General features: G+C 44.4%; 2 protein-coding genes and 1 pseudogene across 2 annotated transcripts; 2 read left to right on the plus strand and 1 right to left on the minus strand.

Annotated features, from left to right (window-relative positions):
• Positions 1-16,816: 16,816 nt before the first annotated feature.
• On the minus strand, positions 16,817-44,674 carry LOC136463298 (achilleol B synthase-like; annotated as a pseudogene).
• On the plus strand, positions 34,945-37,451 carry LOC136462243 (calcium/calmodulin-dependent serine/threonine-protein kinase 1-like). Its single transcript, XM_066461373.1, has 6 exons — positions 34,945-35,472; positions 36,311-36,397; positions 36,667-36,725; positions 36,822-36,913; positions 37,022-37,099; positions 37,293-37,451. Exons 1-6 carry the CDS (start codon positions 34,945-34,947, stop codon positions 37,307-37,309), a joined length of 861 nt encoding a protein of 286 aa, XP_066317470.1. The 3' UTR covers positions 37,310-37,451.
• A 21,167-nt stretch (positions 44,675-65,841) lies between the features above and the next one.
• On the plus strand, positions 65,842-67,661 carry LOC136463299 (desmethyl-deoxy-podophyllotoxin synthase-like). The gene is made up of 2 exons (XM_066462306.1): positions 65,842-66,860; positions 66,965-67,661. The coding sequence occupies exons 1-2, from the start codon at positions 65,916-65,918 to the stop codon at positions 67,613-67,615; spliced, it is 1,596 nt and encodes a 531-aa protein (XP_066318403.1). The 5' UTR covers positions 65,842-65,915; the 3' UTR covers positions 67,616-67,661.
• Positions 67,662-72,089: the final 4,428 nt, after the last annotated feature.

The raw sequence follows: 72,089 nt of genomic DNA on the forward strand, positions 1-72,089 counted from the left end.
ATTTTGACCATCAACATTCCACCCAAAAGCATGACAAAGTGAGGTAAATTATCATCACATGTGAAGAATTTTGTTTATAATTCACATAGTTCCACTTGTGCATGTAGAATTATTTGTATGTAGGTAAATATAGCAAAAATATGAAAACAGGTGACAAATATGGACACATGGAGCAAGTGGACATGATAAGAGGCCTTGGGCCCACTTGGCAGCGCCGCTCGGCTCCACAAGGGCATCGTGTTGGCCCCCAAAGTGGCCCTACCACGTCACTAATCCCTAGGAGCTGGTCCAGAGCCAATGACAAGCATCCATTCAAGTCGGTTTGATCAACGAACAAGATTTAATGCCGGTGGATTCATGGGCCCATTGTCATAGACTTTAGAAGCTCCACCAACTTACCAATTGCCATACCAGCTGAATTTTGACATGTGTTGTCCATGTAACCGACTTTGGGAGCCAACCAACACCATAGGATGCAAAAAGGCGGTACATCCTAGGGCCGCCCGGCACCCCTATGCTGCCGCCCGACACCCCACTATGGCCACCGACCTCCTGGCTACCTACAAGTACCCCCTATGCCTCTCTACACTATAAATAGAAGGTGTGGAGCTCAGTGGAAGGACGCCCCATTCATTTCTAAGCTCTCCAAGCTTCTCTTAGCTTTCTAGCTTAGCACTAGCTATAGAGTAGTAGTCTAGTAGTGGAGTAGAGCAAGAGCGGAGCTTCTCTCGAAGTCCAGAAGAGTCTTCTAGGTCTAGTATAGCTCCTTTGTAATTCTTTCATCTAGCATTTACTTTATTCAGTATTTATTTCAAGTACTTTGTTCTAGTATTATTGCTTTGCTTTACTTAAGTTCTAGTTCATTAGTGTTCATCATTAGGTGCTTATTGTTTGGCATTAGTAGCATAGGTTATCTCATAATTAGTAGTCTTTCGTTAGTACCAGTTTCACCGTCTGGTTAGGGTGCTTTAATCTCATTTCATCGGAGCTCGGATCGAAGTAGTAAGTTTATAGATTGAGCATGGTGCTTAGGCTATAGATTACCTATGGATACAGCTAAGCCTCAGGATAGATTGTGGTAGGTGGCAAGTGGTGACAGCCATGTCCATCCTCTATATTCCACCACGATAGGTGTTGTTATTAAATCATAGGGCTCATGGCAGACCTTGTCTATTTAACTCTCCTAGTTGATAGGCGGGCTGTGCCCCAAAGTACTATCGTATTTCTCCTAGTTATTTGTTTACTCATAGTTACTAGAAAGATAAATCACTTGCTCTCCCACCTAGGTCTCTCTAGTGTAGCTTGTATTTAGCAGTTTGGTTTAGGTAGTTCACATTCAACTTCCACTATCGTTCACCTACCTAGGATACACTTATGTTTCCCTTAGCAATCTACCAGTAAATATAAATTCTAGCCTTCCACCTTCCTATGGGAAAAATATAAATTCGACACTTAGTACTCACCAAGCGAAGTGCTACGTGATAGTTCTGTGCACTTGCAGAATTCCTCCAATAGTTGTTAAGAAGTATCAACAAGCATTTCTGGCACCATTGCCGGGGAAGGCAACTGGCCTTGAATTTATATTGCTAGTCTTGCTAATTAGCCTTTTAGTTATCCTAAGTAGTTTATCCTTTTTTCCACTTACCCTATCTCTACCCTACACAATCATGGGTGACAAGTCCATCCATGATTTTTCTGCACCCTTGGCTGCTAATGTAGCCACCGAACCCAATGTTATCAATGGGGACGCTAACTTTGAGCTTAAGCCAGTGTTAATTACGATGGTTCAAGCTAGTCCATTTTGTGGGAAAGTCCATGAGGATGCAAATGCTCACCTCTAACACTTTTTGGAGATTTGTAGCACATTCACCGTAAAGGGAGTGAGCCAAGAGGCCATATGTCTTCGCCTTTCCCCTTCTCTTTGTTAGAAAAGGCTAAGCAATGGTTTTACTCTAACCGCAATGCTGTAGATACATGGGACAAGTGTTCCAATGAATCGATTCTCGAAGCTTGGGAACATATACAAAAGTACGTCTCTGCATGCCCACACCATGGCATGGAAGACTGGCTTTTGATCTAGAACTTCTACCATGGATTTGTGTTGTTAGATAGGAGCCATTTAGATGCTGCGGCTGGTGGAGCATTCTTTTCGCTAAGTGTTGTAGATGCAAAGACACTGATCGAGAAGATGGTTTCCAACCAAGGATAGAGCGATGATCGACTCCAACCCCTTAAACAAGGTATGCATTCAGTTAAAGAAATTGACATGCTTACGGCTAAGATGGATCTACTCGTGAAGGGAGTAGAACATTATGAGAAGGTGAGTACCCAAGTGACACTCAAAGCCATGGATTCCCACATGACTTGTGAAGTCTGTGGAGATGTTGGAAATTCCTATCCTGAGACCCAGGAGGTCCTCAACTTCATCAACACCAACAATGGGTTCCGTCCACAACAACATCAAGACTGGAATCATCACTCCAACAATCAGGGAGGTAACAATTATTACTCTTATCCTCGCATGAATAATCAAGGTAATAATAGTTATGCTTTCCTTAAAGATCTTGTTTATAGTCAAAGTAGAATGACTGATAGCATTACTAAAAAGTTGCATGCTCATGACAAGATGTTGGAAAATATAAATGCTAAATTGGATGAATTTTCTTCTGCTTTAAAGAATCAACTTAGTTTCAATAAGATGATAGAAACCCAATTAGCTCAAATTGCTACTGCTATCCAATCCAATGAAAAAGATAGAATTCCTGGCAAACCTGAAGGAACCATGGAGACAGCCAATCTTGTTAAGGCAAGGTATGACTTTTCTAAAAATGGCTAAGGATTTCCTATTAAGAAAGGTGATCCTAGAAAACCTACCATTACTTGCTCCATAGGACCCCATACTTTTCATAATGCCATTTGTAATCTAGGGTCTAGTATTAACATCATGTCGAAGGAAACTTATGATAGATTGTTTTATACTCTCCTAGCTTCAACTTTAGTTTACTTGCAACTAGCCGATCAATCCACCCATTATCTCGAGGGAGTAGCCACTGATTTACTAGTGAAAGTTAGAGTGCTTATGTTCCTATAGATTTTATGATCTTAGACATGGGCAACACCGAGGATACACCTTTAATCCTTGGTTGTCCCTTCCTTAACACTGCAAATGCTTACATATATGTGACTTCTGGGCAAATCCAATGCCACTTTGCTAGAAGGAAAGAAATATTTGCTTTTGCCTCTAGACAACCCCTCTTTGATGAGAAACAGGAAAAGAAGAAGCATCCAAAGAGAATCAAGATGAAGAAACCAAAGCTGATTGAAGAACCGGAGAAGCCTATTAAGAAGAAGAAGAATAGAAAGAGATGGCGTAAAAAGAAAGATCCATCCTTAAACTCGTCATCCCCTGATCCTGATAAGGCCTCCGAGGTGGAACAAGAGGAAATGCCTCCGCCCAAGGACAAATGACCTTGAGCCCATCAAAAAGATAAGTTTTCTATCCCTTGTATTTATTTACCACATTTCACTAGTTGCATCTCATATTTAAATTTCCACTAAATTTGCTTTGCATTGTATGATAGGTTAGTTGCATTTAGCTCCTCTATGTTAATAAATAAAGTTTTGTAGTAGCTATGCATGATAGGATAGATTTGCATTCAAAAAACATATAGAAATAATAATAATAATAATGAATAAAATATAGTACTATTCCTACTGAACAAGTTATCTAGTAGTAATAGGTTTGGTCATTTAGTCATTTAATCAAAAGAGCCACCAAAAGACATTCCAACCTATGCAAAAGGCAAGCTTGGGTCTCTCCCGCTTAGGTATGAAAATCTTAAACCCTCTCTTTACATTCATGCTTGCTTTACATGTCAATATTCATGATCATAGAATGTAGAGAGGAGTGACTTCAATTTGTCTTGAAAGAAACTCTGCTCTAATAAATGATGATGAAATTATTTGAAGATGATCAAAAGTTGCTCTATGATACTTTGCAATAGCTTGTCATACAACCTTATACTTCTTAAGTTTTGAGCATGATAACTTAGAGTTCATCTTAAGTTGAATGCTTTCATAGGATGCAAATGCTAGAACCAAGTATAAGTTTTTATGAGATATGTTGTAGCCATGATTAGAGTAAATTTTTGAACCTATCTAAGGAATGGTAAAAACCACCTAGAGTTTTCTATTACACTAAATTGGTGTTAGAAGACTCAACTCCTTTTCCATAAGTGTATTTTGCCCTCATCGTTTCCTCAACATCAAGAGAGCCAATGAGGTCAGTGACACTAAACTCATGCCTCTTGTGTTTTAGAGAAGTGATAAAACCCATCCAAGAAGATGGTAAATTGGTGATAATACTGCTAGCCCCAAACTTGTAGGGCAACACACATGGAAAATGCTCGAGTTCCTTTCTAGTGCTTGTATCTCATGAACCTATTCTACTAAAGATTAGTTATCAACCATCTTGTAGTCATAACGCTGCTCTATGATGTACAATCCACTACCAGCATTAGAACACACTAACTTTTTCTCAAATGCTTCCCACACGCCATGTAGACGTACTATGTGGGAGAAATATAACTCAGCATACTCATGCGGTCGGTAGTTGGTTCTGACTGGAATGAAATGTGTAGACTTAGTTAGGCGATCCACAATCACCCATATGGAATCAAAATTCTTATGAGTAGGTGGAAGTCCAACAATAAAATTCATGCTAACTTCTTCCCACTTCCAACCTAGAATTGACAGTGGTTGAAGTAGTCCAGCAGGTTTCAAATGAACAGCCTTGACTCAGCAATAATTATCACATCTAGCAACATAAGCTGCAATTTCCTTCTTCATTTTAGGTCCACCAAAAATGGGTCTACAAGTCCTGATACATTTTACTACTACCTGGATGAATGGACAGTTTAGAAGAGTGAGCCTCACCTAAGATCTGGTTTCTAAGTTCCTTATCCTTCGACACTACCTATCTATCTTTAAACCATAGAACACCATTCTCATCTATCCTGAAATGCTTAGTCTCTTGCTCTTTCATCCTTCTTTTGATGTGGAACACACCCAGATCGGTCTTCTGAAGCTCGATGATCTTGCTCTCAAGAGAACAACTAATCATAATATTGTGCAGTATAGCAGGATGTAACAAATTGAAGCCATCTTCTAACAGAGAATTGCAATGAGACTTTCTGATGAAAGCATCTACAACAACATTCGCTTTGCCAGGATGATAATGTACTTCTAAATTGTAATCCTTGATAAATTCTAGCCATCTTCTATGTCTCATATTTAATTCGGGTTGAGTGAAGATATACTTAAGACTCTTATGATCTATGTAAATATGACACACATTGCCAAGCAAATAGTGTCTCCAAATCTTCAATGCATGGACAATCGCTGCTAATTCCAAGTCATGGGTTGGGTAATTGACTTCATGCTTCTTCAGCTGACGTGAGGCATAAACAATGACTCGGACTTCCTGCATAAAAACACATCCCAAACTGGTACCTGATGCATCACAAAACACATCAAAAGGTTTCTTGATATCAGGTTGTGCCAAAATAGGAGCTAAAGTCAACAAAGTCTGTAAAGTGTGAAAAGTAGCTTCACACTCCGGAGTCCATACAAACTTCTCATCTTTCTAAAGCAATCTTGTCATTAGCTTGGTGATTTTGGAGAAGTCCGAAATGAACCGACGGTAGTAACCTACTAAACCAAGAAAACTCCGAACTTCGTGAACTAAAGTCGGGGCCTTCCAATCCATAACTTCTTGCACCTTAGAGGGGTCTACGGAGATCCCATATTCTGACAGCACGTGCCCTAGAAAAGGTACCTTCCGAAGCCAAAACTCACACTTGCTAAACTTCGCATACAACTTATGTTCTCTTTGCCTAGATAGAGCAACTCTTAGGTGCTCTGTGTGATCCTCCTCATTTTCTGAATAGATCAGAATGTCATCGATGAACACAACCACGAGCTTATCCAGCTCAGGCATGAACACCGAATTCATCAGATACATGAAATATGCAGGAGCATTTGTCAGCCCAAAGGACATGACCAAATACTCATACAGGACATACCTAGTGGAGAAAGTAGTCTTAGGTATATCTTTCGACCTAATCTTAATCTGATGGTAACCAGATCTCAAATTGATCTTGGAGAACACCTTAGCCCTTGACAACTAATCAAACAAGATATCAATTCAAGGCAAAGGATACTTGTTCTTGACCATTACGGTATTAAGTGGTCGGTAGTCCACACACATCCACAAGGATTTGTCTTTCTTCTTCACAAATAAGGCAGGACAACCCCATAGAGATGAGCTAGGTCAAATGAGACCTTTCTCTAAAAGCTCTTGCAATTGAACCTTAAGCTCGGCTAGCTCATTTGGTGGCATTCTATATGGCCTCCAAGAGATGGGTGTTATACCCGATAATAACTCAATCTTAAACTCTACATCCCTGTCGGGTGGCAACCTAGGCAATTCATCTGGAAACACATCCAAAAACTCACATACCACCAGAATATCAAGGAGGATCGTGGTCAAAATAGCATAGGCTAAGTTTTGTAGATCAAAACTCCTAGGAAGTGGCACTAGGAAAGCATTGTTACTCTGGGGTTCCCTCAACATGATGGTTCTAGTCGAAGTGTCAATGAGAACTCCATGGCCACTCATCCATTTCATACCCAAAATTACATCTATCCCCAACACTAGCAATGCTACAAGATTTGATGTATACTCTCGGTTGCTTATGGAGATGCGCACATCTCTGACTATCTAGTTGGTAGAGATATTATTTCCAGTTGCACTTATGCAATAACCACCCTTATCTACAGTAACTACCCTCTGATCATGCTTGGATGCAAATGTTTGACTCATAAATGAATGTGAAGCTCTAGAAATAAATAAAACAACTACGGGGTTTTGGTTCACAAGAAACATACCCGCAGTGACAACTTCACCTGAAGGGATCTCTTCTAGGGTGGTATAGTGCATGTGTCCTTGACGTGCATTTGGATTACCCTTCTTCTAGTTGTTGTTCTTCTTGGGATAGGGGTAATTTCTTGCCTAATGGCTAGGCTTGTTGCAGTTCCAGCATGGCATGTTGCTAGGTGGAACATTGGAGCTCCCTTGTCTGGTGCTACCCTTTGGTAGAGCAACAGAAAAGGCCTTGCGATACACTTTTTGGGTCTAACTGGTCTATACCTTCTTCTGAGGTGGTCTATACTTTGGAGCAGGTGGGCGGAACTGAGGTCTCGTAGCAATATGAGCTTGTGACTCAGATGCACCTACTTCATAATCTCTCTTATGACTCTTAGATGCCGAATAGATGTTGTTCTAATTCTCCTGAGTTAAAGCATCATAAACAAACTAATTGAAAGTGGCACACTTGCTGTTAGCTAGAGTCTTCATCAGCTTCGGACTAAGCCCCCTCTTGAAACTAGCAATCTTCTTTGCATCAGTGTCAACAAACTATGTGGCATACCTTGATAGATTGTTAAAGGCATGCAGATACTCAGTTATGCTCTTAGTACCCTAAGTTAGCTTCATGAATTCTGTATGCTTCATGCTCATAAGACCCGAGGGAATATATGTCCCCTAAATGCAGCCTTAAACTAGTTCTAGGTAATTTGAGCATTCTCAAGCAAAGTGGATCGATGATGACTCTACCAAATGCCTATAGGCCCTTGCAGCTGGTGTGATGTGTATTCTGCTTTCATTGCTCTGTGACCCTTAACAGATAGAACTTCTGTTCAATTGTATTCAACCATTCATCTGCCTATAATGGCTCCTCTGCTTCTTTAAAGATAGGAGGTTTGGTGTCAAGAAAGTCCTTAAAATCGCTGAACTAGTTAGGTTCAGGCCCTTGGTGTTGGTCCCTTCCCCATCCGTGGCCGGCATTCTACGCAAGACCACGTAGCACTTCTCCCATGGAACGTTGGGTTTCCATGAGCTAGGCCATCATCTCGCGGCATGGGATACAGTGGTGGTGTGAGGTCCTCATTGTCACTGCCACGCAAACCACTACCACCTGCATCATCTCCACCAGCTCCCCTATGAGTGCGCGTCATCTATAGAATTACAACCACAAGTAATTATTGATGATGTCAGAAAAATTGTAGAGGAATTATATAATTATGTCGAATAGAATTTACTAGAGAGAATTTACATCCATACAATAAAATAGAGGCATAATAATTCATTTCCACAACACAACATCACCAATTATATTACTTAGCGATCACGCAATGTATTCCTGTACAGGCCAAATACTTGCCAGCACACAAACTAGACATTTATTAAGGTTCAACAATGACATAGATTAAACATGCAAGGTTCTGATATTACATCAAAGGAGTACATCATAAGATCAAAACCTAAATTATGAGTTCATTACATAAAGGATCAAAGATAGAGAGCTAAAGCATCTAGCTAGGTACTATAGCTAAGCTATGCCTCAGAGTGGTCGCTGTCAATGTTGAACATATCATCACCATGGTCGTCTTCAAAAGGCTCGACCTCCTCCTTAGACTCAAACTCAGCGTCCACCTCCATGCCATCATCCTCAGCACTCAATACATTGTGATCTTCTTCCATCGCTGGAGCTGGAGGAAGAATTGGGTTCACCATGTTGTTGAGACGATGAACATCCAGCCGAAGCTCCTCAATCTGGCATATGAGTTCCTGCTCTCTGTGATCAAACTCCGTTGCTTGCCTAGTAGCCTAAAACACAGTCTAGATTCTACCTGCCTCCCTAGCCTCAGCAAGGCAAATGACCTCGTCCCTCTCAGCAAGGACGTCCAGCATCTCTGCCCTAGCTACATCTCTTTCTACAACAACATTCACAACTAAACCCAGCGAGCTTCCAAAGTTGTAATAGCATTATCGGTTTCCCACTAAACCTCTCTTGCCGCCTTCGATGCCTACGCACATGCCCTCGTAGCTGACATTGCACGGCCTATGCTCGCTGGAGCTCTAGCATGCAGCTAATGTAGCTATCTTAGCGGGAGTAGAACATCTTTAGGACGGCGAACATAGCTCTCATAGCAGCACTAGAGCTCTCTGCTCATTCATCATGGTCTCTCACCAATGCATTGCCACCCGGCTACATCCAAGTGGTCACCGATGGATCCACCCGAGGAAAGGTTCCGGCTGGACCATTGATGAGCTCATCACCAAACTCCTAATAGATCTCACTTAGTGCCTCCAAAGCTACCACTTGGGCACCTTCCCAAGGAGACTGCCCATCTAACTCAATACTCCAACCTTGCCACTATGGATTGTCTACACGGGCTGGAATGGTCACCCGCACATCATACCATGGCTGCCCCTCAGCTACCACTTCCCTCTAGAAGTAGCGGGGTGGCTCAGCATACCCAATTGAGTTTAGCACCCTCCACAACAAGGTAGGAGTGCCAAACACAGCTAGGAACATGTCACTGTGAGGCGGGGTTCCTGGTGCTACCATCTATAACAAAGTGTGCAACTCTTGTGAGAGGATATCATACATGAGAAGAAATTTAATGAATGGGGTAAGCAATTATAAGGGAGGGAGGAATGCAAAAATGTAAATGCATGAGTGAACATGATGCATGCACGTTCCGTACATCCTCACGAATCTTAGGAATAATTTAAAATTCTAACGACATACGCGGTGGCATACATACGTTCTCTCAATATACATAACTAATCGGGCTGCATGTTTCGTTGTTAGTGTACCTGCACAAGAATTTCATTTCAGCCCAACCCAACAATTATATATGCCAAAATGTAAATCTAGGCTCTAGGTTGCAACTAAATACTTCCATATACATATACCCATACATATACTTCCGTATCAAAGCTACCCGAAAGTAAATACGTGCCATACATACATATAAATATGTATCTACAGCCGTATCAAAGCTAACCCACAATTAAATACCTTAGTATATATATATGGGACATATATATACCATAGTACTAAAGCTACCTCTCCCCTTAGACCGCATGCTCACCCTTATGGTCTTACCACTCTTACCTTGGGTGTAGAAGCGATTGATCCATACACCACCACTCAAGTGAATGGCATCCATACAATAGCACGCCGTATGGACAACGAAAGTAAAAACCCCCATGTTAGTACTTATTTAGCCACCTGATAGTCCTTAACTAGGCATAAAGGATATGACCACTAGCACACTCTAAATTTAAAATTCAGATTTTAACACACCTATATATATAGCTATAAGTTGTCAAACTAATTTTATAAAACAAAACCTTTGTTTTAAATACCCATATGACAAGTTTAGTGTTGAACCTTGCTCCGATGCCAGCTATAACAGAATCGTCCAATTTATAAGAGCACGAGTATAATAGCAATCACTGAAGCGATCAAACCATCATACTTGAGCCCATATAAACCTGGTAGTTCGATGAAATCACAAGGGATCTCAAACAAACCAACATACAAACCAAGATCGTACATGATTCAACATAACAAGTCACATGTTACATCACAGTTCACAAATGGTTCACAAGTATCTCACATACATCGAAGTTCACATAGTTATTACAAACCAAGTTCAAATAGCAGAAGCAAAGTAGTTTGACATCAACATCACACTTAGTTCAAATACATGCCAATACCACGGTCATTTCCATCAAAAGCATAACAAAGAGGATAACTTAGGGGTACCATGCCCCACGGTTTAGTCCTCATCCACGGTAGGATGAAGGCATTTCTTACAGTACCCATGATACATCATATCATCTGCAACAAGAGGGAATAAACCCTGAGTACGAGAATGTACTCAGCTAGACTTACCCGTCATAAACCAGAAATAATATGACACAAAGGAGTATGCAAGGCTTTATCAGTGGAGTTAGCTTGACAACATTTTGCATAAAGCTTAAGTAACATAACTTGGAGATTTAATATCTTTACCATCAAATTGAATACCAATTCAATTAAGCATCTCTAGATTAGCATATGTACTAGAGCAATCACTTGATTAAGCTAACAAGCATTAGTAACCATATTCGGTGTATTAATTTGAGCATCATCATAACCATCAAATACTACGTTGTCGCTGCTCAGTCAAGTTGTCACTATCCGAGAGAGACGGCGACTCGAATCAATTCTAACCAGCTGGGGAGTAATTCCTAACACAAACCCATACTTCCCTTGTCAGGGTCATGTTGGGTCACCTTTGGTACAATTCAGGTACAATTGTAGGTTCAAGCAGCGCTGCACCCTCAGGGATACTACCAGTCTACCAAGAAGTTTAGGCTCGGCCTGCCCTTGAACTCACGCCACTGGCTCCCTGTACATCCTTACTTCCTCCGGTGTGCGCACTTTCACTTACCGGGTCCTAGCCTAAGTTGAGCTACTCGGCTTCATGATCAGAATGACTTATCCGGTCAACTAAGTGCTAGGCATGCGTTCAACATGACATGAGGACATATAGCGAATCAGTCCTTAACCGACACAGACAGGGATAAATAGGCACCAAGACCTTCATGCCTTGTTGCTTTTCTATCACAATCCCACCCAGTCTCCTTTTTATTCAGCAACACATGGTTATTTCCATGATAGCAATTATAGCCAACCATGATCAGATATCTACCTATATCTTGTAGGTGACAGAAAATCACCTGACTTCTATCGGACTAAGCATGGCTAAGCATATATTCGATCCTGGACCTATATAGGATTCAAGATATATTTGTCTGGACAAGGAAAGTATATGCAGCAAGTGGTTCCAATCAACCCTTAGTACTTAATACATCAACATAAAAGGACTCAAGTTGATATTTAGAAAACATAGGAGGCTTAGAATGCTCCGGGGCTTGCTTTTCAGAAATGAGGAAGGTTGGTGGTCAGGACACTCAAGAAGATCTTCCACATTGACTCCTTCTTCCTGAACCTCCTGCTCCTAGGTTGCCTGCTACTCCTCCTAATGCTTGGATTTGAACTGGAGTAGCATCACTCCTTTCGGGGAACCTATTGCACGCATATGCATAAATGAGTATCATGAATGCATAAGAGATGAGATAACATGATAAATTGTATACGCATGAGCATGGTTATCCGCAAGATGTATAATAAGTTTAACATTTGTTGACCAAGTAGATGTATAACATTCGTTGACCTAAGTATCTACACAAGCATCACATAAGACAAACAATTACAATTTGACATAGTCATTTCCTGGACTTTAAACAACAACTATTTATTTTGGCCATATCTGGAGTTCTATTCAACCACATACTATGATCTTGGACTTTCTGGAAAGCTTATAAAACTGCCTACAACTTTATTATAGTCATCTCAAGATGATTCAATGGCTATCAAGGTCAAACAAAGTAATTTCTCAGATCTATCTAGAAATTCTAGAGAATAAGTATTTCTGGAGTCCAACTTTCAACAGCTATAACTCTCAAACCATTTAGCCCATTGCCATGAAAATTTGACACAAGCAAGATAAGTAAGTTATATACAACTTTGTTATTGACAAGATTCACATAAAACATCATTTTACCCATGCAATTTACTTAACAATAGAAACTATCCAAAACAGTCACTATAATTAAATTATAGAGCAATTAATATTTCACTGCATACAAGCAATCAAATTTGGGCACAACCAATGGTACCAACAGTTCATAGACATCATACACACTATAGAAAACATAATGGTCAAGCCCAAATAAATTATTTAAATACCTTTATTAATTTATTTGGACACTAAGGTGAAATAAGGAACATATATCAAAAGTGCATAGTAAATTCTGAGAAATTTACAGTAGCCTACATATGACCCCAAAAGTCTACTATACAAATTTTATGCCATTTGGATAAGTATAGCCATCTCTACAAAAATTATAAGTTGCATAGACTTATTTTAGCAAAAATAGTTTAGCCTAGTGAAAAGTGTCAAACAATAGATTTCATATTTTTCTTACTTTCATCCTAGCACAATAACAATGTGTAAAAAATTTGCATGATCATTAGTTATGTATTTTTACCCAATTTAATTTCAATAGAAATTAGCAATTAATTAAGATTAAATAGGAAGACCATATTTCAAATATGTGTACTATAGGTTTAGTATTTTTCTTAGCTAGAGCATGTCAACACAAGACCAACAAAATTGGAATCACATTTTTCTCACTCGTCTAGCTCAAGTTATGCATTTTACAAGATTGAAACTAATTAAAAAGTAATTATGTAGCTCAATTTAATTCTCCTAGAAAAATATCTCAAACAGTAGGTTTCATATTTTTATCCAATAGTACACTTCATGATGAATCCAACAAAATTTGGGTCACTCAATTTGGACACTCATAGCTCTAGATATGAATTGTTGAAGTTTGCGACAAAATCTAGAATAATAAATAAAGAAAATCGAATTTCAAATCGAGCTCAGCTGCTAGGTGCACCTGATCCAGTGCACCCACTGCTACTGATAGTAGGGGCCCGTAGGTTAATGGGTCCCACCTGAAAGTGACATAGGAGCAGAGGATGGCGCTGACCGACGAAAAGCTCACCGACGGCGAGGTCTCTAGCGAAACCCCAGGCACCATCATGTTCCTCTTGTCAACCCACACCCAGGGGTACCCTAGGTTTGGTCGGATGCTCACCAAAGTAAGCTCACCAGCAAGCATGGTGGAGGGCGGTGGTCGCGCGGTGGCGTCCCGGCCGTCTCTGGCCACGTTAGGCTCCGACAAGAATGGTCCTACCTCTATGGTGACCTAACACAGTTCTAGAGCAAGATCTAGCCATGGTGGAGCAGTGGGGGAGCCTAACCACGTGCATGGCGGCATGGCAACACCCAGCGCACATGGCGAGGCTCTCCGTTCTGGCTAACCAGCGGCGAGAGGTGGGTCTCCATCTTTATGGTAGGAGCTAGCGTTCATGGCTATGCATAAACATCTTTGAGTGGGGGATGATGAGACCTAGGGGCTGCTGACCGCGGCGAGCTCAAGCTCGCGGCCATGGTGAGCATGGCGGGAGTGGCAGTGCATTCCCGTGTGATGGTATAGTAGCATCTATCCTAGCTCTAGCCTGAGCAGTAGTGACCTAAGGCAACTACGGACCAAAAGATAGGAAGGCGGGATATGCAGTGGAGCGGCCTGGCCACAGTGAGCCGAGAGCGTGGTGGCGCTCTGGTGATGTCGTGGTGGTGGAAACGGCCATAGGCCTTTACCTTGGGCTTGAACTAAGGCGCTAATGGGTCGAGGATGTAGAGTGGGTCACGGCGATGGCGCTGCCCTTAGCTTTGCTTGGCGGGCGAGAGAGAGACAGAGCTAGGGCGAGAGAGCGAGAAATGGAGGGAGCAGCGACGTCGCCACCCTCTTCACTCCCCTTCAGCCTGACCAGTGCGCCCGGTGTTGGTGTATGGCCACCAGGTGGTGGCCTGCGCGTGGTCAGCCACGACGGCCTCCGTCAAAATCGGCTAAGTCCGATTCAGACGACTGACAGCGCTAATTCATGACTCTACATCTCCTAATCTAGTTCGAGTTAGCAAAAATTGTATTAGTGAAAGATGTAGAGCTATGTGAGATCTCCAACTTTGATTTAGGAACCATCATCTAATTCTCAATGGTTAGCTAGTGACAATGCTCCCAAGTGACGCACATTGAAACTATAAATGGCTTTAGGACTTAGCAAATTCTCCAATTCCAAAAATAGTATTTGTTTGCTACTTTGGAGCTGTTTTGGACTATGTTAGGCACTAAATTAGCTCATGACCCTTAAATAAAGTTTGTTCCACATAAGATAAGCTACAACCCTTATTAAGGGTGCACTATCATGCAAACACTCTATGCTATAGTTCAACTTTGGTCAAAGTAGGATCATGAAAATTGGAGTTTCTAGAATAACTATGACTTGGGGGTTGTTTTGGTCCATGTCATGAATACCAAACTTGTTCCATGTACCATCCTAAGTGTGTCTAAGGTGTTTTAGTGATAAACATCAACCACTTGCCTTAACAAGCATGACCATAAAGCATACACACGTTGCAACATAGAATAACAAAGGTATGTTTCATATGTTTATGCTCATGTATGAATGAATGATGCTTATTCTCATGCAATACAAGTGCAAAAGTGCTAGCCTAACACCTAGGGTGTTATAGTGTAGTCCCACAAATGGCCACCAGAAAGTCGCCAGGAAGATGCCACTGGTCGTTGAGAAGTCATTTGATGATGATCACCGGGAAGAAGTTTGGTGATGATTGTTGGGAAGGTGCGAGTAGTCGCGTGGTGATGCATTCCCAGGAACCTGGTTTGACTATAGATAGGTGTCGATTCCAAAGGCCTCTCTCCCAACACATGTGCGCATAGGAGCTGGGATGGGGAAACTAGAAAGCAACAACCATAGAAGAACGATAGTGCTAGATGTGTATGTTCACGCATGACACTAAAGGCAAACACCCCTATTTTAATCATGGGAGATGGAAGACAAAGAGTGGAGGATGAACCTGAACATTATGAAGACGTTCGTCAGTTACCAATAACCATAACCAATCATAATAATTGCACATAATCATGATTGTTACAAGTCTAACCATCAACCACAATCAAGCCACTGTTAATCAGCCCAAGTGACTAAAGGATCCAACCTAGCACCATGTTGTGGTGGTTTGGTCCGACCCAAGCCCATCAGCATCGTATCATGCGACCTCTGTTGTGTTAGAAAATTAGGCAATTTCAGTTCCAGTTTAATCCAAAAAATATTAACGACATATTGGTGACATTAGATATGTGCAAGGGCCATCTAAGCACAACCAAATCAACGAACATGATACTGATCATGATTTGAATTATAGAAAATACAACACGGGTTGCAATAGTAGCATACGCAGTGGCACTAGTGCTGACGCTAGTCCACATAGCGATTGTCGATGTAGTTGTCCCACTAGATGCCATGTAGTAAGGTTGCAGTGCCGATCACCACCTCCATCAAAAGTAGTACAAAGAAGAATGAAGAACGAGAAGTCACGCGGAAGATGCTCTCCAAAAACCTTATTGTCGGTCTTCACCCGAGTAGATGAACTCATGAACAACATCGGTTTCAGAGGCCTGCTCTCCCTATTCCTGTCCGCACAGGAACCAGGATGGGGATGGCAGGGAGGAACACAGCAGCGAAGTGGTGAGGCGTAGTTATCTCTTCTCTCTTGAGAACAAGAGGAAGAGTGCCCCTTTTTTATGTAGCAACAAAGGAAGATGAAGATGAAAAGCAAGGCGCATGAAGAGATAGTGGGCATCATGTCATTGTCCGTTACCAGTAACTTATGAAACTAACAAACAAATTGTCTGTTACTAGTAACGGAAACCACTAAGACATCATGAACCACTAATAAAGATCCACCAACACATAATGGTCATCATACACTTAACCTCATCAAACAGTAAGTTACACCACATAAAGGACTCAACAAATTACACCTAGCATTAACTTAGACCTTGGAATTTCCTTTGATTTAAATGCTAAATAAAAATTGGACAAACCCAATTAAATCCAACATATTGCACCTAGCATTTAATCTTGATCTTAGGATTTATTTGATTTTAATTGAATATAATTAGACCAAGCCCAATAAAATCCAATAGCTTCACCAAACTGCATGTGCTTTACAAACAATTAGTAGCTTTCGCTAGCTTATATGCAATGATGTAATATGACAATATACATGAAATAAAATCCCATTTTTACTATCTTTGACACAAGGTTTATGCCGTATTCCATCACCATATACACATCATACACGAGTGGAGATATATGGTATTCATACCATACACTGTTCTGTCACCTCCCAATCCTCACATTGATCCATCTCTCTTCTTTGCCAAAAGGCGATGGCGATACTCACCAAGGGCCTAAATAGGGAACAGGTTGCGATAGTTTGGATAATTGAAAAAAGGGACATGTTGAAGCATCCAACATGCACCTGTTGTAAAAAATGCAAACCACATCAGAATTTCGTATAGGCCTAGGCTAATCAAACACCAACAAACCAAAGCAATCATTGTTCCTAACATTCACAGCCCCTACAAGAATGCCTATGCAATTATGCATTGGCTAAGTAGCTACTATATTCTTACAAGGATCACCATCTCATCAAAAAAGTGTTAATTCACGAGTTTCACTAGAGTTACCCACAATAATCTATTGGCACCATGTTTCCATGTTTCGTAAGGTTAAGTCACCTCACTCATATAGTCATATGCAAAAGGCAGCTCATATTAAATAGTGCATGATAACCAGTAGCATGATTTATGTCAATGTATAGCCATGGTTTTTTTGCATGTGAACTAAATTGTATGGAGCTCTAACATATGCTAGTAGTCGTATTTGTATTTGTATGCAATAAAAAATGGTTGTTTCAATTCATTCCTTCAGTAGTTCAGAGTAAATTTTATAAGCTGCACTAAGATTGCAAAAAGGAACATATCAAACTACACTACAAGAACAAATTTGCAAATCTACATTTCTATGGGCCTTCTATATGGAGAAACTACACTTTTAAAATCAACATGTCAAAACTAAAGTTTCTTCTTGTTTTCTGTTGCAAACTACACTTTTAAGACCATAAACAAGTTATATGATGTGAAACAACAATAAATGTAGACCTGAAGTGGCAACAGAATTGGGCTTTACAAATTTATTTTTAAGAAAGAAAAACTGCAGTTTTGTGCCACACCCAATTTTAAGGATAAAATTGAATGCATAAAGCTCATGTGTGCCCAGGGATCAGTCACACACATAAGTTGACAAATTATAAGAAGTATCATCATGGTGTATCTTACATCATGATTAATAACATCACATAGTCTTACACAACACAGTGGAAAATAAAAAAATAACTCTCTCGTGGAAGCTCCAACATAGGGACGGTCAACTGATTAACCACAAGCCTAACAGTCCTCAGGAAACTCCTCATACACGTTGTCATCTATTACCCATCTGGGATTTTTATCCAAATATAAAAAGTAAACAAGCATAAGTACTTCCCGTACTTAACAAGTTAACATGGGGTTATGAAAGCTCAAAAAGGATGACACTGGCTTACTGCAGTTAGCACTTTTAGTAGGTCAAGATTTTATCATCAAATATTATCAAGTTATGCTTAAGCCCTAATTAATCCCACATGATCAGATATCATAATCATTTGTATCATATTATCATCATAGAACATCTTGAATGAACAACAATAATTAACCATTTATTCTATGAGTTTTTAGGCCGCTCGTGACCATGAGCATGGCTATTATAACAGTTTGTAATCCTCTGCAGAGGTTGTGCACATTCACTGTGAGTCATGATTCCCTTATGCCTGGGTTAATTACTCCCATATCACTACCATGGTGAGCGGGCGGGGTAAACTATGAAGCCATTTCATAGGTTTCTCTAACAAGTTAGGGCCGCTAGGTTTCCTTGGCAGGTAGATGTAGGAACCCCCCCCCCCTTTCCTATGGCACAAATCCTTCATGACTATACACATAAGAATAGGGGCAGTCCTATACCCAATGTGGCAAGCCCCCTTTGCGCCATAAAGATAACCTCTAACAATCTAGAAAAGGTCCTATTACTGAGCTAAAGTCAGAGCCATATGACCCTCATGGTTGCACTGTCAGTCCTAGCTTTTGCCGACAGATAAGTCCTTATGGAGGGCCAAGAGCATCATGATTGAAAGTCATTTGCTCCTTCGCCCGATAATTTAGTTGTTTAAAAGTCAATTTTACCCTTTCGTTCCATAGAACCATTATTTCATTATGTAGATCATGTATAGTTACATTGAGCGCTAGCAAACTACCCATATGCATATAACCCATAGGAGAACAAGGAACAGGATAACCAATCACTAGGATGTCCTTACGGGTATCAAAATTAGACACATGCAAATGCGTAATTAATAAATATGAATAGGCATCAAGGTAGATCACATGCTATACTTACCTTGGTTAGCAAACTCCTGCTGGTCCTGCTGATCGTCAAAGAACTCTTGGTCTCCAACGTTCTCCTCACCGTTTGAACACGACCAACACGGCAACATACAACATTTTGGGGACATTCATGCAAAGCAAACAAACCTATTATTAGAACAGTACACCAGCAATATAGAAAACAAGATAAAATGTTTATGAAAAGAATCTATGTCTCGCTATGATCACGTCAACGTGAAGATCACGAAAATCGGAGCTAAAACATGAAAGTTATAAATTAAATGGGGTTTCCTATAGCAATTTATTTAATTAAACCTAACCATGAAATTTAAAAGTTGGAAACATGGTTAATAATGGTACTAACATGTAGATTATGAAATTACAAAACTAACACAATTTGAATGGGTCGATTCAGAGCTAAAATGAAGTTTTTATGAGCAAAACAAATCCAGTCGCATTTCCATAATTAGTATGAATTATTTTCGGATTTAAAAAAATATATTCAGATTTAATCAACTGAGGGACGGCGGGCATAATTTGCTAAAAACCGAGGGGCTCTTTAGCAAATTTGCCACGGCGAAGGGGTATCGGCCTTCGGTGGCCGTTGATCATGCAATGGAAGGCTCGAATTAGATCTGGGGGAGGAGAGTGAGAAGGCAACGGCCAGAACAGTGGCAGCAGCGGCGGCTCAGCCATGGCCGGTGGCAAGGAACACGCTGGTGAGTGGGGAACTCAGCCTATGGGCCATGGTTTGCGCATCCGAGAGAACTGGGGGATAGCGGGGGTTCATGCGACCTCGGCCATGCCGAGAAGGTAGCCAGAGGAGAGGGTCGAGGCGGCGGTCGCCATGGCCGACGATGCGGAGCTCGTCAGCGCATGCGGCTAGGGCTCTAGAAGCCATGAAAATTGAAAGTAACGGCACAGGGAGAAAGAGGGGGGCAAGGGGATTCTCACCGTGGGGAAAACAGAGGCGGAGGCGGCTCAGGGATGGCTGTCTATGCGGAGGGGCGGACGGCGGACCTTGGCGCCCTTCGGCGTGGCAGTTACGACATCCTTGGGCATGGCGAGCACGAAAAAGGAGCGGGGGAGGCAGCAGAGGGAGTGGCTATGCATTCAGCTCCCTTTTGTAGAGGCTGGGGCATGGGGGAGGATGCTCCCACAACTGAAGTGGGCACGGCGGTGGTTTCGCCTTGACCAGGCGTGGACGCGAGACGCGCGGAGGTGGGGGACGGCGCCGACAGGCGGGGCGGGGCTGTCAACGGCAGAGGCGTAGGGCGGCGGTTGCACCCGAGCTAGGCTAGCGCGACGGTTGCCTGCTCGCTCGGTTGGGCCGGCCCAGGAGGGAAACGAGGAAGGGGGAAAGCGAGCGGGCCAGCGATGCAGGCCGCGCGAGGCTGGGCTGGTGCGGAGGAAAAGGCCAGTGGGCCAAAAGGAAGAAGGGAGGGGAGAAATGAATTTCCTTTTTCTTTTTATTTTCTAGAGTTTTTAGTAAACCATTTTCAAAATTGATTTTGTATCCAAATTCAAATTTGATCAAAACCAATCATTGCAAAAATAAAAGTGCAACAGCATGTATGCATCAAAAAGTTACTAACCATATATTTAATTTTAATTTCCCAAAAATTATTAATTTCCTATATTTGAATTCACACATAATAACATAATTAAATCAAATTTACTTATTTTAAAAGAATGAAATTTTTGGGTGTTACAATTCTACCCCCCTTAAGATGAATCTTGTCCTCGAGATTCAGATGATTGCTTACTCAAATAGTTGTGGATAAGACTTTCGCAATTCCTCTTCTCTTTCCCAAGTAGCCTCATCCTCTGTATACTGATTCCACTGTACCTTGCACATTTTTATTACTCAGCTCCTTGTAACTCTTTCTGTCATCTGTAAGATCTTTATCGGATACTCTTCATATGTGAGATCTTCCTTAACAGCAAGTTCTTCTAAAGGAATTTGCTCTTCTGGTACTCGCAAACACTTCTTTAATTAAGAAACATGAAACGCACCGTGCACACCTTACAAACTCTCAGGCAGTTCCAACTGATAGGCTACTTCTCCATGTCTCTCTAGGATCTTGAAAGGTCCAATATACCTCGGTGCCAACTTTTCCTTCATATTGAATCTTTTCACACTTCTCATTGGTGACATCTTCAAGTATACATAATCTCCAACTTCGAAAGTCAGCTCTCTTCTACGAGTGTCAGCGTAACTCTTCTATCGGGACTAAGCCACTCTCAAGTTGTCTCTAATCATTCTCACTTGTTCTTCTACATCTCTAAGGACATCGGGTCCAAACACTTGAGTTTCACCAGTCAAATTCTAGAACAAAGGCATTCTACATTTACATCCATATAGCGCCTCAAAAGGTGCCATCTTAAGACTCTTCTGGTAACTGTTGTTGTACGAGAACTCAACATATGGTAAACTCTTGTCCCAACTAGTACCATACTGTAGTGCACAAGCTCTCAACATATCTTCCAAAATCTAGTTGATCCTTTTAGTCTGTCCATCAGTTTGTGGGTGGTAAGCAGAACTAAAATTCAACTTTGTCCCCAAAGATCTATGTATTTTTTGCCAAAATTGTGACGTAAACTGAGTGTCTCTATCAGACACGATTTTTTTGGGAACACCATGTAAGCACACTATCATTTCCATGTACAACTCTGCTAGCCTTGCACCTATATAGGTAGTCTTGACTGGTAGAAAGTAAGCAACCTTGGTGAGTCAATCCACTATTACCCATATTGAATCATAACCTCTTTGAGTATGGGGCTAACCTACGATAAAACCCATATCCACTTCTTCCTATTTCCATTCAAGAATCTTCATTGGTTGTAGCAACCCTGCAGGTCTTTGATGCTCAGTTTTCACTCTTTGACAAGTGTCACACAAAGCCACATACTCTGCCACATCCCTCTTCAAACCATACCACCAATATTTCTTTTTGAGATCCAAATACATCTTGGTACTTCCGGGATGTATAGAATAAGCAGACTCATGTGCCTCTTGCAGAATTGCATCATGGATAGCCTTCACTTCAGGTACACATATCCTTTCCCGGACCAAAGAATACCATTCGCATCCATCTTGAATCCTGGTGCCTTTCTAAGCACTACATTCTCTGCTATCTCTTTTAGTTTTTCATCCTCCAATTAACCTTTTCATATCTCTTGCTCCAATGTAGGCTCTATCACCAATTCCATTGCATTAGTGACAAGACTCAAGTTGAGATACTCCATTTCAGCACACAACTCTGCTGGCATCAATGTCAACCAAAGTCCATTGGCATAACTCTTCCTGCTAAGTGCATCAGCTACGACATTTGCTTTTCCCGGATGATAATGCACGTCTAAATCATAGTCTTTGATCAATTCCAACCAACAACGTTGTCTCAGATTCAGAACTGATTGGGTAAATATACACATCAAACTCTTGTGGTCTGTATAGATGTCACTCTTATGCCTAATTAAATAATGTCTCCAAATTTTCAAAGCATGAACCACAGCTGCCAATTCCAAGTCATGAGTAGGGTAGTTCAACTCATGCTTCCTCAATTGTCTAGATGCATATGCCACCACTCTTCCTTCTTGCATAAGAACACATCCAAGGCCCAAACAAGATGCATCACAATATATAGAGAAGTTCTTGCTTAAATCGGGCAAAATCAACACTGGAGTTGTAGTTAATCTCTTCTTTAGCTCATCAAAGTTTGCCTAGCATTTATCAGACCATACAAATTTAGCATTATTTTCCCATAGAGCTATCATAGGCTTAGCAAGCTTGGAAAACCCTTCAATGAACCTCCTATAATATCTAGCCAATCCCAAAAAGCTACGAATCTCACTTACATTAGTTGGTGGTTTCCAATTCAATACATCTTGCACTTTGCCTGGATCCACTGCCATTCCACCATTGGAAACAACATGACCCAAAAAAGAGACCTCCTTCAACCAAAACTCACACTTGCTCCGCTTAGCGTACAACCTATGTTCTCTAAGCTTTTGCAAGACCAACCTTATATGTTCAGCATGCTCTTCTTCAGTCTTGGAGTATATTAGTATGTCATCAATGAATACCACCACAAATTTAACAAGAAACTCCATGAACACCTTATTCATCAAATACATAAAGTATGCAGGTGCATTGGTCAATCCAAAAGACATAACAGTATACTCATACAAGCCATACCGTGTAGTGAATGTTATCTTGGGTATGTTCGAGTTTTGAATCTTAAGCTGATGGTAAACTGAGCGGAGATCAATCTTGGAGAACACATAGGCTCCTCTCAACTGATCAAACAAATCATCAATCCTTGGCAAAGGGTATTTATTCTTAATAGTAACCTCATTAAGTGAACAGCAATCCACACACATATGTTGGCTACCATCCTTCTTATCCACAAAGATCACATGTGCTCCCCATGGGGAAGAACTGGGGCGTATGAAACCTTTTTCTTGCAACTCTTTTAGTTGTTTCTTAAGTCTAATTCATTAACCCCTATTCTATATGGACGTTTAGCTATTGGTGCAGTTCTAGGTAATAATTTAATAATGAATTCAATGTCACGGTCAGGTGGCATACCTGGCAAGTCATCGGGGAAGACATCTGAGAACTCCTCCACAACATGATCTTGTTTATTAGCATCACCATCCAACTGGTTCACAGTGGCTGTTGGCTGAGCTTGCACTACCACTTCTACACAGATTCTATCTCCATTAGGTGATGTCACAACAACTAATCTCTCCTGACACTGAATCACTGTTCAGTGTTGTTTCATCCAGTCCATTCCTAGAATAAGATCAATTCCCGCTGTTCTCAACACAATAGGTTTCACTTTGAATTCTACCCCCCTTAAGGAAATACTAGCTGAGGGACTCCAATAAGAAGCTGGCATACTACCTCCTAGTGAATTTACTAGTATGGGGTTTTTTATGGCACATAAAGGTATGCTATATATTCTAACAAAAGCTTCGGAAATAAAAGAATACGAAGCACCGTAATCAAAAAGTACTTTAGCAGAGATGGAGTTGACACTGAATGTACCCAACATGACCTCGGGCATCTTCTAAGCTACATCAGATGACACATAGTTCACCTTAGCAGTGTGAGGTGGTCGGGCATTGAACTTCGGATTGCCATTCTGGTTCTGAGGAGCTTGCTAGTTCTGCTTCTTTGGACACTGATAAGCATAGTGACCTACTTCTCCATAGCGGTAGCATGCGTTGGGGTTATTGGGTGCACCACTCTTCATAGGAGCATTGTTGGGCGTTCCCTAGTGTGTTGCTGGATTGCTGGTCTGTTGCGGGGGACACTGATTACCAAACTGTTGCTGGTACTAGGGGCATTGCTAGAACTGATTATGCTAAGGATACTGACCATAGTTTCCCTGGTTAGATGGTCCTTGATTCCTCTACTGAAAACCCTACTGGGGATAGGCACGCGGGCGGGTGTTGCTTCTAGAAGCTTGCCCTTGAAGTCTTCTCTTCTTGGCTTTCATCTCTTTGCGCTTATCGTCAATCACAATAGCGTGGTTCACCAAGGACTAAAAGTTAGGGTAGGTGTTGGACATCAGCTAGAGCTGCAGTCCATCATAAAGTCCCTTGAGGAAACGGCGTTGCTTCTCCTTGTCCTCAGCTACATCATTTGGAGCATAGCATGATAATTGAGCAAACTTGTCATGATACTCCACCACAGTCATGGATCCTTGCTTAAGGGACCTGAATTCCTCCTGCTTCAATTCCATGAGTCCATCAGGGATATGATAAGACCGGAAATTATCCTTGAATTCTTGCTAGGTGATAGCAGGAGCATCGTTGGGGTCTCCATACTAGAAAGAATCCCATCAATCCTGAGCTACTCCCTAGAGTTGACCAGAAGCATACAACACCTTCTCAAGATCATTGCATTGTGCTATGTTAAGTTGCTTTTCCATAACACGCAACCAATCGTCTGCCTCCAAGGGGTCTAAGGCATGAGTGAACACCGGAGGGTGACCCTTCATGAATTCTCTAGGCTTGTCTCTGACCTGAACAGGCGGTGGTCCTCTTGTAGGTTCATTATCCAAGCGTTGCATTATGGCTTGCATCAACTACGCTTGCATTCCCATCAATTGTTCCACAGTCATTGGTGGTGGTGTGGTGGATTTATGAGAGCATCACATCCACGACCATGGCCTCTGCCTCTTCCTCCTCTTGCGGCCATCTGCTTTCCAACAAATGTGCAAAATTTTAGAGATTTCCAAATTATAGAGAGCTTATAAAAGATAAAGAACAATGCTAAGAATTTTCTGGACAAGATTCAATTACAGCAATTCGGTAAATCAGTCATAACTTGAGTTTCAGAGATCCAACAGAGGTGTACCAAGAACGGTTTGAAAGCTTAGGAGATCAGATACAACTTTTATTTAGAACACTTTTACAGATTCTGGTATATACATAGTCAAAAACAGAGCTAAACCGAATCTGTTCTGGGTTCCAGTCTACGCAGGAACATCAATTTGTGACAGCTAGATCTCACAAACCTGAATATATATTGATGTGATTCTAGAGACATTTGAAATATACAGAAGTCAAGATATCTCCACAAAAATTTCAGAATTTTGGCAGCCTAGATTTCGAGATACAAGATAAAGAACACAGACTGCTCCAAAAAACAGCACAGCAGAGATAAGATAAAGCAAACCCATCTGCATTAAGACTCCATCTAAACTTAAGGTTCAAATCTATGGAATTTTGTGGACATGCCCACAAACCTCCAGCAATCAAACAAACTCCAAATCATACAAGTTCACAATTAAAAGCATCTAATCACTACAGTTCACAAGACAAGACAAGACTAGACATGACACACGAACTAACAACGTAGTAACTTTAAACAAGGAACCTAACACCTATGGGGCGGTGTCAATCATGGTGAATGACCGGTGCTTCTTCTTATAGATCGGTGGCAGCCCAAGTTGATCATGCAGTTCATCAACTTGCTTCTAGAGTCGCCTCTTGGCCCTCTGTGATGCACGTAGCTCTCCCTTGACCTCTTCATCTACCCCCTACATGGCATGGACATGTTGCACAGTAGCTTCCAGAGTTGGATCACTTTCTGGTGGTACTAGGACCTACCAATTACCCTCATGATCATTGCGAGGAAGGAACCTAAAATGATCCTCCATCATGGCCTCAAAATGACGACCATGGTAGTAGATGTAAGCGTCCTGCGCTGCATCTTCCATGCCATCCAATGCATGGGCCCATCTAGCAATGGCACGATGGACAGTCTCCACCTCATGTCCATTCTTTATGTCATTCTAGGCAGTGACAACCAGCTCTACCTTCCAAAAGGTTGCCTCCAAAGGATGCTGGTACTCTGCACAGTGATAGTTGATGGAGGCGTGCAGATCAGGGTAGTAGTCATCCAGCACATGAGTAAGGAGGGTGTGGTAGTAGGCCGTCTCCGGGACTAGCTTGAAGTAGTATTTGCACTTCCAGCCTATCTCCTCATCCACCACAGGGACATCTATGGATGGCACAGACGTAGGTGAAGTAGCTGATGACTTTGCTAGGGTAGCTATAGCAGCATAGACAGGTGCAACAGTTGGAGTAGGAGCAGGTGCAGGTGTCAGGGTAGCCATCCACTCCTCATCATCCTCGATCAAGGGTTCCACCTCATCATCGGAGATGATCACAATCTCCTTCTCCGCCTGTGGAGCACGGGGGGTGAACATGGCACGGTAGCCTGTAGTGCTGAGGTGGGCGGTCTTCGGGTTACGAGTCATCTATAGATTTAGAGTAAGATAGAATTAGAATCAACAATTTTATATATTAGATTAAGGTATGAAAAGCATAAATATTTTAATAAAATAACAAGAATGAGACAGTAAGAAAGAAATCAGTGGAGCAAAGATGCCAAAACGACCATTTCTAACTAGGCTTGCGTCCTACAGTCAACCTGGCTCTGATACCAATTAGCCACACCCAATTTTAAGGATAAAATTGAATGCATAAAGCTCATGTGTGTCCAGGGATCAGTCACACACATAAGTTGATAAATTATAAGAAGTATCATCACGGTGTATCTTACATCACGATTAATAAGATCACATAGTCTTACACAACACAGCGGACAATAAAAAAATAACTCTCTCATGGAAGCTCCAACACAAGGACGGTCAACTGGTTGACCACAAGCCTAATAATCCTCAGGAAACTCCTCATACACGTTGTCATCTATTACCCATCTGGGATTTTTATCCAAATATAGAAAGTAAACAAGTGTAAGTACTTCCCATACTTAACAAGTTAACATGGGGTTATGAAAGCTCAAAAAGGATGACACTGGCTTACTGCAGTTAGCACTTTTAGTAGGTCAAGATTTTATCATTAACTATTATCAAGTTATGCTTAAGCCCCAATTAATCCCACATGATCAGATATCAGAATCATTTGTATCATATTATCATCATAGAACATCTTGAATGAACAACAATAATTAACCATTTATTCTATAAGTTTTCTGGGCCGCTCGTGACCATGAGCACGGCTGTTACAATAGTTTGTAATCCTCTGCAGAGGTTATGCACATTCACCGCGAGTCGTGATTCCCTTATGCCTGGGTTAATTACTCCCATATCACTGCCATGGTGAGCGGGCAGGGTACACTATGAAGCCATTTCATAGGTTTCTCTAACAAGTTAGGGCCGCTAGGTTTCCTCGGCAGGCAGATGTAGGAACCCCCCTTTCCAATGGCACAAATCCTTCGCGGCTATACACATAAGAACAGGGGCAGTCCTATACCCAACCAGGCAAGCCCCTTTTGCGCCATAAAGGTAACCTCTAACAAGCTAGAAAAGGTCCTATTACTGAGCTAAAGTCAGAGCCATGTGACCCTCACGGTTGCACCGTCAGTCCTAGCTTTTGCCGACAGATAAGTCCTTATGGTGGGCTGAGAGCATCATGATCGAAAGTCATTTGCTCCTTCACCCTATAATTCAGTTGTTTAAAAGTCAATTTTACCCTTTCGTTCCATAGAACCATTATTTCATTATGTAGATCATGTATTGTTACTTTGAGCGCTAGCAAACTACCCATATGCGTATAACCCATAGAAGAACAAGGAATAGGATAACCAATCACTAGGATGTCCTTACAGGTATCAAAATTAGACACATGCAAATGAGTAATTAATAAATGTGAATAGGCATCAAGGTAGATCTCATATTATACTTGCCTTGGTTAGCAAACTCCTGCTAGTCCTGCTTGTCGTCAAAGAACTCTTGGTCTCTAACGTTCTCCTCACCGTCTGAACATGACCAACACGGCAACATACAACATTTCGGGAACATTCATGCAAAGCAAACAAACCTATTATTAGAATAGTACACCAGCAATATAGAAAACAAGATAAAATGTTTATGAAAAGAATCTACGTCTCGCTACGATCACGTCAACGCGAAGTTCACGAAAATCGGGGCTAAAACGTGAAAGTTATGAATTAAATGGGGTTGCCTATAGCAATTTATTTAATTAAACCTAACCATGAAATTTAAAAGTTGCAAACATGGTTAACAATGGTACTAACACGTATATTATGAAATTATGAAACTAACGCAATTTGAACGGGTCGATTCAGAGCTAAAACGAAGTTTTTATGAGCAAAACAAATCTAGTGGCATTTCTGTAATTAGTATGAATTATTTTTGAATTTAAAAAAAATCAGATTTAATCAACTGAGGGACGACGGGCATAATTTGCTGAAAACCGAGGGGCTCTTTAGCAAATTTGCCACGGCGAAGGGGTATCGGCCTTTGGTGGCCGTTGATCATGCAACGGGCGGCTCGGATTAGATCTGGGGGGAGGAGAGAGAGAAGGCAGCGGCCAGAACAGTGGCAGCCACGGTGGCTCAACCATGGCCGGCGGCAAGGAACACGCCGGCGAGTGGGGAACTCAGCCTATGGGCCACGGTTTGCACATCCGAGAGCACTGGGGGATAGCGGGGGTTCATGCGACCTCGGCCATGCCGAGAAGGCGGCTGGAGGAGAGGGCCGAGGCGGCGGTCGCCATGGCCAGCGATGCGGAGCTCGTCGGCGCATGCGGCTAGGGCTCTAGAAGCCATGAAAATTGAAAGTAACGGCACGGGGAGAAAGAAGGTGGCAAGGGGATTCTCACCGCGGGGAACATGGAGGCAGAGGCGGCTCGAGGACGGCTGTCCGCGTGGAGGGGCAGATGGCGGACCTTGGTGCCCTTCGGCGTAGCAGTTGCGGCTTCCTCGGGCACGGCGAGCGCGAAAAAGGAGCGGGGGAGGCAGTAAAGGGAGCGGCTACATGTTCGGCTCCCTTTTGTAGAGGCCGGGGCACGGTTGAGGACGCTCCCACGACCGAAGTGGGCACGGCGGTGGTTTCACCTTGACCGGGCGCGGACGCGGGATGCACGGAGGTGGGGGAAGGCGCCGACAGGCGGGCCCGGGCTATCAGCGGCAGAGGCGCGGGGCGGCGGTTGCGCCCGAGCTGGGCTGGCGTGGCGGTTGTCTGCTCGCCCGATTGGGCTGGCCCAGGAAGGAAACGGGGAAGGGGGAAAGCGAGCGGGCCGGCGATGCAGGCCGCGCGAGGCTGGGCTAGTGCGGAGGAAAAGGCCAGCGGGCCGAAATGAAGAAGGGAGGGGAGAAATGAATTCCCTTTTTCTTTTTATTTTCTAGAGTTTTTAGCAAACCATTTTCAAATTGATTTTGTATCCAAATTCAAATTTGATCAAAACCAATCATTGGAAAAATAAAAGTGCAGCAGCATGTATGCATCAAAAAGTTACTAACCTTATATTTGATTTTAATTTCCCAAAAATTATTAATTTCCTATATTTGAATTCACACATAATAACATAATTAAATCAAATTTACTTATTTTAAAAGAATGAAATTTTTGGGTGTTACATTTTGTTATTCTAATGTCATTGTGAAACTTCTTTTTAAAAGGTTTTGCAATAATTTCCTCAACCAATCAACATAGAGCAATTTTGTGAACTTTACATTAATTAATATGCAAGATTATATGTTTTCCTTGGTCATCAAAACTAGGTATCATCAATTTTTTGTTCAAACTAAAAGAAACACAACAAATTTACTTGTTGTAGATAAAAAGACTACTTCAACACTAGAAATTTGGAAACCTACTTGTTGAGGAAATTCTCCTATTTTCATTTGCATATTGATCAGCTCTTTCGCAGCATGATGCAGTGGTGCTAGGTCACGCTCAATCTGGTATTCAAATGAAGGTGTAATGACCTTTCGATAAATTGCATACTGTTGTCGAAATCAAACTAAAATGGCATACTCTTGTAAAAATTAAAATAAAGAGCCTGCATATCATACCTGCCCAGCATAAATTAAAGCCAGCATTGCCCAAGCAGTATTCACTACATGAGCACGGTCACCGTTGGAATTTACATAAACCTGCTTAGTGTTACAAAGATAAGTTGTCAGATGATATATGCAAATATATTAGATATTCCAGAAAAAATAAGTTATGGCATTGCAATAATAAAATTGCTACTTGAGCAAATTTTGTTGTCAATAAAACTTAATGAGAGCATGCTTGCAGAAGAAAGGTCCAAAATATACACCAAATCCGGTGAGTGACATGTGATTGTGATTAAAATCCAGGCTAACTATGTGTCAATTTGTTAGCATAATTACCAACAAACAAATTGTTTGTCCTATTCATTTCACCAAATAGGTAATAAGAAATAGAAGCATCCTAACAATTACAAGAAAAAATTGATAACCTGAGTTTCATTAGATACATGGCTTTCTCCCCATCCACCAGTATTGAGCTGCTTCGACAATAGAAACTGGCATGCTTTCATGATAGAACCAATGCTTTAATCGAAAAGAAGGCCGCATAGGTGAAACATACACCCCAAGTTCCTAACCTACAAAAGGAAAGTAATTTTGTTATCAACAGTTGAAGAATAAATCTGTTGCGTAAGTATGTAAATATTGAATTATAACAAACCAAGAACCATCTTCTTCTTGTCTGCTCTCAATAAATGTTGCCGCGCTTCTAATACATTTTTTTATATCTTTGGTACGGTAGGAAGGGTATAATTCTTTGAACAGTAGCAGCGCTTGAAGCACTGATGAAGTGCATTCTGGATAACTGCCAATTCATGTTACAATATAAATTAATTTGTTCAATTGAAAAGAAAATTCATTTAGTAGTATTTTTGCTAAAAGCTATGTCATTTGCATCACTTACGGATGATCAACAACCATGTTTGGAAAACTCTCACAGGGATTGACGATCTAGGTAATTAGAAAAATTGTATGTCAATGCAATGAAACTGTAACCAGTGAGATTCTATTGAAACAAATAGTTAAGATTACAGAATACAAAGCACAAGACCATATTGCTAAAGGAACAAAGTAGAACATATGAGAATGGCCTGTAGATACTTACCTCTATCCAAGAAGTTCTTTTGCATTCATATGTTGAAAAGGTACCATCTGTATTCTAAAATGTAAAATGATTAACAATTAACAAATAATCCTTGCAGCTTAGAACAATGGCAACACAGGTAAAGATTTTAAAGGATGTAGCTGACATCGTAACAATTGGTTGAAATGTTATTATTTGACACTATGACTATCTAAAGGTGATGAAGAATAATAGAAACTGTTTGCAAACATTTCAGAATCACAGCCATATTTGAGAATTATCCATGTACACTTTGTCCTATTACCTCGGTATGTTTTGTGTAACATATTATTTGGTATCAATGGGGTATAATTGTGATATTTGATTTTTCATGGAACACATGAGTACAAGACTGCTAGTGAATTCATACCATAAAAGATAGAAGGCAATCAACAGCATCATACAGCCTTCCTCTTTCTATTGGATACCCGACAAGGTTGTTTGAGATTTTTTATAACAGCAGTACAGCCTGGAAATGAAATTGAGTAAGTTCTTATGGAACAGATAATTAAAACCATGGGACTCAACAATAGATCAAGCTGATCCTGATTATTATCATGTAAGGTTTAGCTTTGTGATCCTAGCAATTTATATGAAAACAAATTTTACTTGTCTACCTTCAGTGCTTCTCCTGTAGTGTCAGAGACAGCCCATCCATTGTCTGCAGATGAAAGAGTCCATGAACCCTTTGATGTATGACGATGCCAGTAACTTTGGTCACCAGGATGATTCCTGAGAACCTTAATACAAACACGCATGTCAAGTAACTTTAGATTACTGTCTGAAATGGTTATTTTTTTTATATATTTAGAGTATTTGGAATAAAATAAGAAACCTGTGAATGTTTTATGAACTCATGGGCTCTCTGAATAGTTGGACCATACTCATTGACAAGATCTGTAGCGCAAAATGCTTGAATTATAAAAGATGTCTCCCAGCTCTGACAACCATCATGTACCTACCAACACACACATGTACATCAATTTTAATAAATTAGTACAACACAATGTGTATCTTGTAACAGATAGTTCATGATGGGGACCATCTATCTTTGTCGTTAGTTTTCTGCTTGGTAAATTAGTTCATGATGTGCAATGAACATCAATGGAACTTGAATGCAAATTTTCCATTAGTTTTCTGCTTGGTAAACTTCAGCGGTGATGTCAACACAATTAGCCAAAGGAAACCTTCCTAGTTGAATGTATGATTGTAGCTCAACGGATTAGCAGTAGTGCACCTACTAATAATGACAGCACAACATACATGCTAGGAACTACAAATTGTGCATGAGAACAGGATAAGTTATACCTGTGCTTTCATGCCATCTTTTGAGAGCCACAAGAAATCAGGTATCCTTGCAAGATGACACCTGAATGCGTCTGAATTTGGATCTTCTACCCAGCAGCAGACCATGTTCAGAGTCTAAACATTGAATTAATTGATATTGACAAACACCAAGAGTCAATCCACAAAGACATGATAATTGAAGACAAACAAACAAGACAATAGTGCATATGCTATATCATAGAACACAGTAATAGAAACAAGACCAAGCCAGGACAAATGCCTATGCATTTAGTTCGAGTGCATATAGTGAGGCCTCAGCGATATTACCTTGTTTACAGCACATATGCAGACATACTGCATGTTCACATCTTCATAATGGATATGCTCCATGAGATTCCTCAGAGCTCTCTCCCTCAGCTTATTCATTGGCCAACAGCTCAATACTGGTTCCACATACTTGTAAAGTGAAGTCCAAACAGCATCTTGCAGCGGTGTCTGTGGACAGAGCATGTCCTCCTGAAATTGAAAAACAAAAAAGGGAGGACTAGAAATTTCAACAAGTCTAAAACTTCATCTTAGTTAAACAAGATCTCGTTCCTGCATTGTTATAAGTAGAGAAATATATGTTTCTCTCACTTCATGATGGTTTGCATGACAAACACAAAAACAAACTGAACTCAGAACTGCTTTTCTGGAAATCCATCAAAAGCACTTCACTGAGGCAAATAAAAAATATAGAAACAGCAAGGAATCTGGTAAACCTTTGCACAGGCTCTACGAGCCTCACTCCAGTCAATCTTTTCATATGAAGAGTCATAAATCTCCTCTCTGATGGCCAGTATAATTGATGTAATTGGTCCCACGAATTTATTACCAAAGGTAAGCCATTGGGAGATAAACCATACGGGTTAAGCACCAGAATTTCCCTACAAAAGACAATGTTCAAATTCAGCAAATCCATGCTTCCAGTGTATAATACCCTGGAGGTTTGAAATTGGGGAGATAGCCATAGTTCAGGGAAAATTGGATTATTTCCTGACCAATCGTACACTCCAAGTATCTCCATTTGATTCCAAAGAAAATTAAGTTATTATCAGTTACACAATGCAATGGAATTAGAGATTACAAATGAGACCGCGGTATATATTTTCCCTGAAAAAAGTGAGTCCTAATATGAAATACAAGTTATTAGACATATATGCACCATGAAGCATACCGAAAGCCATATTTTTCCCCACTGGGGCACCAAGGTTGCACCACCATGGGTTAGGATCCATGCACGCCCTTTAGCCAATGCATTGTTCTTGCCATTTAGCTCCTCGCCGAGAAGCCTTAGAGTGATGTAATTTGAACATGTGCCAAACATGCTGCTTGAGCCTAATATAAGAGTGCCCCATCCACCATCTTCGTTCTACATAATATTCATGTGAAAAACAAAAATACTATTAAATTGTGAGAATAATATTAAATTAGGTATGGCCTTAAAAATGTGTATATAATGTAAGGCACACTTGTTTGAAGTAATACAAAGTTATTCATAAGTATCTGCAGAAAAAGAAATTCTTTCATGATTCTAACAATCTAGCAATAATAGGAGAGAAATGCTATGAGTCCTATGGCATTGGCAGGCCATTATCCCAGCCATCCAAAAAAAGACATCGGAGAGAGTCCAAGAGAATCATGCCATGCCTGATGGTTGTATATGTAGCGGCATATCTCACGCCGATGTTCCGGTGATATCACAACATTGAGTGATTTGGTGACATACAATGCAAATATCTGCAAGTGAAGGTGAAAGAATGTTTTATTCTTAGAATTTTTTTACTATGGTTGGGGAGGCGTCAGAAAGCGTTGGCTGTGTCTATGATTGGTGGGCCCATAAGAGGGAAGGCGTTGAGAGGTGTCAATGAAGGAGGCGTCGGGAGGCGTTAGATGTGTCTATGGTCGGTGGGCCCATATGGCAGTAACACCTTCCAATGCCTCCAAAGTTTAGAGGATTAGGACTTCAAATAAAAGAGTGACAATTACTTTTTCATGGTTATTTTTTTTAATTAAGGGTAAAACGAAAATTCACAAATGTAAAAATAATGTTTTGAGTAGTATAGTTGAGATTTACATAGTTAGATGAAGATGAATATTTTCGTCTTGTTAGGGTTCATTCGCCGCTGTCTCTATTCTGCGTCTGTGTGCCGCCGTCGTCCGCCGTCGTTGCCATCACCGTCTCGGCGGTGTTCAGGGTCGGGTCGGAGGATGCGGCGTCAGGAGGGGGTGGGGGAGGAGGGAGAGGAGGGAGGCGGAGCGCGCGGCCGTCTCCTGCGGGGACGCTGCGTGGGGGCAGAGTCAGGGGCGACACCGGCGCGGTCGGCGGCGGCCAGCAGCCCCTGGGCCGAGAGCCCTTTCGGGCTCCCCGACGGCATCGCGCCGACGCCGGCGACCTCGGCGTCCACGCCGCGTCAGTTCTTCCGCCGCTCATTCCCGCCGCCGTCCCTGGCCAAGCACATCAAGGAGTCCCTCGCTCGCTGGCCTCCGCGTCGTAGGTGCCCAGGCTGCCCGTCGTGGTCCCAATCCCGGAGCACGGGGCCGGAGGCTCCGGCGGCGCCGGTCAGGTGGAGCAGGGAGCTTGACAAAAGCTTCGGCTACGACCGCCACTTCGCCGCCAAGTACGAGCTGGGCAAGGAGGTGGGCTGCGGCCATTTCGGCCACACCTGCCTCGTGCGCGGCTGCAAGGGAGACATGAGAAGCCAGGTCCTGGCGGTCAAGGTCATCTCCAAAGCCAAGGTCTTGCTACTCGTGATCTCACACTCCTCTTTTATTGAATGCACGATCTTACCTCTGTTTCAATCGGCTCGGTTCCTCCAGTGGATCATGAACCAACTATGTCGGGGTACATAATTGCCATCCTGTTGTGATCTTTTTAACTCTCATTTAGTAGATCATGTTTTGGTTGTTAGTTTCGAAACAATAATTTAGTATCTCTGCAGTGCCACTAGCACAGATGTTGCAATCATAAGTTCATCATTTGTTTCTTGGCTGCCTTGCACGGTGTTCAGGTTTTTTGCAATCATAAGTTCATCATTTCCCAGTATCTCAAGCACGTGAATATTCGTCATGTTCCTGTTTTGGAGAGGTTCTCACTCCTAATGTGCATCGCTCTTGTATGGGTATATGCCCACATCCTCACAGCAAGTGGTGCATACAAGCACACAGCACTTGTCACCCAGATCAACTGTCGGTACAGACCGTGGCAATCTCATATCTTCATCAGAATGGTTTGAAGACTTCCCCATGTCACATTGACTAATTTTAACATCCATGTTTTACATTTTCATGTAACTTTCCACTCTCTTAGGATAAGCATTCCATACCCTTTACAATGGGGTGCACTAACATTCAGTGCAGACCATGCATTCGGTATGATGGCTGCGGTGATGGTTTCTTTAATAGAGGTACCATGACATACTTACTAAAAATAAACAGAGAAATTCCTTTCAAAAAAAACAGAGAAATTTTCGAAGAGGTTTATATATCATGCCTTGTAGAAATTTGTTGGTTTTCATTATTTAGGATTTTTTTTTTCAATACATCTAATTCAGTGGACAATGTTTGAGGGTTGCAGACCACGGGAGCATTCAAAGCTGCTGCACGATTGGCTAGTGCGACACCCCCACCAGCATATGTCCTGAGCAGAGGCATTGGGTGGCAGGTTAGTGATGTTATCCTAGCTTCCTACAGCAATTGGTCAATATCTCTGACATGGCAAATAATCTTCCTTTTTTAAACTTCAGTCCAAATAATCTTCCTATAGTTCATGGATGTTGGCTAGAAAATTTTCTGATACTTTGTTGCAGTTGTACTTATGTCGAAATAACCAATGTTTTGATGAAGAGAAATTAAAATATTTGCATGTGCTCTATGTTAAAGCAAGTTAAACATGTTCTCTCCTTTTTCTTCTCAAATATGTAATACATCCAGGGCATTGGCACCCTACTAGATGGCCTGTTTGGCACTGGGACTGGTTCTACTGTTTCTGTGTAAGTGCATCTTCATGCTGATACAAAATTCTTCAGGCTGATATTGTTCTTCAGCTCCATGTCTAAGAGTATGGTGAATCTCTGCCTGCAACACAGTGAGAACGTTGGTCTCCTAGGATCAACAAGGGTTGGTAGCAGAAGAGTGATACAAATTTCTGCTGGTTTAATGGTCTTCTTCTCCATTCTAGGTAACATTTGTCCCTAGCAAGTGATATTAAGTTGCATCAATTAGTTTTTCAGAATTGTATACTTGTTCTTTATTTTTTAAACGAATTCCAAAATTATCATGATTGCAGGAAAATTTGGAGCACTTTTTGCCTCAATTCCTTTCACAATATTCGCTGCCATTTACTGTGTTATGTTTGGAATTGTTGGTAAGCACTAAGAAGCATAGTAGACAAAGTGAAATTTGCAATCCTGTTGTGATCTTTTTAACTCTCATTTAGTAGATCATGTTTTGGTTGTTAGTTTCGAAACAAGAATTCAGTATCTCTGCAGTGCCACTAGCACAGATGTTGCAATCATAAGTTCATCATTTGTTTCTTGGCTGCCTTGTACGGTGTTCAGGTTTTTTGCAATCATAAGTTCATCATTGCCCAGTATCTCAAGCACGTGAATATTCGTCATGTTCCTGTTTTGGAGAGGTTCTCACTCCTAACGTGCATCGCTCTTGTATGGGTATATGCCCACATCCTCACAGCAAGTGGTGCATACAAGCACACAGCACTTGTCACCCAGATCAACTGTCGGACAGACCGTGGCAATCTCATATCTTCATCAGAATGGTTTGGAGACTTCCCCATGTCACATTGACTAATTTTAACATCCATTGTTTTACATTTTCATGTAACTTTTCACTCTCTTAGGATAAGCATTCCATACCCTTTAATGACGGTGTAATGTTAGTCCATTAAGCTAGAAAAGCAAGTAAATAGAAAAATGTGCATGATGTTGTGAAGCAGAAACAAAGGCGCACCAAGCCAGGCACGATGAACATGACCCCACTAAAATCACCGGGCCAGTGCCCATCACTGGCTTGCAGACAAGAGAACGTATCCAAAGCTCGCCTTAACGAGTTGAGTACAATTTCTTCAGTGACCTGTTCATCCTCCTGAAGGTTGATGCGTGGAAGATCTCGTTGAGGACCGTTTTACGTTGCGCACTGCAACAAATTAAAGAATTTGTGATAGAGATTCTGATAGCTTATAGCTGCTAATTAATTATTTTTTTGACATACTTAGGTTTCGTACCTAGAACATTGTTCGCCTAACCTGGTCGTTTCCGTTTAAACGCTATACGGTGGTACGCCGTTTCCGTTTAATCATCCGTTTAGCCCGTTTAATTTGTCGTTTAGCCTGTTTAATAAACTGTTTAGCCCGAATAATAGCTAACGGTAGGTGACCGATTGTTTACCGTTTAGCATTTACGAAAATATTGACCTAGAATATTTAAAAGGAAACAGTATTAATGCCATGTTCGCTTGAACGTCTGGCTTATCAACCATGGAATAGTGTTTTTCTCTCACCACAAATTAGCTTTAGCCGGCTTATCAGCCGCAGAAACCATCAGCCGAATAGTATTTTAATCTTGAAAATGATTGATTGACCATCCATAAGTTGAAACCAACGAGAACAACAGGCCGGCGGCCGCCATAGCCCATGGAGCACCCCGGCTCTTGCTAGAGAGGAAACCACGAAAGGGAGTGGAAACCTCCATCGCCGCGTTGAAATGGCTTCTCTTCCGAGTTCCGACCGCTCTCTGCATAGGCAGGTCCTCGCTTGCGGCTGCCCAGGGCAATTGCCTCACCTCCCCCGCCTGGACATCCTTCGCCGCTGCCAGGCTTACCACCAGCCCAAAGCCTTCAACTGCCAGCCCATCAACCAAGCTGCTAAGAGCCTGAGCCCATGGACCTTTTAACCTCATTTAATGTTGGGCCATCCAGGTAAGCCAAATTCTAATGCGGCGTAGTAACAGCTCACCCACTTTTCAACACCTACCTTCAATAAAAATATGTACTGCATTTTCTAGAAAACAATAATATATTATGTTCTGTTTGGAACCCTTTGTGTGAGAATTGATTTTGATCTAGTTATATGTTTCTACTAGTATGCTATGGTTTGAAGAATCTGTGTTTGGCAATCCTTATTCTTTGTTTCTGACTGTAAAATTGACATCAACGCTCCTGAGGCTGGTGATAGCTCATTTGCTGATTGAGTACGGGCTAAAATCAATTATGATATTAGTTTTTTAGTTTGTTGACATGTATCATGAGCACCTCTAAAGATTTGAGCTTGCTTTGTATAATTTGGAAACTTACTTCAAATATATAATTTTCACATATGCTTTCTGAAGGAACTTTGATTTTCACCATAGCTTACATATTGTGAGTTAGCATGATAAAATATTATTTTTCAAACCATGAATTTAGATGATTTTTCTCATATTTTCTTGGCAATGGTTTTGCTATAGATGGACAACGGGCCAGGCCCGACGAGGCACGGTCTGGCGTGCCACCGAGCCAGTGCCGCCCTGGGCTTCGTGCCTAGATGATGGCCCAAGCATGGCCTGTTGGGCCCTTTTCTATGCCGGGATGGCCTAGAAAGCAAGGCCTTTTTAGCAGGCCGGGCCGGCCGGAGGCCCACCAAATCAGAATAGAGAGTAGCAGAAGGCGAGGCCTGGAGGTGGCAGGCGGCCGCCGGTGAGCTCAGCCCTAGGGAGGACGCGGTGAAGTAGTTGGCGGAGGAGGGGAGGGCGCGCTGGCTCCGTGGAGGACGCGAAGTAGCTGGTGGCTTTGCCATGGTCCGGTTGGATCCGCGGAGGACACACTAGCTCTCCTTTAGCTCGGTGGCCTACATAGAAAGAGAAGGTGGCAACGGCTGCTGGCGCACGCTGCGCGCTTGCCACTGAGGCTGGAAGCCGGATCTGCGAGAGGGCATCGAGGAGGCAGTCGGCTGCCGTGGTAGAGGAGTGCTGCCGCCGTGGGGAAGGTTCCGTGGGGGAGCACAGAAGCCGCATCACGGATAAGGAGAAGGCGTCAGGGCACAACTCGGGGCTGGCCACGCTCGCGACGCGACTCGCGAGGTAGCGCTCGCGCAAGGGGAGGGCGATCTGTGTCCACGCGAGGGGGGCCGTCTACGTCGCACGAGCCGCGAGGCGAAGAGGGCGTCCGTGTCGCGCGAGGGATAGAATGACGAGCGGCGTGGGGAGGGAGGCCGGTTAGGGTTTTGGGGAATAGAAATCGTGGGCCTTTAGCAGGCCATGGTAGGCATCGGGCCGTCACCGGGCCTTCGCTAAATTACGGGCCGTGCCGTGCCAGCCCGCGTACCTAGGGTATGGCCCTAGGCATGGCCTGCTCGCTCGGGCCATGCCAGCCCGAGCCCGCTGGCCATCGGGCTAGGCCAGGCCAAAAAAAAAGGGCCTCGTGCCGGGCTGATGGGCTCGGGCTGCATGCCCATATATAGGTTTTGCAACTAATCAGTTTAGCCAAAAACTCAAAGATAGCAATTTCAGGGAAAATAATTTTAAAGCTACAAAACATATGATTCCAGATCAAACAAAAATGGGTCGCTCTTGATTTAATCTATAGCATTATACCAAAAAATACATGAGTTTTTTGAAGTCTCTAGGTATTTATTTTTGTTTCTGGAAAAATTCAAAACTAGAGAATGTCCTTCCTCTTTGTTTCTTCACGTTAGTAGGAGGTGGACGGCTGAACAAGCAAGTGATGGCGGAGCGAGCTAGGGAGAGAAGGGGCAAGCATTTAGGAGGCAACGGACGAAACCGCCCATGGTGGAAGGAATGTGTAGACTATAGAGGTCTCTCCCGCCGTCTCCCGCAATAGAGTGAACCGCGGGATATACTTGAAAGGTCGATTGTTACAACCACAATGGTCAAACAAATCAACAAATAATCAAGTCGTTTAGGTGGGATTCTCAATTAGTTTCACCTAGAAACGGATTTTAAGCGGTTCCCAACATGTCCTTAGAAATCAACCACTTTTATTCTTCTTATTTTTACCTTTTTTCTGGAGCGACCTAACTACCCCTATGGACGTGTATACGAGATTATACGTGTTGATTTTAAGACTAACAAAGTCACCATAATGTGACTCACTGTCATGACTCGTGAGAGGCATATCGGATACTTGTAAAATAAATAACCACACCCAACAACTTCATCTATATGGGAGATTCAATCGATAGATCTTGAGATTGATGAATATCATTACAAACTTCATGTCGTTGACAGGCATCTACTAGCACCGAAACAAATAATGAGACTATGTAAAAACGTAAGATTAGACATTTGATGCATACGAAGAACAACCATCTCATTATGTATTTGACATAGAACATCATACGAAAGCCATCCCATGTTTAGATTCAAGACTTGGGCTTGAAGTGGCTACCAAAAACCATCGTCATTGTCATGTCCATGTTTATTTCTGCACCCAACTTCTATTGACCTAGTTGTTAATCGCCTCTCCACCTATATATGGTGTTCTCTAGTGCCCGCCCCACGCATTGCATTCCTCGCCTTAGTAGGGCATAGCATCATCCTTGTCTGTCAACACTTGCTTCAACAAATGAATTAATAATATCCTTGATTGACACTACCTCCACCTAATTTCCCTTGTGTGGGTGTGGGGGTGAGGGGGAGGCGGTGTTGCTAGTGCACGATATCACATGTGCAGCTCAACGTAATGACAGACCTGAAAAGAACTTTAGCACCCTAAGGCTGCCATAGGAGTCAGGTCTCTTAGAATGCATCGATGTGTTTTGAACTATCACAGTTGGGATAGACACCACCCATCTCTGATTGTGGTCGTCTCTAATTATAGACTCAATTTTCCATATGCACATATGTGATAACAATAATGTTAGAGATGGGGATAGTCATCAATTGTCTTGGATGTGGACCCAAACATCACAGACAATTCCTTACTTAAGACCCTGTATGTGATGTATGTAATATTAGAGACAAACCTTGTTAAACTCTACTTGTGTTATTGTGCCCTCCTATCATAGATGGGCCCCAGTTGAGCCCCATCTGTGATGAGGGGCGACCTTAAACCTGGCCCTGTGGGAGCCAATATTAGAGATAGGTATATGGTTAAGCCTCATGTCTAATTAGTCACCAGAGACACATATCAGCCCATCTCTAATAGTAATGTATTCTTTGTGCTTTTCTGGCATAGTGAATCCGTCTCCATCACATTCCAATTCAAGGTCTCCTTGTCTGTGGCACCATGTGCAAGTGCAATAAAGGAAGGTAATCAAGGATGCTTGACTTTTATTTTCTCGGAACATAATACCTTTTTGACTAATCCTTTTGCATAATAATCAAGGACAAAAGTGACAAAAGGAGGCCATACATATAAATTTTCCTTGTTAGTAGGCTTAAACTATAAGTTGGCGTTTGGATGGGAGGATGCAATGGGATAGGCTAGAGCGGTCCTTCTTTTGGTGGTGTTTGGATTGAAGACTACAGGGATGTGATCACTCCTCCTAGAGAACATTCCCTTAATATGCAGGGGCATCTATTTGTAGTATGGTTTTAGTTGCTTTATTTGTTTATCATATCCATCTCTTTTAAGTCATTATTTGATTTGTTTTATGTTTTATTGCAAGGGGCTACTACTAGTTTCGGAGGCAGCAGTGTTGCTGCTGCTGCGGAACCGTTTACTGGACGGAATTGTGCGTTTATTGTGCCACATTACAGTGAATGAATGGAACAGCAAAGATCATCCCTAATTTAATATCATAAATGTTGATATATTTTGCTATAAACTTGATTAAATTAAGCTAGATAGTAGAAGATAAAACTAGAGTGCGAGCTAGATGTGCCACTATTAAATTTAATAATATAACTATTAAATATAATAAGGTGAGTTTGTTCCTATGTTTACATAACGATTTCATGCTCAGTTACTTTCAATTGGTTAGTAACAATAACGACGACGACGACTGATGATGATGTGAACATGACCAAGAGACAAGTACGGTTAAGCCTCATGTCTAATTAGTCACCAGAGACACACATTAGCCCATCTCTAATATAATGTCTTTGTGCGTTTCTGGCATAGTGAATCCGTCTCCATCACAATCCAGTTCAAGGTGTCCTTGTCCATGGCACCATGTGCAAGTGCAATAAAGGAGGTAATCAAGGATATATTGCACTGATATATTCGAACCATTTTTGTCGAATGATCAATTGTATTTTATAGACTACATTGCTAATGTTTTCAAATATCGAATTTATGTATAGGTTTAGGTTCATACGATGCTATTGGTCAAGACATGCGAGGCGAGACTTTCATGTTTCTATCAATTATGTTGTGGATTTAAGCATGGACTTGAGATAATCATCTAAAGTTATGCATTTATGGACTAGTTTTATTATCTATAAGTAATCTTGGCTATGAAAATTGTCAAGACTGAGTCAACGAATAATATGGGAGTAATTGGTTGATACATCGGACGATTTGTTATATTGACCCAGATGTCTTTACAAGCATCAAAGGTGAATATATTTTATACATCATTTCATCAACCGGAGTCTCTAATGAAAAAGTTACTTCCTTTACCTCAAACTAGAGCAAGTGATATGTTGCACTGATATGTTCCTACCATTTATGCCGAATGATCAGTTGTATTTTATGGAATACATTGCTAATATTTTTAAATACCAAATTTATGTGTGTAGGTTCAAGTTCATTTGATTTGTTGATGAAGATATGGGAGAAGAGGGCGAACCAAACCATCATTATTTAGGTAATTATTAACCACTTTCATGTTTCTATCAATTATGTTGTGGATTTAAGCATGAATCAGAGATATCATCTAAACTTATGCATTTATGAGCTAGTTTTGTTATCTATCGGTATTATGCCTAGTGCGGGCGGTATATACACTTTGATAGAAGGCATCAAAATTGAAGAGCTTTGCAACTGTATGCAAGGGGCATCATTAGCTTCATCTTAGGGTAGTCTCCATGGGATCTATCTTAGTTTCATTGCATTTAATACTAAGACAGATCAACAGATTTGATGACTTGACAGGTTAATTATGAAGAGAGAGTTTCATCGAGATAAAATCCATTGTCACAGGTACCAATACAAAAGCTATAAAGGCAGTCTTGGTAAGAACGCCATGACACCTGTAAAAGGTTCACTGCACCAAAATTAAGTCATAGAGTCCACAAGCCACCGGCATTTATTTATCTCGTAGGCCCCTATTTCCACTAATCATTTCAACTTCTATTCACTCATACATATATCTGTAGGCTTGAGTTGCTTTATTGGTTCACCGTATCCATCTCTTTTAAGTCATTCTTTGATTTGTTTTATGTTTTATTGCAACTAGCAGGCCTCCCACATCCATATCTTTTAAATCATTGTTTAATTTGTTATCTGTTTTATTGCAACTAGTAGGCCTCCCGCGTGTTGCTGTGGTGCTGCTACTGTTGGGGGCTACTTCTGTTTCGGGTTAGTGTAACGCTGCTGCAGCTGCGGAACTATTTACTGTGTTGTGCGTTACTGTAGGAAACTATGCGTTTATTGTGCCACGTTACAGTAGATGAGTGGCACGGTAAAATTGTCCCTAATTTAATATAGTAAACATTGATATATTTTGCTATAAACTTGATTAAATTAAGCTAGATTGAAGATAAAACTAGAGTGTGAGCTAGATGTGCCACTGCCACGGTACTATTTATGATCATAAATCTAGGATGTGCAAGTAGATTTATTACCTGCATGCGCATGAGGAGATCGGAAGACTCCCTCCGCTTGAAGCGGTTCTCAGTGAACTCCCGGCGCATCTTCTCAAGCTCGGAATGCTCGTCCAACGTACCAAGGTCCGGGTCGAATTCCCACACGGCTCGTCCGAGGAAGCCGTTGGTCGACCGTAGCCATGGCCGCCGCCCTCCGCCACCTTGAGCCTCTACATGCTCTCAATAGATTTTTGCTAACCGTACCGATCGAATAATGCTAGCTAGCTGCAGCCTGCTTGTGATATCAGCAAGCAGATCGAGCCTCATATATAGTCTCTGCATGCATGCGAAACAGAAGAGACGATGTTGAGAGCTACCAATAACTATCCGTGTCGACTCGATCTCTGAGAATTTTAGCCTTATATAATAACAATTCCATGCAACATATGCCGGAGGAGCTACTGGATTGGTCATCAGATAGATTAAATTTTGTGGTGGCTGGACCCTGGCGCCCTCGCCTTGGGATCGCCATGTGGAGTTCCAATTTGGATTCCATACGGCTCTCCAGCGCGCGGACACAATGTATAGTAATTGTCTGCTGTGGCGGGCTCGAATGTTTGTGGAATCAACCCCGGCCGTGCATTATCTGCATACTGCTGTAGTTGACTTGGCTTCTCATCTTACAGTAATAACGTGCACGCCTGCAGCCGCTAGCTGTTGGCTATGGTGGCACCTGCAGTAGTATACTAGCAACTTTTTTTTTATCGATCAGATACAACTTTAAACACACACAACCCAAATGCTCCACACTCACACCACACGCATGCGCGTGTGTACCCTGGAATTTTTTGAAAAAATTCTAGAAAAAGATGCGAAGGATTCAGCGTCCCACTGGACTATCCTTTCACAGTATACTAGCAACTTAATGACACACGCACTGCAAACCAATGTAAGCAGATGTCTCGTATACTTAGAGCATGATTAATTGCTGCCAGCATGCCAAACTATCAGCCTGCCGGCCGAATTTTGGCGATCAAATCGGCGGCATATGGGCCGAAAATGAACTGCAATTCCTTGCGTGAGCTGGGGCAAGCCGATGAGAACATAGCGGCTAATAATATATAACTATTAAATATAAGGTGAGTTTGTTCCTTTGATTACATAACCATACAAATAAGGATTTGATGCTCGTTACATTCAAATGGTTAGTAACAATGACGACCACGACCACGACGACGTTGATGATGATGATAACATGACCTCTACAACAGATGGGTATGGATACACTATGCACAAGACCGATCTTAAAGTACGAGCTCATCAAAGCCCAACATTAGGTTCGCTGGCAGACCGACAGTATGAAATTGAGAATGTGATAATGCATCCATCAGTGCATTGATGTCCACGAGCACTTAATGGAAAAAGCTTGTTTGATAAGTTTTCATAGATTTGGTCCTAGCTCAATAATATTATGTTACCAAGACACTCAAATCATCATACAATCTGTCATTGTTTCTGGTGGGTGCTACGACATCGCCGTGGGCCTAATAATCAACTTGGAAATTACTTGGCCTAAGTTGGAACATGCCCGCACCATGCGGAGAACAACCCAAAGATGCCCGGGACGTCCTTCTCCTTGGCCACCACCTCTGAAGGCCAACGTAGGTGTTTAAATCAAGTTGGAAGCCTAATCCATAACAAGTTCGAGTCCATCTCGAACTTTGGTCTACATTAAAATGGACGCTCTGGCTGCATATGGACTCCGCTTTGGATGTTCTAACTATGCACGAAAAACTAAGGAGATAAGCTTTTCAATGACACTAGTCTCACATGAAAATTCTTTTGGACGTCCAGAATTTGTTAGGTGGTATGTCATCGTCTTTTAGGCCATTGAACCGTATAACGTGTTAGGGCTCTTACGGACACAAATAGGGTCCTTGGTTGGCCCTTAGATATATATTCTGTCGGGTTCATAAACCCGGGGTCCCTCGCGGATCGGCTTCCCAACAGAGGCTCGGCCCAAGCAGACACCGCGCAACTCGCGGGCCGGCCCAAGTACCTGAATGATAGGCAAGAAGGGCGATCCAATCACCGACCGAAAGGCCTGGCCGAGGAGGAATAGCGCCCGCTTCTGACTCCGGCCCACCTATCCGACCGGAGCATCCGCATCGGTCTCCGGCCCATCTCCGGACGGCCTCTCCGACCAAAAAACCTAGCCAAAGCACTACTTCTGACTCCGACCCGCGTCTCCGACCAGGGGTGCGCCAAACCCCTGCTCGCTGCTCTTCTCCGACTGGCGCAATCAGAGCCGATTGGAACCAACCGACCGAGGACGCCCGCTCGGTAAGGACCAGGGAACAAACGGAGAAAGCAAGGCAGGGCGCACAAGTCAAACCGCAATACCAGGGTCCGTAGCCTAAGCACCTACAGAAATAGTACTCTGCAACCTCCCTGGCTAGACAGAGCCCAAACAGTATTGTAGACGCCGACATTTTCCCCTTCAGTATTGTGGACGCCATTAACTCCCATACGGTGAGCCCCCCCACCCACCCACATGCCTCTGGGCATCGACAGTGTTGTGGGCGCTGGCTTCTACCGTACCGGACGAACATGGTAAAACCCCCTTGCATGCCTCCAGGTATCAACAGTGTGGCAGACGCCAACATTTGCCATACCCGAAGAAGACAACACCACCTCCAACGTACATCTAACATTCAACAATATTGTGGGCGCCTACCATCATCCTGTACCCGCCGGCGTGGGCAACAAGGATTAGAAGCATATGTACTCTCTCCCTCTCACTTGTAAGGCCATCCCCTTCATCTATAAAAGGGGATGCGCTCTCTCCTAACATTCAGATTGAAGTCATTCCAGATTCATTAGATCGATCAAGTTCACTAGTACAGAACTGCTAGGTTCAAACCACGAGCACACGCTCGAACACTTAGTTCATAGCAGGGCTCCCGTCACTCTCGGCCCTTCCGACAGGAGTTCGACCAGACCTCTTGTATCCCCCATCTTCTCCTTCTCGTTTGTAACCCCACTACAAACTTCGAGCACCTGGGCTCAGGAATAAAGTCACTAACCGACTCACACTAGATGTTGGGCACGTTGCCTGAACCAGTATAAACCCTATGTCATTGAGTGATAGGCCACCTCCGATCACAACGTATGACAAAACTATAAATATTTACTTATTGGTCACTTTCTGCACCGACAGGTTGTGCTGTCCGTGGGGAAGACGTTGTACGTTCAATACTTTTTGGTCATCGCATGGCCCACTTTTCCGCCACTATCGCCATGGCGGGCTCAGGCGATACGATTTGCTTCGGCTCACTGGAGTTTCCCGCACTCTCACATGTTGGGATGTGGGTTCCACCCGTCTTTGAGCCATCCCAAGCCTTCCTCTTCGGAAGCCTGGACTTCGTCGTCGACCGGCTCGGCGTACTACACCTCCGCGAGGAGGCTCTAGTTTTGGCGCCCATCGGAGGGGCGCCCTCCATCGGCTCCGGGACGCACGACGACTTCAATGATGAGGCATCTGCGCTTCATTCTGAACAAACTCTCTGCTCAAACCCCGATGTAAGTAATATGCATACTGTTATTTACTCTCTATTTACTATCTCCCACCGATTATCCAGAGGGACCATATTGACCGCACCACAAACACCGTATGACCGGTTCCCCTACGGCTTTTTGTCCCCCGCAGACGCGCACGCTCGGGGGCTTCGAAGGACGCTGCCGCCATCCCCTCTCACATCTGAATTCATGGAAATGGCGAGCTATGCTCCCACCACTTTCCATGAACTCCCGGATGACGAGGGTGACAGCGACGGCTCTAGCATCGGCGACATAGCACCTAGCCACCATCCGTCCCAGGAGTGCGCTATGGTGGACGCTCTAGGACAACCGCCGGTCGTTGCGGAGTCTATGTAGACTCATACCCCTCTGGACCCACGTGCGGGGGCCCTCGTGTTTGCACAAGTGCACACCGAGGAACTACGACAACGGCGACAGAACCATCTGCCGCCTGTGTCGGCGCACTCGGTACAGCACGTTGCGCCGCATGCGCATGACCCGGTGGGTGGCGCCTGGGGTCGCCCCCGCCAAGTCCAACACGACATCATGAATGTGGGGAACGATCTCCCACAGTTCGCTCGGGCTAGCCAGAACATCAAAGCTACGGCAATGCTTCTGCACGGTGTTCCTAAGCCCGTCGACCCCCTAGGAATGGGTGGTCTACCAGAACATCCGAGTGCTGGTAGAAGCCACTGCGGTTCAACAGGCGGAAAGCTCCGCATCACGACTCCGACACGCGCCCTCTATCCCCAGCGGAGGAGTGGAGACACGCTAGACGGATCGCTCCGTCCGCACGCTGCTACAGCTGCCAAGTGTGGCTCAGGGAGCGGCGGCCGCACCATGGTCCGACCTGGCGCCTGCTCAACACCGACCGCTAGTATGTGGATGGCTCGGTCTGCACCAAGATGCTTGTAGCGTCATCAGCAACCGGCATCAGGCCCGGCATGATGATGATGACCACCGAGAAGCGATGAAGGTGGGTGACATGGGTCCCAACCAAACCATCAAGGGAAGCGGAGAAATATGCCCCAGGCATGGTCGCCGGCCAAATGACCGGAGTCCTAGCCCTAAGGGCTCGGGACCATGGGCCTTTGACCAGCGTATCTGGAGAGCGCCATTCCTACAGCGCTTCCGACCGCCCACCAACATCACCAAGTACACTAGGGAGACAAACCTCGGTATTTGGCTCAAAGATTTTTGGCTCGCCTACCGAGCCGGAGGGGTGGATGATGACTATTTCATTATCCAGTATCTCCCCATCTACATGGGGGAACATGTTTGGGCATGGCTCGAATTCCTCCCGCACGACAGCATCCATGACTGGGCGGACCTCAAGAGGGTCTTCGTTGGAAATTTCCAGGGGACGTATGTCCGTCCTAGAAGCTCCTAGGACCTCAAGAGCTGCCAGTAGGAGCCCAGCAAATCCCTACGGGATTACATCTGCAGGTTCTCCCAACGATGCAACTCCCTCCCTAATATTGTCGACGCAGATGTCATCAACGCATTCCTCTCCAGGATGACCTGTGAGTCCCTGATCCACAAGCTTGGCTACCTAAAGCAACGTACCACCCGCGACCTACTCGACGTCGCCACTAACCACACCTATGGCGAGGAGGCGGTCGGAGCGGTCTTCAATGAAGGCTAGGACAAAGGCAAGGCCAAACACATGGACCAAGACGAGGCCCCTCCACACAGAGGGGCAAGAAGAACAAAAAAGATTGGCGCTGATCGGACAACACCGCATTGGTCGCCGCGGCTGATCGCAGGGCAAACAACCCCAGTAGGGGCTGCTTGACCACTTCAACAAGCTCATGGACAGCCCGTGCACCAACCACGCCTACCCCATCAAACACCTCTATAAGGACTACGAGCTCCTCAAATGTTTCCTCCGATAGGCCGGTGGGCCAAAAGAGGGGGACGACAAAGAGGTTGCAACCAAGAAAGGAGGTGCGGTGGGCAAGGACGGAGATGGTTTCCCTGACCTTGGGGAATGCATCATGATCTTCGATGGATCCAACGCCATTTGGACAAAACGCCAGCACAAGGTGTGCTATAGGGAGGTAGGCGCCGCTGAGACGGCCGTCCCCTCCTTCCTTAGCTGATCAGAATCTCCAATCACCTTCGCTCAGAGGTCCTCACCTTCGAAGTGGTGGACTTTCCAGGGTCCTACCATGCCATCTTGGGGTGGCCATGCTACGCCAAGTTCATGGCAATCCCCAACTACACCTACCTCAAGCTGAAGATGCCGGGACCAAATGGCGTCATCACCGTGAGCAGCACCTTCTCGCACACCTTCATGTGCGACCACGAGCATTTCGAGCTCGCCACCGTAGTCATCAACTCGTCCGAGCTTCTGTGGCTTGGGGAGTCGTTAACCCCGGCAGTCCCAGATTGCGACAAACCAACCTCCTCAACGGCCTTTCGCCCACCCGAGGAAACCAAGGCGGTGGGAATCGACCCCACTGACCCAACCAAGATGGTGTGAATCAGGACCTAGCTCCCGGCCAAATAGGAATGCAAGCTCGTCGACTTCCTACGTGCCAATCATGATGTCTTCGCATGGCAGCCTTCTAACATGCCAGGCATACCGCGGGAAGTTGCCGAGCATGCACTGCGCCTCATCCTGGGCTCAAAGCCTACCAAGCAGCGCCTGTGTCACTTTGATGATGAGAGACATAGGGCCATAGGCGAAGAGATCACCAAACTCCTAGTGGCCAGACTCGTCAAAGAGCTATTCCACTCTGACTGGCTTGCTAATCCCATTCTTGTTAAAAAGAAGACTGGGAAGTGGAGAATGTGCATTGATTATACTGGCCTCAACAAAGCATGTCCAAAGGATTACTTCCCTTTTCCACACATAGACCAGATAGTCGACTCCACCTCGGGTTGTGAGATCCTCTCATTTCTGGATGCCTACTCGGGCTATCACCAGATCGCGATGAAAGAGTCTGATCAGCTCGCAACCTCATTCATTACCCTGTATGGTTCATACTGCTATGTAACCATGCCTTTCGGCCTGAAGAATGCTGGCGCCACCTACCAAAGGTGCATGCAGCAATGCTTCACCGACCAAATCGACCCGCTCGATCAGCCTGATCAAGCCGATCGGCCGAAACCAACAATTGCCGTCTATGTTGATGACATAGTGGTCAAAACAGCTCAAGCTCGTGACCTGATCGCAAATTTGGCCGCAATATTCACGAACCTCCATAGGTTCAATATTAAGTTGAATCCCGAAAAATGTGTTTTTAGGGTTCCAAAGGGGAAGCTGTTAGGATACATTGTATCCGAGCGCAGCATCGAGGTCAACCCTAAAAAGATCATGGCCATCTCTAGCATGGGTCCCATACGCAATGTCAAGGGTGTGCAAAGGCTCATCGGCTGTCTGGGCGCTCTGAGCCAGTTCATCTCTCGGCTCGGTGAACGAGGGATGTCGCTCTACAAGCTCCTCAAAAAGATGGACGCCTTCGTCTGGATCGAGGAAGCTCAGAAGGCTTTGGAGAGCCTCAAAGCGTCCCTGATGTTGGCCCCAATCCTTGTCACTCCAGAATGAGGAGAACCCCTCCTCCTCTACATCGCGGCCAGCAACCATGTGGTAAGCGCCGCCCTAGTCGTCGAGCGAGAGGAACCAGGACACCACCTTAAGGTCCAGTGGCCCATATACTTCATCAAGGAAGTACTCACCGACCCTAAGGTCCGGTACCCCTAGGTGCAAAAACTCCTATACGTCGTTCTAATGGTGACCTAGAAGCTCCTGCACTGCTTCACCGACCACAAAGTCGCGGTCGTCACTTCATACCCGCTCGGAGACATCATCCGCAACCGCGACGCCACGAGGTGGATCTCCAAGTGGGCTCTCGAACTCATGGGCCATGACATGAGGTACATCCCCCTACCACCATTAAGTCTTAGGCTCTCATGGATTTTGTCGCCGAATGGATAGAGGTGCAGCTACCGACCCCGGACGTCACCCATGAGTACTGGACAATGTACTTCGATGGATCTGTAATGGCGCCCAGCTCGGGAGATGGAGTGGTACTGATCTCCCTAGACAGGAGTAGGCTTCGCTACGCCATCCACCTCCACTTTTTAGCTTCAAACAACACTGTGGAGTACGAGGCCCTCATCAACGGACTACGCATCGCCATCGAGCTTGGTGCTACGTGACTCTATGTTTGCGGCGACTCAGAGCTGGTCGTTGATCAAGTCATGAAGGAGTCCTCCTACAAAAGCCCTCTCATGGCAGCATACTGCCAAGAGGTGTGCAAGCTCGAAGATAAATTCTAGGGGATCGAGCTGCATCACGTCCCTCGAAAGGACAACGATGCCGCCGATTTTCTTGCAAAATTGGCCACCAAGCGGGATCCATCCCTAGTCGGGGTCTTCATCAATGACATCCATGAACCGTCTGCCCGCATCCTAGAAGGTCTGGTCCAGACACACCTCAACGCCTAGCCGGTGCCCGAGGGCTCCGACCCTGATGCCAAGCCAGTGCCTGGGGGCTCTGACCTCGACGCTAGGCCAGCACCCAGGGACTCCGATCCTAGTACCTCCACGATGACATCACCCGCCAACATCACCATATTGGCACTCGATCAAACCAACTAGCGAGTGCCGCTACTTGCCTACCTCCTCGAGGAGGTTCTCCCACCCGAAAGTACTGAAGCCCAACGGATCACTCGATGCGCCAAGACCTTCATTGTGCTCGGTGACGAGCTCTACAAATGGAGTCCATCAGGGGTACTCATGAAGTGCATCCCCACCAACTAGGGGAAGCAGCTCCTCCTCAAGGTCCACGTCGGAATTTGTGGACACCACGTGGCCCCAAGGTCACTGGTTGGAAAAAGCCTTTCAATAAGGTTTTTACTGGCCCACCACGCTATGAGATGCAAAGGAGGTCATTCACAGGTGTGAAGGATGCTAGTTCTATGCTCGGCAAACCCATTTGCTGGCACATGAGCTCCAAACCATCCCCATCACCTGGTCGTTTATGGTCTGGGGCCTCGACATGGTAGGACCCCTTAAAAAGGGCCCAGGCAGTTTCACTCACCTACTCGTAGCAGTCGATAAGTTCACCAAATGGATAGAGGCCAAGCCCATCACCAACATCCTCTTGGAAAGAGGCGGTCAAATTCTTCCTCAACATCATCTACCGGTTCAGTGTTCCTAACTGCATCATCACTGACCATGGGACTAACTTCACCGGGAAGACGTTCCTGGACTTCAGTGATGGATACGACATCAGAATCGACTAGGCCTTGGTCGGACACCCACGTACCAATGGTTAGGTCGAGCGTGCCAATGGCATGGTCCTCTAGGGACTCAAGTCACGCATCTTTGACCGACTCAACAAGTACGTTGGGCGATGGGTCGCAGATGTCCCAACGATCCTCTGGAGCCTGAGAATGACCTTGAACCGATCCACAGGGTTCACACCCTTCTTCCTGGCCTATGGAACTGAAGCATTACTGCCCTCCGACCTCGACCACGGCGCCCCAAGAGTGAAGGCTTTCGACCATGGCTGAGCCGAGGAGGCTCAGCAAGATGCAGTCGACCTACTCGAGGAGGCCCGCGAGACGACCGTCATCCGCTCCGCTCGCTCCAGCAAACCCTCCATAGGTACCATGAAAGGAAGATTAGGGGGAGGATACACGAAGTTGGTGGTCTCATACTTCAGAGGACCCAATCAATGAAGGAAAAACACAAACTCTCTCCACTATGGGAACGACCCTATACGGTGACTAAAGTGATCCGATTGGGCACCTACCGACTGGAGGACGACGACGGCAACGTTCTTACCAACACTTGGAACATTGAACAACTACGTCGTTTTTCCCCTAAATTTGGTCTTACTGCTTTTTAGTCAAACACTTGCTCCTGTAAAGCACCCTAGCCCGAACACTTTCAGCCCAGGTCGCTTGGGGGCTCCATGAGGGTACAATACTAAATATTACCTCTCTTTTTACTATCACATGGTAAACAACCTTGTCCCCAAATAGAAGCACATTCCATTGCTGTGATTGCCCTACATAACTTTGTTCTTACTCCTAATCGAACGCACCCGCCACGACCTACGGTTACGAGCAGCCGAGCCCCACGGGCCATGCCCAGGTTCTTCAAAGCTGTAGCCTACAGAACTAATAGGTAGGTGCGAAAAATAAAGGGCAAAAATAAAGGCTATGCTAGGATAAAAATAGGGAACGGATAGTAATTCTATCACAAAAACAGAACTAATGTATTCATTGATACAAAAAACTGTTCACACGGGGACTCACTCATGAACTCAACTATTACATTTTCTAACTACTTCTAATCCAAAGACTACTATGGCCACTCAACAACATTGCCTAACACCAAAGAAGAGGACACGACACACGCCACCGGACATAACCACCGCCCGATTCTGCTCCCTCGACTTTGGCAAGCACAACGGGTACCTCAAGGGACCTGCCCAGATCCGCTCCCTAGACTTCTGCGAGCGCAATGGGTACCTCAAGGGCATTGGGCCCATAGATGCTCAGCGGAAGAGCATGGGGCTCCTAACCTTCTCAATTAGTCGAGGCAGCTCCTGGGCAGGGACGTGGCCACCGAGGCATGGCCACCATGGCTGGAAGATATCTCATCAAACTTTATTAACCGGCCAACCTGAGTAGCTACAGGCACAGAACCCTCCACCAGCATGATCCTAGGCCACTCCCCCTCTGACAAGGCTCACCTGGTGAAGATCCACCGGAGAAAATCCACACACGGCTCCATCCCGAAAAAGGTCTCGCAGATGGATCCAGCGCGCCACCTCCTTTGGCGGAAGCCGCCCCTTCTTAGGCACCTCGGCGGAAACCACCCTGGGCAGCCTCTAGCTCGACATCGCACTCTAGATTCACGAAAGGATCTGTAAGTCCTCCCCCTTGCTTACTCTCTCTCACTTAGGAACCTCTGCGGCATACAGGCACTCTTGGTGAGGAAGAAGGAGGAGAGACAATAGTTGGAGAACAGGCAAAGGACTACGATGAGAAGCCCTCTCCCTCCCCCTATTTAAGAAGGAAACACAATAGCTGAAGAGGGGAAAAAGATCAGAGCGAAAAACTCTCTCCCTTCCCCCATTCAATCCGGATGGGAAACGATGAGACGCACCTTGACTGCTGGGACGCACACTGACCAACAGAACGACGCCTGGTCAGACAGAACGACGCCTGGTAAGATGGGACATGGCCTGGGTATGGCCCACCACTACCGCACGCAGGGCGCAAAAACTAAAGCATCACCCCGCGTAGGTGGCCCTCCGCTTCCCCAGGCGGGACTTGGAAAAACCCAAAAACAGGATCTCCGCCAGGAGAGACCATCGGGTTTCCTAAAGTCAATAGAACGGCTCAGGAAAACGCACCGAGGGACAGGTAAGGAGCAAAGGGACGCCCCATGTAGGCCATGCCAACTCCGTCATGAATGACGAGCACGGGTCTCGGTCGGTCATTTCCGACTGGAGCTCTTCAAACCCCGTCACTCGAGTCATCAAAGGTAACACTACCAACCCCCGCTATTTCTTTAGAAATTATTTCATACATCCATACACGCATTCATACCATACGCCTGAGCCCCCCGAATGATTCGGGCCCTGAACTACCCGAGGGCTCAGGAACTAAGCATCGCACGTGCAGCGAAATGCATCACAACGCTCTGTGTTGCGTCATGAAGCGGTAGTTGCCTCATTCGACATGAGCAACGACCGACCGGGGTTCGAAGGCTGGCCCACAAAGGGCTCGAGGCCGCCCCACATTAAACAGAGCTAGGGGAGAAAAATGTAGATGAGCCCCGTGTGGCCCTCGCCCAGTATGGCAGACAAGGTCATCTCAACCTTCTCGTTCGATCCTAAGCCTCTGCCAAGCCCACAAAATCTCCATTGAGGGGAGGCCATTAGGCCACCCGGGTTGGTCTCTAGAATGACCCAAGTATCTGCTGGGTTGCAGGTAAAGGAGCAGTGGAATGTCACAAGAGGGCTATGCTAACCCCATCACGAACGATAGACCCAGATTCCACTCGATCATACCCGTTAGCCAACTCACCGAGCGCGTCACTCGAGCCCGAGCGATCGGGACAAGCGATAAAACTTAGCCCCTCCGGTTGTGAGAAACCAAGGATGGGGTAACGCACACAACTCAAACTGACCCCTACTAAGATCCAATAGGGCTCGGGGGCTCAAGACACCAAACGCCTGGGTCTGCGACCCTAAACTCGCCCCATCCATCGGCTACGCTTCGACTAACTAACTAACTGTCTGGGTCTGTGACCCCGAACTCGCCCCATCAGGATCCACGAGCTCTGGCTCGTCCGATCCCTAAACTAACTAACTAACTATCTGGGTCTACGACCCTGAACTCGCCCTATCAGGATCCGCGAGCTCCGGCTCATTTGATCCCTAAACTAACTAACTAACTATTTGGGTCTACGACCCCGAACTCGCCCCATCAGGATCCACAAGCTCTGGCTTGTCCGATCCCTAAAACTAACTGACTAATAGCCTAGGTCTGCGACTCCAACTAGCCCAATCCCACGGCATGCACCAACGCCAGGATCCGCGACTCCGACTCGCTTGATCCCACGCGCGCACCAACGCCAGGATCCACAAGCTCCGTCTCGTTCGGACCCTAAACTAAAACCGTCCCGATCCCGCGGCGCGCACCGACACCAGGATCCGTGACTCCAACTCACTCAATCCCACGGCGCACACCAACGCCAGGATCCAGACTCCATCTCATCCAATCCCTAAAAACTAAACCGCCTCAGCTGCGCAATGACGCCTTGGTTGACAAACTCTGTCTCGACTAAAAAACACGCCCACTGACAATACCCCCAGATGATTCTGCCCGAATCTACCAAGGGCTCGGCGGCTACACCCATGGGTGCGCTCGCGCGCACCCGCCGACGAAACGAAAACCTCCCCCACTGGCAACACGAAAAACCCCCTCGAACGATTCTACCCGAATCGTGCCGAGGGCTCAGGGGCTACACCCGCGGGTGCGCTCGCGCGCACCCGCCATCAAGAAAAAAATCCCCCAGACGATTCTTCCCGAATCGCTCGGGGGCTCGGGGGCTCCTGTCGGGTTCATAAACCCGGGGTCCCTCACGGATCAACTTCCCAACAGAGGCTCGACCCAAGCAGACACCGCGCAACTCGTGGGCCAGCCCAAGTACCTAAACGACAGGCAAGAAGGGCGATCCAATCACCGACCGGAAGGCCTGGCTGAGGAGGAACGACGTCCGCTTCCGACTCCGGCCCATCTATCCGATTGGAGCATCCAAATTAAGGTTTTGTGTGATTTCAAGCCGGGCCGGTGTATCACTCTCCATTCAAATTAAGGGGGTGTTTGGGACTGTCCCATTCCATGTTTTTCCAGCTTCGCTCCATGTATTTTAGCAAAATAGGATCAGCTCCACCCACTCTGCTCGAGGAAAAAAAAGATGGAGTTGTGAGAACACCTAAAGGGGTGCTCCACAAGATCACAAACTCAGGTTTTATGTGGAGCTACTCTACGGTGGAGTTCGTGAAGCAGAGTTCGTGAAGCAGTCTCAAACGCTATCTAGTAAATAGTTATCTCCACCTTACAAATGAAAAGCATATTCTCATCACAGGGCAAACACACAGTGCTATGTGATAACCCAAACGCTCTCGGTGTCCTCGGTCAATGCCCGAAATTTTTGGCCAACCAGACATGGGCATGCATCCAAACACACCCACATCACCCTTGATCTCGTCTTCTTCACGTCAGAATCCTAGTAGATTTAATAAATTAAATTTTGGTTAGGACTGACTCTAAATGAATAACGTAATTAATTAAGCCTGCTGCTCGGCCGTCACGTCGTGAGAAACTCTAGTTTGTACATGGCTCTGTCTGGTTGCGATTGCGGGGATGCGTTCTCGCCCGGTTCATGATTCCTTGTCCAATCTAATATAATATATCTGCAGGGGGGACACCATGTAAGGTTCTTTGTATATATGATGGCATTCTGAACTGCTCCAAGCAGTTGCTGAAGCCAGCTATTTGTGAAAAATGGTTTCTAATCCGCCTGCCAAAATTGCATCATGTACTCCATGGCTGTTGGTGTAAGGCTCCGCTACGGTACTCCAAGCAATTAGGCTCTATTCACTAGTTGTGTCGTCCAGCTAGCGCTGGTGTAAGACATGGGAGAAGAACAGGAGTATACGACGTGTTGAAGAAGAACAGGTACCTTGTACGTCTATGCCTTGAAGGCTAGAGCTCGAGAAGCATGAAGAATTAGCTATTCCCTCCATCATGAAAAAATAGATTTCTAGGCTGAAAATTTGTTCATGAATAAATCAGCTTCTAGGCTCTCATAGAGTTAGCTATTCCCTCCATCCCTAAAAGAATACTCCCTTCGTCCTTAAATAAATCAATTCCTAAAATCCGTGTCAGTTAAACTTTTTTAAGTGTGGCTAACTTTATAGAAAAAAGTGACAATATTTATGACATATTTAAGTGTGCTAACTTTCTAGAAATTCGGTCAAAGTTGAAAAGTTTGACTTAAGACAACTCTAAAAATCTATTTATTCAGGGACAGGCCTTGTTCGGCTGACTTGAACCTGTCTTGATCCGCTTTATTTTTTATCTGGAACAGTGTCTTTCATCATAAAATTTCAGCATCAACAGTGTTTTCAGTCGTGAACAGTGTTTTTGTGTCAGCCGAACAAGGCCAGAGGGAGTAGATTTTTGGGCTGAAAATTTGTCCATGAATAAGTCAACTTCTAGGCTCTCACCACCATCACACCTATTTATTTCCTCAAAGTTTCCAGCGGTCAACGTACCCATTTATTTCTACTGACATCATGCACCGATGGTTGATATAGTACATACAATGACATTTATTATATTATTAGAAACACCAAAACTCATTGCTCTAACTTCTCGATAAGTGGTGAATGCAGTTAAAGTTAAGAAGCTTAATGAGGAGTAGTAAGGTCTTTTTTCTTGTATGCTAATCTATCCTAAACTTGTTAGAAATCTATTCTTTCATAGGACAGAGGGATAACTAAATTGGTCCTGCTCATTACAACGTAAGATGCTAATCTATCAGCACGACGCAGACAACAGTCTAACGAGCTGTCCTTGGGCCGAGCAAGCTAAATTCTTTAGATCGTCTAGGTGTGGATCCAGTGGGTGAGTTCTTTTCTCTTTGGGATAATCGGTGACTTAGGGATTCAGAGAGAGTAGGAGACAGAGAGAGAGAAAGGGAAATGTAGGAACATCTGACCGTCGGAGGAGCTCCCTGCCTTCGCTGGTTCGTCGATGAAGATCTGCACACGGCAGCGACGGTCGGAGTAGCGGTGAAGACCGTGGTGGCGCGGTGCAGTGGCGGCGGCGGTGCTTCCCGTCACTGGCTGCGCCCCTCTGTTAGATCGGAGTAGGGTTTCTAGGTGGGGCGTACGGCTCAGGCGAACCTCGTACCGAGAGCCGCCGACCCCACCTCTATTTAATGCGCAGTGTGACGGGGGCCCGCCAGCCATAGATGGACTGGGCGCCCTCGATCAGGGCGCGAGGTCAAGGCCCAAGTGGCCGTTGGGCCACTGTGGTTGGGAGATCAAACCAACATTCTCCCCCTTGATCTCAACTCATACTTTAACTTTAAACTTTGACTTGAATCATTTTCACTTTTATTTGTTCCATCACAGATTAGTGCATAGAGCATGCTTTATCGTCACGGTCAATCGCCGATAGACTTAACAGCTACAATACACATCTCTGTTCTGAAACAGATTCTTTAACTTTGGGCCCTTTGTTGTCCGGAAATCATAGGCTATACCATGAACCCATGTCGACTGTGTGTTCTCCAAACACACTGGGTGGTAAGCCTTTTGTACGCAGATCCGCAAGCACTTGCTTGTTACTTATATGTTCAATACTTTTAGTATGATTCTGGACTTTCTCCTTCACAACGTACAACTTTAACGTCAATGTGTTTGGCAGCACACTTGACCCGTTGTTATAGGAGTGAACTACTTCAATGGTTATTGCTGTTGTATACCATTATCAATTCCGGGTGTAAGTTCTTTTAACCACTTCGCCTGTCCTTAAGCCTCATAACAAGCTATACCATGGGTATGCATCTTTGATGACATCATAACTGTTTCTTTGGAGCTTTTCCACAATAAAACTCCAACTGCGAGTGTTAGCTACTATGTGGGTTTCACTAAACATCTCGCCAAAATATAACATTTGTACCCACAACTATTTGAGAGTACTTATTCTTTCTTACTTACCATGAGGCCTATAAATCTTTGCACAATTGCAAAACATTCTCAACTCCATTCCAGTGATCTATATCTGGACTGGACTTCTGCCAAAAACATCCCGGATACATAAACTGTGTAAGGGTAAGTTCTTGCTTATAAGCATTCAGTAAGCTTCCAACAACTAAAGCATATATGACGTCCATTTGATCGATCTCACATTTATTCTTGGAACACTGAAAGTTCCGAAAACTATTACCCTTGACTATGGGAACAGGCGCAGGTTTATTCACATATATACTTTATTTCTTTAGAATCTTCTCTAAGTATACACTTGAGATAGTTCTAATACCCCTTTTCCTTTTATCTCGGTAAGTTCCAATTCCTGGAACGAATGATGCTTTACCAAGACCATTCTCATTGAAACTTGAGGACAAGAACTGCTTCTTCTCCAATAGTAGATTAACACCACTACTAGCGAGTAAGGTGCTACCCACATGCAGGATTAGGAAAATAAATTTCCCATGTTTAAACTTTGCATAAATACAATTGTCCTCTACATTCTCTTTAAAACCCAAACTTTCTTATTGTACTGTCAAACTTCAAGAACCACTATCTTGAAGCTTACTTTAATCCATAAATGGATTTCTTTAGGCAACATCCCTTTACGTTCTTTTCCTTCCACGACAAAACCTTTTGAGTTATGCCATGTAAACTTTTCCATACAAATCCCCGTTGAGGAATGTGTCTTTACATCCTTCTGATGTAACTGTAAATCGTAATGTGCCACTAATACCATTATGATTCTAAAAGAATCCTTGCATGCTCATTAATCTATTCCTTCTCTTTATGTAAATCATTTCACCACAAGTGGCGCTTTATAGCTTTCTATATTCCCTTCCGATATCTTTCCATATTCCCTTTGGAGTCACCTTTGTCTTGTAGACCCATTATAGCCTACTGTTTTGGCTCCATTAGGAATTTCTTCTAAGTCCCAAACATCGTTGGTATTTATCGATTTCATTTCATGTTCCTTTGCTTCTTGCCATTTAGACGAGTGAACGCCTATCATGGCTTCTTCAAATGAGGTGGAATCACTCTCTATTTGAATTTCTTTCTTAACTTTTACTTCTTAGTCACCATAAATATCTGATTTTCTTATTCTTTGAGACCTTCTAGGCCCTCGTGGCACTTCTTTCATATGGGGCTATTGTTACTCTTCATTGCCAAAAGGCAATTGTTCTATAGCCTCGTGTATCATAAGATCCTTGTTTACTTATTCATCCTCTTTAAGAGCTAACATCTGGTGTTGTATATGTCAAACAACATCAGCATGTATAAAGCAATTTGTTGCTCTAATAAACACTGTAGTGGATATATAATCCCATTTCTATTTAAGCCTTAGGTATCTACATACCATGCTCCCCCAGATTACTCCATCTTCTGTAAAGATGGTGTATCTTCAAATTTCTTATTTTGGGTTTAATCTGCTAAAAAACTCATACGGCGCATTTAGCACCGCCTTGATAACTCTGAACTCGTCCAGTATGAATACTAGCCGACTTTGCTATCTTCCCATCGGAACTATAAAAAGTCTAGGAATTTAGCTATTTCTTTACTTTAGGGGTATCATTATTATGATCGTCTTACTCCCTCAACGATCACAATCATCTTTTATAGATCACTTTTACCTTCAATGCATAGTATGCATTGCATTATCTGAAGTATGGGAAAGTATCTTTCTTAATTGTCTTTCTTAATTAATCTTACATTTCTCCCCCTCGAAATGTGGTATGAACTTTTCTACCACAATTTCGAAACGTTTAGAACTCTTGTGAATAAGGAAACTTTGATTACTTACTTCATCCACATGATTACATCATGCAAACAAAATTCGTATGGGAGTACATTTTTCTCATTACACTTCAAAACTCAATATAGTCTATTATTAACAATACTTCTGCAAGTCATGCTTGCATATCATTCTTATCTTTTGGTTCACATGCAACTTTCTTTTGTTCTTAAACTCATTGAGTACTTAATGACCATGACACATTCAGAGTGTACGGTCAATACTATGATAGCATAAAAGCTACCTCAAACTTCTCTCCATGTGCGGGATACACTTAGAGCACATGAGTCATCACATCCTTCTCCCGCCATGCGGGATAAGTACTTTGCCAAACTCTCCCGCCATGCAGGATTGGTTAACATATGTACTATGCCAACTTTACCCCGCCATGCGGGTATTTTCTCAAACTTTTCCTGCCATGCGGGTACTATCATAAACTTTTTCCCGCCATGCGAGATATTCCTTTGAACGGACATAATTGCCAGTATTGGCTCGTGTTCAATCATCAAATTCAGAAATAAATCCGAATATTCTTTTAACACACATATTTAATCCAATGTTAGTCAAATTAAGCATGTATATGACTTTTACAACTCTCATAAGTGAAACTGAAAATAAATTCTTCTCCACAGAGAGTACATAAAAGACATTTATCAATGAAGACTCTCATTGATCTATCTCTTTTCTTGGATCAATATCCTAGAATTCTTTTCTTTTGAAGCCATTCTTTAAAGGGAACACAGTCCCTTAACCAATGATATTCTTTCATACATAACTTGCCCTTAGGCATTTCATCATCTGAGTCACAAGTACCCAGCTCATTTCTCTTTCTGCCTTCAAGAATGAAAGCATGGAGGTCTTTTGTCTGAAAAATATTCAACAATAATGCTCATTAAACTTTGAAAACTTTATGTTCTATTCTATATCACCGTTGGGCAGAAATAGAATAAAACATCATTCTTATACATTAATTCCACATCACCGTTGGGCAGAAATGGAAATAACGTATAGAAATTCAATAATCTTGAAAACATAGTACTGCTCCTCAAAATTAAATTCTCCCGTTGGTTTGAATTTAATTAGAAGACAATCAACTTCATCGCAGCGGAAACATGAAAATACATTTCTCTAGTTTAAGAGCATTCCTTGATCTTTATCTTTTTTCTGAAAAATTGGTCACTTTGATGCAAAATTCATCAGAGATTTAAACTTTAAACATTAAACTCATAGAATTATAATATTGTTATCATCAACGTTGGTCAGAAAATAACAATACCATAATTCAACTTTAAACTTAAACTCATAAATAAACTTATAATATTGTTATCATCAACGTTGGTCAGAAAATAACAATATTATAATTTATCTTAACTATCAACCGACTATTCCTCCAATTAAAATTTTCCAGCTGATTCTAATTTTAACTAGAGGATAAACTTTTCATCATTTACTGAATAACTATAACTGCTCTTCAAATTTGAAGACAATAAACCTTTAACTTTGCAGCGAAAACTTGACAAAATTTCTTTATCTACTTTTCAGAAGCATTTTACTATATTTTCTACTCTCTGGAAAATCTAACACGTTGGTGCAATTTTACCAGAAATTTAAACCTTCAAAATTGATCAAAAATCATTTAAATCTGCTTCTGAAAATGATAAAACAAAAAACCATGAGCTACCCTTTAATTCTATTCTTTTGGCCCACCTCAGAAAAGTGGCCTGTGGCCCATTTGCGCGCGGCTTTGCCGCGGCCCAGCTCTGTGCGCGCCGCGCTCGGCCCGTGGGCTAGCAGCACAGCAGCAGCAGCGCAGACGCGGCCCGTGGCTCAGCACCCGGCGCGCAACGCTCGCTCCCCCGCGCCCAGGCCGCAACCTGGGCCTGGGCCGGGAATTCGTCGCCCCGCCTGGGCCTCATTCAGCCCGGCGAATCGTGGCCATTCATTTTGATCGGACGACCATGCGTGACTTCCGCAGGAACAAAACCCCGCCCGCCGGTCGCCCCTCCCCAAACCCTAGCTCATTTCGTTCTTCCTTTCTCTCCCTCCGCTCTTCTCTCGCCACCGGCAAGCCGCCGCAAGGGAGCTCGACGTACCAGTGCCAGGAAAGGAGCTTTCGGCAGGAGAGTATGGCGCCACCGTGAGGCCCTTCGCCGGTGCACGCGTGCGGCTGCGCGCGGCCCCGTCGAATGGCCTTGCGACCGGCGCCCCTTTTGGTTCGAGTTCGCGCGCGCGCGAGCACAAGACAGCAGCGGCGCGGCTCCCTGATCTGGACCGGCGGCGAGCTCGCATAGGAGATCGGCAGCGCTGTCGGGCCTCTTTCTCCCCGCGCGATGGCGGTTGCGACGGCGACGAGAGAACCAGGTAGGTCCCTCCCCTCCATCCATCTCTCTGTGTTCATTTAGGGTTAGGGTTAGGGTTAGGGTTACGGGTACCCCTCCCCTTTCTCTCTATTCTTTGCTTTTCCTGTCCCCAATCTAGATCTACGAACTAGACTGGGATTTTAGGGTTTCGATTCCTCTTTCTTGATCCATTGTTAATTACTTTGAATCATCTACTTCTCTGTTTTTCTTTCTATTTCTTTCCCCGAGATCTGGTCGCGGGTTTAGGGTTCGGATCAAGCAGTCTTGAAGCCGAGCCCCTTCCGTCTTCACCCAGCTAGGGTTTAGGGTTTGATGAACCCTTTGTTTTTCTTTTCTTTCGATCCAAATCGGATCTAGCTCCGTTCTGTTCTTTTCTTTGCCCCGATCTGGATCCACATACGGCCATACTAAAACTGGCTCTGGTACCATTGTTAAATTCTTTAGATCGTCTAGGTGTGGATCCAGTGGGTGAGTTCTTTTCTCTTTGGGATAATCGGTGACTTAGGGATTCAGAGAGAGTAGGAGACAGAGAGAGAGAAAGGGAAATGTAGGAACATCTGACCGTCGGAGGAGCTCCCTGCCTTCGCTGGTTCGTCGATGAAGATCTGCACACGGCAGCGACGGTCGGAGTAGCGGTGAAGACCGTGGTGGCGCGGTGCAGTGGCGGCGGCGGTGCTTCCCGTCACTGGCTGTACCCCTCTGTTAGATCGGAGTAGGGTTTCTAGGTGGGGCGTACGGCTCAGGCGAACCTCGTACCGAGAGCCGCCGACCCCACCTCTATTTAATGCGCAGTGTGACGGGGGCCCGCCAGCCATAGATGGACTGGGCGCCCCCGATCAGGGCGCGAGGTCAAGGCCCAAGTGGCCGTTGGGCCACTGTGGTTGGGAGATCAAACCAACACAAAAACGTTGGTGGCCCCCTCCCGCCCCCCCCCCCCCCCCCCCCCCCTCCTCCCAAAAAAAAAAATCAGGATTCTCTGAGACAGAAATAAAGCATTGGATCGAACTCTTCTTGCTGCTAAGATATCCCCGTTGCTTTTGTGTCACGCTCCGCCACTGCCTGGTGCGGAACGGGGTAGATCCCCGGCCGGTTGCTCCTCCCTCTGGAGCCTTAACCACTGGGCATCAAGTATGCATTTGTTTCCTGGAAATACGGTGTGTCGGTGTGCACGGAAGAGACAAGAAACGAAGCTACTGTATACGCAAGGAAAGTAACCAGCATCTCCAGCTAGCCAGCCAGCAGCTAGCCAGGGATGATGATCACTTGAGATCAATTATCCGATCCTGCTGCCTGGTTTTTAATCAAAACTAATATATCTAGGTTCTTGTACGTCTAATACAAAACTGCTCCCTCTGGATGTCTTGGCTATAAATATGTACTCCGTATATGATACAGGCAGTGTGCATATATGCACATTATATATCGTTGCATTGCAACTAACACCGACGATGGAAGAATACTTTGTTGGCCTGCCATACCCATACTTGTGCTTGTACGGCTCCTGCCTCCTGCTTGCAGTCGTCGTCGCCCGTGTCGTCCTCAGCGGCAGCGGCAGGAAACCAGCTGGCCTGCCTCCGGGCCCATGGCAGTTGCCGGTGATCGGCAGCCTCCACCACCTGGTGCAGGGGCTCCCGCACCACACCATCCGCGACCTGTCCCTGCGTCACGGCCCGCTGGTGCTGCTAAGGATCTGCGAGCGCACGGCCATCGTGGTCTCCTCCGCTGAGGCCGTGGGGGAGATGCTGAAAGGCCACGACGCCGCCTTCTCGGAGCGGCCGAGCAGCCCGGGCATCGAGGAGCTGTCGAGGCACGGGCAGGGAGTCATCTTCGCGCCCTACGGTGACCACTGGCGCCTGCTGCGCCGGATCCTCATGACGGAGCTGCTCAGCGCGCGGCGCGTGGAGGCGTTCCGGCGCATCCGCGAGGACGAGGCGGCTCGCCTGGTCTCGTCGCTGTCGTCGTCGTCCCTGCCTCCGGGAGCGGGAGGACAGCCGCCCGTCGACATGGACGAGCTGCTGGAGGTGTTCATCGCCGACTCCTCCGTGCGCGCCATCTTGGGCGACCGGCTGCCCAACCGCGCCGCGTTCCTGAGGATGATCAAGGCAGGCCAGGACCCGTCGTCGCTGTTCGACCTCCGCGACCTGTTCCCGTCGTCGCGGCTCGTGCGGATGCTGCCGCGGAGCCGAAAGGCGGAGCGGCACCGCCAGGAGATGTTCCGGCTCATGGACGACATCCTTGTGAGCCACAGCCAGAGGAGGACTACGGATAGCGGCCAAGACGGGGGCGGAGGCGGCGTCGAGCAGGACAGCATGGTCGACGTGCTGCTCAGGATCCAGAAGGAGGGCGACATGCGTGTTTCTCTCAACCATGGAGTCATCAGGGCGGTGCTGATAGTAAGTACTCCATAAGCTCTCTTATTAGCTTATTCCTATACTTGAAACGAATTTTACAATAATCTTATATACTTACGCATACATATGCGTTCGTTGTTGGTCAGGATGCGGTTGGTGCAGCACTTGACACATCAACGACTACCCTCCGGTGGGCTATGGCCGAACTCATCGCAAACCCAAGGGTGATGCACAAGGCGCAGCTAGAGATTCGACGCGTCATGGCAGGGCAACAACGAGTACATGAGGCGGCTCTAAGGGACCTACACTACCTGAAAGCAGTGATCAAAGAGACATTACGACTGCACCCTCCTGCCCCGTTCGTCCCAAGGGTATGCTTGGATGATCGCATCAAGATCCAAGGGTACCATGTGCCGCAGGGGACAATAGTCGTCGCGAACGTTTGGGCTATTTCCAGGGACCCTAAGTACTGGGAGGACCCAGACATGTTTATACCAGAGAGATTTCAGCAGGGTGACCCTGACCACCGCTGTTTCGACTACAGGGGGTTCGATTTTGAGTTCACTCCTTTCGGGGCTGGGCGGAGGATGTGCCCTGGGACAAGTTTCGCTCATAAGAACGTTGAGATTGCTCTGGCTAGCCTCCTGTACCATTTTGACTGGAAGCTGCCAAATGGAGCTAAACCGGAGGAGATTGACATGACGGAGCTCTGGGGTGTTACTGTCACAAGGAAGGCTAAGCTATTTCTGCATCCCATTCCTTGTATTCCTCCAGCTGTTGCATCGATTGATGGATAAACCATTTTCATTCACACACATATGTTGGCATCCGGCCCGTTCCTTGTATATATTCCATCTGTAATTAAGATGAATAACATTTTCAAGGACAAATAAAATAACCCTGTAATTACTCGGTCAAATTTGGCTTGTGTAATTGTGACCATTATTCGCCTCTCCTTTATTTTTTTGCGCCACATCGCCGGCCACTTTGCTCCTTGAGAAGTCAACTAGCATTTGTTGGATACCGAGCCTAGTGTATTTTTTGTGCCACATCGCCGGCCACTTTGTTCCTTGAGAAGTCAACTAGCGTTTGTTGGATACCCAGCCTAGTGTCAGTTTGTTAATTGGCAAACACGCAGCGGCACGCCGGCAGGCTACAGGTCAGACTGTCTTCTTCTTTTCTGGAGAAGAACTAGCCCATCGTACAATATAATGTCTTGGCTAGCTTATCTTTTGCTATTCTACAAAAATACCTTTCCCTGTCATTTTTGAAACCGTAGTGGACAAACGAGTGGTAGTGAAAACTACCTATATATACTAGTCATGACCTATTGTTTTTTTCGTGGGTTTCTGAAAGAATCATTGCAAATACGGTATACTCTCATAAGTTATAGGACCATATTATACTCAAGAACCATAAGAATTTATTCGAATTGATTGATATTTCTCACAAAAAATATTTTAAAAGGGGGCTAGTACAGTTAATCTTTAGGTTGAGAGGAGAGATCGAATCTGTAATTGGGTATATAATAATGTTTGTTGAGGCAGGTCATTTCAGTGTCCAGAGAAACGTAGCTCGTTGAGGTAGGTCATTGCAATGTCCAGCAATAAAAAGTAATAGTCTGGATCTATTAAAAGTCAGTGTATTGCTATAAGTAAAGTTAAAAAGTTTTTACTCGCAAGTGTTACCATATTATTGATCTAGTTTTTGAATGTCATAGTCTGGATCTATTAAAAGATATATAAGAAAAATAAAAAATCCAGTACAAATTCAAGTATGGAAAGAGACTATGGTATAATTCAAATAATAATACAACTTGATTAAAAGATAAGGAAACTACAGGCAATGCCTATGATAGGGATAAACCGCATACCACATAATATGGAGTAGTATATTCATGTGAGTAGTTAGTGCTTGCATGATCATGAAGTAGCTCAGTACATGTACGTACGTAATAGAACTCAGTTTTGTCTTGACCCAATTAGCCCTGCATCATCATCATTTAATTATTCGGTCAAATTTGGCTTATGTAATTGTGATCATCCGCCTCTCCTTTAATTTTGCGCCCCATCGCCGGCCACTTTTTTCCTTGAGAAGTCAACCAGCGTTTGTTCGATACCAAGTGTCAGTTTGTTAATTTGCAAACACGCAGCGGCATGTCTGTGGCCTAGGAGCCGTTTGTTTCGACGTTTTCACCCCGTGACCCGTTCACAGTGTAAATGGGTAACATTAGTTTCTGTTTGGGATGTCCAGCCCATACAGTCCCAATAAAAGAAACTAGTAGTTTCTATAACATAGAATATCGCACAAAAAAAAGTACTGCTTTCCAACCCATGGTTTCTATGAGTAATAACTATTTTCTCTTTCTCTCTCCCAACTCTATTTTTTCCTCCAATGGGAGTGCGACACGAGCTCCCTAGAAACTGGTGGTTTCTCCCCAATGGCGATTTCATGGTTTCTTGGTGCATTGGGTCAAGAGTAGATCTGGTTTCTTCATGAAGAAACCATTTCTATGATTTTTGCTCTCTTTCTTCATTAATTACATTGCCATGTCAGTATTTTACTTACATGCCAAGTCATTTAATGAGGATAGAAACAATCATCAATGCACCATTGGACTGTCCTTACACCGTGAATCGATCCGGCCCCATAGACCGCGGTGCCCTAGTACTTCGAAGGTGTTCATTATTTTTTGTTCAACCTTAATGTCTTCCCCCTAACACAACGTTTCAAACTTCGAAGGATGATTTTCTTTTTCTTTAGGATTTTTTTCCCCCTGTCATCAGCACGTGCCCTAGTACTTGAAAGAACCTGAAGACACGCATGTATGTGATGTGCATATTTGTCTGGTTTAGATTTGTTGACTGAGCAAAAGAGAGCTCAGAGTTCCGTCTCACGTGATTACGGAGACTACGAGCCCGTGGCACACACAGTTCCGCTTTACTAGTGGACCTGTTTTTTTTCTTCAACTCTATGAGTAGCTTTACCGAAAAAGTTGAAGCTATTTTAGTAAACAATTTGCCAAAACATCACGAAAACAACTCTTCATGGTAGAAAAAACAATGAAATAACCAAAATCCCAAAAGTTACTAGGTCAAGTGTACGTAAGTACCTTGGAAGTGTCGGCTCTGGGATACTGCCGGGCTCGAGCTGCTCGAGCCATGCCCTTTCCAAGCTTGACAGGAGTAGGTCTAGTACTGGACCTCGAAGTCATCGTCCGACCCACCGGCCCTCATCGCGAGCCAGTCATCCTCGAGCCAATGGTTGGGGTTAGACTCCCTGTCGTACTTACCGATCTGGGTCGTCGGTCGAAGCGCTTGGGGTCTCCAATGCCTCGAACAATCAAAACACACAAGCGACACAAATCGGTTTATCCTGCTTCGGGCTTCCGAGCCCCATGTCTAGCAGTATGGTATTCTTCATGTTAGGAATGCCCAATCGGAGGATTGCAATGATGGAATCGAGGGAGATCGGCATAGAATTGCGGGTGCTATCTTAGTATTCTTGGCGATCGAGTCTGATAGACGGACCAGAGCCCAATCCCCTATGTCTCTATTGGGCCTTCATCTAAGAGTCTAAAAAAAACTCTTTTATAGGAGTCCATGCCTCCCCTTATATCTTAGGGAGGGCACAGCGTACAAATCTAATTATGTCCTAGTCTAAGGTCTGTACATCAGGTGTATGCGTCCTTCGCCGTGGCGTTGCTAGGCAAAATCTTGTTGTCTAGGAGGGAGCCAAGGATGCTGCAACCACCCCCTGATGCAGTTGCCTCTACTCTGGTGCTTGAACGTTAGGGGTTGCCTGTCGCTATGTGACCTCTCCTAGGTGTGCCTTCTTGAGGTTTCCTTGGTGCACAAGGAGCCTCCCCTGCTCGAAGGGGTGTTGGCGGTCATTACCGATCAAATACGACCGCCAATTAAGACACAAAAAAGAGGAGAAATTAACAATCTTAAACACATATGCATTTACTACTAACCAAGTTCCACGTGTATTTGGAGAACATTATTTTGCACGTCACAAACACAAATACATGGAATAATTCATCGAAAGGCGCTTTTCGACACTGATTCGCGCAAAGGAACAAGGGAGATGCCCATCAAATCAATTCAAATGGGGCAAAACTCCACGGGGAAGCAATCCTGGTTCAGCCCACGGCCTGCCAGGCAAAGGCAGTGGCGAGGGGCCATGATCAACGGGCGGCCGACCCCTAAGGGCGCCCGACCCCTTGCTGGCGCTGCTCAGCCCCTCCTTCGATAGGCGCTGGCATGCCACGATGCTAAGGCGGTGCAACCCAGAGTTTCACGCCAGGAATAGCCGAAGCACCGCCTAAGCTCCTGTATAAATAGAGGGGTACCCCCATCTATCAACACACTCACCTTGAGCATCACCTCACACACCTCACTCTCTAGTAGTAGTAGCTTTACTTTTTAGTAGCTTTAGAGCAAGGCAAAGCTACCTTGGAGAGCTTAGCTCCTTGGAAGAAGAGACCTTTGGGTATGAATAGAGATATGAGTTCTTCCAAAGTTATGCCCTCTATGATATTTATAGTCATACTTATGAACTATAGTATAGTTATCGTGTTATAATCTTAATATATGAACTAGTCTATAGTTTGTATGTCATGAAGGTAGCACACATGACTTTATGCTTAAACACTTATATAACTTATATAATTGTAATTAGAGCAAAGTTGAGGTGGCGGTTCATCGTGCCGTTAGGTGTGCCCAAATTCTTTACCAGTTGATCCGTAGGGTCGGGGGCCCGGGGGATTTGGGTAGTTTCTATATATGCAAGCGTGGTGCTTGGGTATGGAGAGATAGGTGAATGCATTGTCCCTTTCCACATTTGAGGGGTAGGCAGTAGGTGGTGACAGCCCTGTCCATCCCTTGTAATCCCCCACGTTCGACTAGGGTGTAGGAGTCTAAATTGTCACATGAGGTTGCTGGCAGATCAGTACTCAGTGGCCTCCCGACCTACTTCACACTTAGCCCTAAAACTAATTATGTAACTTATATGATCATTAACTAATCTTTGTATGACTATACTAGATCAATGCCTGCTCGACTTAGATTATTCTTTTATCTTTCTTTTCTCTTTTATCCTTTGAGGAATGCTCATGTGTGTGTCCACTATCTTGAAATCACCGTATTTACCCCTGTTATAAATAATTGTTGTACTTGCAAGCATTATTATTCAAGTTCATATCCATACTAGACTCTTAGTCAAATGCCTTCCTTTGGGAAAATATAAATAACGATACCCTGAATACTT

Source organism: Miscanthus floridulus, chromosome 7 (genome assembly GCF_019320115.1).
Source record: "Miscanthus floridulus cultivar M001 chromosome 7, ASM1932011v1, whole genome shotgun sequence".
In the NCBI taxonomy this organism is placed as follows: Eukaryota; Viridiplantae; Streptophyta; class Magnoliopsida; order Poales; family Poaceae; genus Miscanthus; species Miscanthus floridulus.

Bases quoted from the DNA above. Each gene is read 5' to 3' on its own strand.
- LOC136462243 (XM_066461373.1), top strand. From the start codon at position 34,945: ATGCGGCGTCAGGAGGGGGTGGGGGAGGAGGGAGAGGAGGGAGGCGGA. The intron at 35,473-36,310 runs GTCTTGCTACTC...TGAGGGTTGCAG, and splicing joins AGGTCATCTCCAAAGCCAAG to ACCACGGGAGCATTCAAAGC. The intron at 36,914-37,021 runs GTAACATTTGTC...TCATGATTGCAG, and splicing joins GGTCTTCTTCTCCATTCTAG to GAAAATTTGGAGCACTTTTT.
- LOC136463299 (XM_066462306.1), top strand. From the start codon at position 65,916: ATGGAAGAATACTTTGTTGGCCTGCCATACCCATACTTGTGCTTGTAC. The intron at 66,861-66,964 runs GTAAGTACTCCA...GTTGTTGGTCAG, and splicing joins TCATCAGGGCGGTGCTGATA to GATGCGGTTGGTGCAGCACT.